The 70,899-nt window shown below is 37.6% G+C and overlaps 5 protein-coding genes and 1 pseudogene across 9 annotated transcripts; all 6 read left to right on the plus strand.

Moving 5' to 3' along the window:
- Window positions 1-286: 286 nt before the first annotated feature.
- Window positions 287-3,537, plus strand: LOC110766079 (Tetratricopeptide repeat (TPR)-like superfamily protein). Of its 3 annotated transcripts, XM_088244934.1 has the most exons (4): window positions 289-478; window positions 726-996; window positions 2,403-3,326; window positions 3,403-3,537. In XM_088244934.1, the coding sequence occupies exons 1-3, from the start codon at window positions 444-446 to the stop codon at window positions 3,300-3,302; spliced, it is 1,206 nt and encodes a 401-aa protein (XP_088101060.1). In that variant the 5' UTR covers window positions 289-443; the 3' UTR covers window positions 3,303-3,326; window positions 3,403-3,537. The 3 variants fall into 3 exon arrangements, with proteins under 3 accessions (XP_088101061.1, XP_088101060.1, XP_021825027.1); XM_088244935.1 differs by having other exon boundaries at window positions 287-478; window positions 735-996; window positions 2,403-3,537; XM_021969335.2 differs by having other exon boundaries at window positions 290-478; window positions 2,403-3,537.
- Window positions 3,538-8,453: 4,916 nt separating this feature from the next.
- LOC110766073 (uncharacterized) lies at window positions 8,454-10,833 on the plus strand. Its single transcript, XM_021969329.2, has 2 exons — window positions 8,454-9,533; window positions 10,444-10,833. Exons 1-2 carry the CDS (start codon window positions 8,454-8,456, stop codon window positions 10,831-10,833), a joined length of 1,470 nt encoding a protein of 489 aa, XP_021825021.2.
- Window positions 10,834-27,528: 16,695 nt separating this feature from the next.
- On the plus strand, window positions 27,529-30,268 carry LOC110766075 (2-oxoglutarate-dependent dioxygenase 19). Its single transcript, XM_088246357.1, has 4 exons — window positions 27,529-28,101; window positions 28,177-28,412; window positions 28,978-29,305; window positions 29,802-30,268. Exons 1-4 carry the CDS (start codon window positions 27,808-27,810, stop codon window positions 30,057-30,059), a joined length of 1,116 nt encoding a protein of 371 aa, XP_088102483.1. The 5' UTR covers window positions 27,529-27,807; the 3' UTR covers window positions 30,060-30,268.
- Window positions 30,269-31,267: 999 nt separating this feature from the next.
- LOC110766078 (zinc finger CCCH domain-containing protein 37-like) lies at window positions 31,268-34,534 on the plus strand. Its single transcript, XM_021969334.2, has 7 exons — window positions 31,268-31,666; window positions 32,209-32,268; window positions 32,366-32,443; window positions 32,545-32,607; window positions 32,704-32,898; window positions 33,040-33,077; window positions 33,168-34,534. The coding sequence occupies exons 1-7, from the start codon at window positions 31,625-31,627 to the stop codon at window positions 33,379-33,381; spliced, it is 690 nt and encodes a 229-aa protein (XP_021825026.2). The 5' UTR covers window positions 31,268-31,624; the 3' UTR covers window positions 33,382-34,534.
- Window positions 34,535-43,954: 9,420 nt separating this feature from the next.
- Window positions 43,955-45,226, plus strand: LOC148292353 (uncharacterized; annotated as a pseudogene).
- Window positions 45,227-56,139: 10,913 nt separating this feature from the next.
- On the plus strand, window positions 56,140-59,275 carry LOC110769396 (monothiol glutaredoxin-S15, mitochondrial). Of its 3 annotated transcripts, none has more exons than XM_021973352.2 (7): window positions 56,140-56,278; window positions 56,444-56,516; window positions 57,089-57,223; window positions 57,338-57,437; window positions 57,803-57,869; window positions 58,895-58,973; window positions 59,061-59,275. In XM_021973352.2, exons 2-7 carry the CDS (start codon window positions 56,445-56,447, stop codon window positions 59,118-59,120), a joined length of 513 nt encoding a protein of 170 aa, XP_021829044.2. In that variant the 5' UTR covers window positions 56,140-56,278; window position 56,444; the 3' UTR covers window positions 59,121-59,275. The 3 variants fall into 3 exon arrangements, with proteins under 3 accessions (XP_021829044.2, XP_021829045.2, XP_088101202.1); XM_021973353.2 differs by having other exon boundaries at window positions 56,207-56,356; XM_088245076.1 differs by lacking the exon at window positions 56,140-56,278 and having other exon boundaries at window positions 56,433-56,516.
- Window positions 59,276-70,899: the final 11,624 nt, after the last annotated feature.

Here is a 70,899-nt window from a genome sequence, read left to right on the forward strand (position 1 = left end):
TTTGGAAGAATGAAACGTCTTTTTGGCGTTTTTCAACCTAAAGAGTAAATACTGAAAACTTTCTCGCAAATCATTTTCCATGTTTTCTTAAATCTATTTTCCACTCTAGAAAATGAAAATGGGCCTTAAAAAATGTAAACGAACAGGTCCTAAACGTTTCGAAGTATGTACAAAAAGAACTTTTATTTTTTATAAAAGTAATATTTTATTTTAATCTAATCTAAATTATGCGTGAGAATTTCATTTGAGAGCACATGAGCTCTAACCATATTGAATAAGCACATGTTCAAAGACCTTTTTAAAACTTTTTAAAAACTCTCGAGTTAGACTGTCCGTAAGCAGGTGAAAAAATGCTGCTGCAGGTGCATTCCCTCTCCCCAAGTCAAAAATAGACTGATAACCCGAAAAAGGGTGAGCTCGAATCCGATATCGAAGCAGCGTCAATGGCTTCTCGGTCACTCTTCCTCACTCTCAGACGGTAAGCACAATCAAATTCTTCAATCTGTTTGCCCATTTCTCCTTTTGGCAGCCGAGAAAAAGCAGAAAATTAAAGAAAAAACCGATAGTCTGAATTTCAAAATCTCGGGTTTTAATCAAAACCTCTAACCCAAGATGAGTTCAATGCTATTGAATCTCATAGCTCAAACCCAATTGATTTCTTAATTTCTCAGTTCCAAATTACACAAAATTTTCAAACTCTGAACTTCTTATGTTGCAAACCCTAGGAAATGCAGTGCGAGCAGCGTCGTCAGCAACACTTTGCGACCCAATCTTTCTAGATTGTTCTCTTCAGGTGCTCTCAGCAGTGAATGTGTCCAAGACTCTCAGGAAAATGACGACCTCAAGAGCAGAATCTTCAGGGTGAGGCTGCCCAAGCGAAGCGTCACCAACGTTCTTCAGAATTGGGTCAGTGAAGGCAACCAAATTACCCTTTCAGAGCTTCGCCATATCTCGAAGGACCTTAGGAAGTCTCAGCGTTACAAGCACGCTCTCGAGGTTGGAAATTTTTCTCTATTTTTCTCCTTTTGATTTTATGTTTTTTGCACTGTTTGATATTTATCTGTTTGGTTGCCTAGAGACGATGGGAAGGCGAAAGCTTGAAACTTTAGAGTAGTTTTTTTTTTTCTGGGTATGAATAACATAAGTAGGATTTGTTCCGGCACTGTAAAGGTTGTGGCTCTGAAATATTGTTCTGTTTATTTGGAATCTATGGGGCACTTGCATATTTTTCATTTGCAAACCAATTCCAATGGGTTTTTGTTGAACAATTCCAATTATTGATTAAATAAACGGAATCACTTATGATAGATTGAATAACTTTTACCTTTGTTCTAGAAAATGGTTGGTTTAGAAAAGGTTTAAAATGATGTCAGGTTAATGGCTTAATCCAAGCATTATGTTAAGTCACGGGGTGAGCGTTGGAAAACAGATAAGAAATCAATCGTTTATAGGCTCATACATTTAGGTAATGTTGAAAGGAAATATCATAAGCCTAAGATATATAATTTTTTTTTTCCTGACATAAAACTTTAGTAGGTTGGGCTAGGTGAAGCTGTTGGTGATGTCAATTTTCATTTTGTTTCGTGATACAGGTTTTTATTTCCACAATCCCAAATTGTTAAATGTAGCATTACTTCACAGACTATTCTCTAGACAATCCATATGAGACAAATAGCCTTTCTTACTCTAGGATTAGGTATGCTTTCTCTTTTGATCTTTTTTGAAAATACTTGTTACACCATTTTTTGCCTAAGAAAGTAACATGCTTTCAGAAATTTCCAGAAGTTTGAAAATATCTGGATGCATAAGTTATCAGAAACTAATTGGCAATATAAAAACATGGGGAGGTGTGACAAGGGTTTTGTTTGTGGCCCTGGTTTGAGGCTTGGGGCAATGGGTTTTGCTTGTGGCCCTGGTTTGAGGCTTGGGGCAATGGGTTTTACTTTTAATACTTAAAGTCTGATTTTATTAGTAAAATGGTTGGCCAAAGCTCAATCGTTTGGATAAGTTTGATCTTAAAATAGTCTAAAGCTCTGCAGCACGCAGACTCCCTTCTCCCCCTCCTCCAGATTAGAGATTTGCTCTGATCTGTGTGCCTTTTCTTTTCATTCTCATTGTCTCTAGTTTTCTGATGATTGTTTTGTTTGGAAATTTTAGCACTAATTAAGCACTTAACTAGTGGTTTTAAACAGGGACAAGTTATTGCTAAGAACTGATTGATTGACTAAATGGAGGGACAAGTTACTGCCAATCACCAAACTACTATTTGTTTCTTGTTCCAAAAGATGAACCTTAGGAAGAAAATTAAATTTGATATTCATATGTCTCTATCAGTTCTCTGTTGGGAATGTAATTGCTAAATTTTTAATGGATTCTGTTTTGTAAATTATACAAGCTTGCAGATATCCGAGTGGATGGTCAGCCATGGTGAATATGAGGTATCAGATTCTGACTATGCAGTCCGCATTGTCTTGATGACAAAAGTTTTTGGTATCGATTCTGCGGAACGCTACTTTGAAGGTCTACCTCTTACTGCAAAAACTACTGAGACCTATACTGCTCTCCTCCACTCTTATGCTGGGGCTAAATTGACTGAAAAGGCTGAGGACCTCTATGAGAAAATAAAGGAGTCTAAACTGTCCCTTAGTGCCCTTACATACAATGAGATGATGACTATGTACATGTCAGTGGGGCAAGTGGAGAAGGTCTCTTTAGTTGTTGAAGAACTGAAACGGCAGAAGGTTGCGCCAGATATCTTCACATACAATCTCTGGATAAGTTCATGTGCTGCAACTCTGAAAATTGATCAAGTTCAACAGATTTTAGATGAAATGAGATGTGATCTTGGTTTTGGTGAAGACTGGGAGAGATACATTAACCTGACAAACATCTATGTTAGCGTTGGGCATCTTGTGAATGCAGAGTCCAATTCTCTAGTAGAAGCTGAGAAAGGAATCACACAAAGAGAATGGATTACATACGACTTCCTCATTATTTTGCATGCTGGTTTAGGAAATAAAGACAGAATCGATCAGATATGGAAATCCTTGATAATGACGAGACAAAAGATGACAAGTAGAAACTATATTTGCATTCTTTCTTCATATCTAATGCTTGGACACCTAAAAGAAGTGGGAGAAGTTATTGATCAGTGGAAGCAATCATCCACTACAGATTCTGTTGTTTCTGCCTGTAAGAGGCTTTTGAATGCATTCACAGACGTTGGATTCACTGAAAAAGCACACAACTTCGAGACGCTTCTGAATCAGAAGAACTGTGACCCTACAAATTCATTAGAGTAGAACCAAAAATGAGTTTTGTATGAGGTAATGGAACATGTGTAGGCCAATTTTGTGATGTCTGGACCATTTGGAAGAGGAAATAATTAAAAAGTTCTTGCAGGTTTTCCTTGTACCAAATGACAATAAAACGCCAGTATGAAACCTTCATTGAGTTGGTACTTGTGCTGCTTGCTTTCCATATTCAAGTCTTGAAGAATATTGTCTTCATGAAATTTAAAGTTTGTATTTATCTTCCCCATCTTCTGTTACCTTGGTTCCGATTTCCTGGTACCTCATCTCAAGTCAGGTAAGGTTGCTTTTTAAACTCTTCTGATTTCCTCATTTTGATTTTGCACAAAATGTCAGTGTGGTACTATAGTTGATCGCAATTATCTGGCCCACAAAATATACGGATGGCTAGAGAACGCATGCCTACAAAAGTAAGTAGCACTTGAACACTTGAAGGTTGAAGCCACTCTAGACTCATGTTTCAGCAACATTGTAACACCATTGTTGAGTATTAGAGTTGAGTGAATAAATGCAATATGTAGTGAGGCCAGTTGGTGAGGATAGTGAACCTACTTTCTTGCACCTAAGTTCAAGTCAAGTCCCCCTCCCTGCATATTGGATTAATTTAGAGTAGTTCCATGAATAAATAATATGAAGCCAGGGGAGGGGGTAAGGTAGGGGTTTTGACCGAATAAAACAATGCAAATCAGCAAACCTGCTGAACCGAACCAATCAGGTCGGTCTTATTTTCTAAGATTTCAATTTTGGTTCTTAAACCGAATCGAGCCACCCCTACTCAGTTCGGTTTACGGTTCACAACCTCCAATATTGTTGATTCCACTGAACCAAACCAACACCACCATAAATGCTTTAAATTCCAAAAACTAGGACCAAGAGGATTCAAACCCTTGACCACTCGTATAGAATTCCGAACACAACTCTACTGTGGAAAGTTAGTTTCTTGTGGCCTTGTGGGCTTTAGTTGGGTCTGGGCAGCTTTATGTCACCTTTTTGGCCCCTTTTAGGCACGAGGTAAAGGTGGTGCAACCTATTAAATGCCTTGTGTACTTGTGCTGCTTGCTCTTTTGGGATGAGCCCTATTTGTACTTGACACCAACAATTTTGATCTCCAATTTTAGCCTAACATTTTAAAGATCATTTCAGTACTTTCTTATTTGGCTGCATGCTTAAAGATTATTTGGACCTTCCCACAAGTAAAAGCACAGATTTGTTTTAGAAGTTCTTCTATTAGAAGAACGTTAATTTTTTTTTTTTTTATATATGAAAAATCAAAGTGTTTTATGGAAAAACATTTGGAATCGATTTTAAAGTACCTGAAAAAAGTGCTTTTATGACCCAAAAGTATTTTAATTTTTCTGTCAAACATTGTCAGAAACACTTTTAATTATCATAAAACGATTTTAGCCTTCTTAGAAGCAATCATTTTGTGTTGGGCGGTTAGTATCTAATAGAAACAATCTGGTTGAAAAACAAGTGCCAAAATTAGTTGCATGAGGGTTCACTAAATCTTTCCTGGCAGATCTTTTGTCTAGTTTCAAAACATAAATGTGGTGAAATTGAGACATTGGGATTTGAGTTCTGATTTTAGGTTGATATCAAAGACTTTTCCGTGGACTTGAAAAAGGGCTGGGTAAGTTTTGAAAATAACATAGAAAAGCATTCGTATGTAACTTCATGTTTGAGCTAGTATTTTGCTTTTTATCTTCTTTTATGCAGTGCATCCCCTGTGCTCCTTCACACAAAAATCAATTTCTATAGCCTATAGGTATATAATAATATAATGATACGTGAAAAAATTATCTTACGTTTTATTGTGATATTGGCCAGAAATAACAAAAAGTATTATCCTCATCATTGCATGTGAGTTTCTCTCCTTAGAGCATCTCCAAGGGAGATGTCAAATACCAAACATCAAATTTAAATTTGATGGCTGATGTGGCAATTTGAAATCTTACACAGCTTTACACTCCACCCGATATGTCAAATTAAATTATTATTTTATTACATTTTAGTGTTGATTTATTTTTAATTAAAAATAATAGAAAAGAAAAAATAATAAAATATTCATTTGACATCTTGCTTTTGGGATGTCAAAAATAACATCTCAATCTTCAGCCTTCATTCCACATCAGCTTTGACACATCGGTTGGAGTGTGTGAGATGTTATTTCTAGCTGTTAAATGTTTATGTAGCACTTTTGACATATCGGTTGGAGATGCTCTTAGCTATACTTTCGAGCTCCATGCTTGCTTTCCGCAACAAAATGGGGGAAGATTTCGTCTAACTTCATAACCAGGAGGGAGCCATCTTTTGGTCAATTCCAACATTTATTAGAGCATCTCCAACAGATATGTCAAAAGTGTCACATAGACATTTAACAGCTAGAAATAACATCTCACACACTCCAACCGATGTGTCAAAGCTGATGTGGAATGAAGGCTGAAGATTGAGATGTTATTTTTGACATCCCAAAAGCAAGATGTCAAATAAATATTTTATTATTTTTTCTTTTCTATTCTTTTTAATTAAAAATAAATCAACACTAAAATGTAATAAAATAATAATTTAATTTGACATATCGGGTGGAGTGTAAAGCTGTGTAAGATGTCAAATTGCCACATCAACCATCAAATTTAAATTTGATGTTTGGTATTTGACATCTCCCTTGGAGATGCTCTTATGGAACTTTTCCAAGAATCTAAGGCTGGAGGATGATTGGCCCAACTTTAATTCTCAAGTTGCCAGCTTGAATACGCATCGTCCAGTTTATAATTTTATTAAAGGTTGCTATATACTTACGCGCATGGCAATTCTAATTTTTTTAATTTAATTTTAGTTACTTAATTAAAAACTAAGTATTTGTGGCTCTTTTTCTCTTCATCTTCATGGTCTTACTTTCATTGTTCAATGCATCGTATCAGGACAAGTTTGATAGATTCAGTAATAAAAGGAGGAAAGGGAAAAGGACGAAGAAAAGAAATATTTCACTACAACAGAAAAAGGGCCATTATGAGCCATTGATTTTTAGGATGAAAGACTGGATTCTGTTTGTGACAAATACCATAATTAACAAGACTTCTGATAATATATTGGTGACAATTAAATTGTACAGTTTGTGACTTGCTTCTGCCAAGCGTTGTCTTGTGTCCGTGACAAATTCCAACCGCGGCTAACACAAATTCGATGTTATGATTTTATCATTCAAATGTGCTACATATATATAAATGATATATATGAAATAAATCTAAAATTATCATGAATATGCATTCCATAGACTTCAATCATGTGCAGGGACAGATCCAGAAATTTTCCTTGTAAGGGTTAACGTCTAAGAGGTTTGGTTGGGTAGTATTTTCCGTAGACTTGAAAAAGGGCTGGGTAAGTTTTGAAAATAACATCGAAAAGCATTCGTATGTAACTTCATGTTTGAGCTAGTATTTTTCTTTTTATCTTCTTATTATGCGGTGCATCCCCTGTGCTCCTTCACCAATTTTTCATATTTTGATTTGGTGGGAATTTGATTTTATAGTATTTTTATTTGAATTCAAATGGAGGGTTCTTCCTTATTTACATTGTAAACTTAAGTAAATGTAGTAATATAAAAATAAATAAATAAATGGGAAATAAGGTAATACGTACTCCTGGAGGTTTGGGAATTTAGGGTTGGTTGACTGGCTTTTTTGGGGGGCTTTAGGTTGTAAATAAGGTAATCATGGAAAAGGAAATAAGGTAATATGTACACTTGGAGGTTTGGGAATTTAGGGTTGGTAGGCTGGCTTTTTTGGGGGGCTTTAGGTTGGAAATAAGGTAATATGTACACCTAGAGGTTTGGGAATTTAGGGTTGGCTGGCTGGCTTTTTTGGGGGGCTTTAGGTTGGAAATAAGATAATCTGTACATGTGGAGGTTTGGGAATCTAGGGTTCGTTGGCTGGCTTTTTTGGGGGGGCTTTAGGTTGGTTCATTTGGGGAAGGGGAGGGAAGGGAATAGGTTGGTTGCGTATGTTTTTCAAAAAAAACACTTGAGCCAAAATGACGTCGTTTTGGCCAGGTTTATATAAAAAAACAAACCACTTAAGTAGACGACGTTGTTTTGACGTCATGAAGAAAAAAAGAAAAAGAAAAAGAAAAGGAAGACGCGCCTGGGAAGACCTAGGAGTTCTTTAGGGACTTTCGTCGAACACTTTGTAGGGGTCAATTTTATCCCCTTTAATGGCAGATTCCAGAAGTTGCAACTCCTCTGTGGATCCATCCCTGATCATGCGTAGCACATTTTAGCACATTTTAGCATGATGGAATACTTCACTCCTGTCAAGAAGAACACATGAGGTCAATGTGGCACATTTATATTTAATTAGCGAATACAGTTGAACATGAAATTCCACTAAAAAAAGTCTTTAGGTAACATGTTGGTGTCCGAAATTTTCAAATGCGTAAGTTGGTCGCTAAATACCATTTTTGCTCGTTGTAACAAAAGTTTTCAAAAGAAAAAGTTTACATATATGTTTGGCGTTGAACATATGTTCCTTGTAAATGATGTCTTTTGGGATTAAACGTGCATATTTGGTGCCAATAAAATGTTTCTCACGAAAAACATCTTTGTCTGCCATTTGCCTTCGTCTTCGTAGCTAGAAAATGCCTCCCAAAAGTCTCGAGACAAATATTTTTGTTTTTTTTTGTTTTTTGGGGTGACGACATGAAGTCTAAAATAATAGAAACTATTTCTTTAAAATGAATATTGTAGTTTTAACAAAAGGGCATTATTTTGACCAACAAAGTAGTGTTTGAAATGCATGCACATTACAACATACTTTCTTATATATATATATATATATATACTTAATTGGAAATTAGTTCAAAAATGTTAAAAGAAACATAATGGAGACACAAAAAACAACAAAGAATGGTTGAATGAACTGTTATGGGTGTAGTATAGCACTATTCTCGTGTCCTTATTATTCCCTACGTTCCATATTCTATCTCCGAAAGTATCAAAAGCTAATAATTTTCAATTCTACCTCACAGCATATGTGCATTACCTTCTCAAGAAACGCCAACACAAAGTACAGAGAGAGAGAGAGAGAGAGAACTACGACTAAATCACATCAATCCCAAATTCATTCATTCCCAGTTGATCAAATGACAATGAAAAAAGAAGCCCCAGAACTTGCAGAAAGATCCTCCTCCAACCCTAAAAAACCTCACCATATCAAACCTCACCGCCCTACCCTCTCTCCCTTCTCTTTCTACTCCCCAAAACTCTCCTTCTACATCCTCTCAGCTTGTGTCACCCTCTTCGTCATCCTCCACATCCAAACCCTCCAAACCGACCAAAATCCCACGTCGTCATCATGGTCCCTCAAGCACCAATGGCAACGAGTCACCAACACCACCGCCACAATGGCCGAGAAGCTCCGCCAAGCGGTCACATTTCTCCCTCTCAAAGACCTACGCTATGCGGGCCCGGCTGCCCTCCAGGGCCACACGTGGTTCATGAGCTCCATGTACGACAAGCAGGACGAGGAGGGCGGGGTCCAGTACCAGCAGTTCCCCTCGCCCTCCTCCCATGGGCGGCTCCTCTGCCTCAAAGGCCGCGACAACCACGACGGCTCCTGGAACTCCTACGCCCTCGCCTTCCCAGAAGCTCTCCCCCACAACACGACGCTCATGAAAGGCTTGACGTTCGTGTCGTACAACCACTACAACTACGACAACATCTGGCACGGCCTGTCCGCTGTGGTGCCCTTCGTCTCGTGGCACATAAAGAGTTCGTGTGCTGTCCCCGACCGGTGGGTTTTGTACCACTGGGGGGAGATTAGGGCAAGGATGGGAGTCTGGTTGGGGAGCTTGATGGAGGCTACTTTCAATGGGGCCCCGCGTGTCGAGGTGTTTGATGACGTGGAGGAAGGGAGGGCCGTTTGTTTTGAGAAGGCTGTGGTGATGAGGCATAACGAGGGTGGGATGTCGAGGGAGAAGAGGTTGGAGGTTTATGATCAGATGAGGTGCAAAGCGAGATTGTATTGTAATGTGAGCTTGGATGAACAAAATTACAAGAATACCCATAGTGTAACAAAGAGAATTGGAGTCACATTGTTCATGAGGACAGGGCCAAGATCGTTCAAAAACGACACCGCTGTGATTGGGATCTTTGAGAGGGAGTGTGCTAAGGTGGATGGTTGTCGGCTCATGGTGGCTTACTCTAATAACCTCACTTTTTGTGACCAGGTGCGCATTTGTATTCAAATCTTTAATCACTTGACGATGTTTTTTTATAGTTCATCTTTAACCACACTTATGAATTTAATCAGTTTGTAATCAATAGGTCTTCGAATCGTTCACTTTAAAATAAAATAAAAACTGAAACGACCCTTTTTTATCGCCGATCATGATCTTTCTTAAGTTAATGAAGGAACATCAATTTTTATTTTCAATTAGATTATGATACCAAACAGGTTATGATTGAATCATTTGTACTTTCATGTTGTACATAATAGTCAAACAATATGAAACCCAAATAGAATATGATATATTCTACTCGCCAATAATAATTGACTCTTTTTTTGTTTGGATAAGATATTATATGAGTAGTTCATATTTAGTGTTCATGCGTGGGGCAAAGGAATCTTTTATTCTTTTAATTGGGTAGCCGAGTAAGGACCACGCGATTACATTAGAAGAGATGAAAGGCATAATGGAGTGATCAGTAGGTATTTTATATACAAGTCGAGATCAACAAAGAGGATTTGCTTTTGAAAGAATTTATATTGGTTTAAGGCCATCGAAGTGGGGAGGCACAGAAGAAGTTTGTGATGAGTGGAAATCTTGGTAGAGAGTATGACTAATTGGTTGTAGATAAAGATACTCTCAATATACCCCTCACGTATCGCACGTGAAAGTATATGGGACTGTTGAGTCTTTCAGGTGGATAACATACTCTGATACCATATTAAAATATATATATATTTAATGCAAAATCAATTAGCAAGAGAGACTCAAACTTCCGACCTAGATTACTCTCAACATTTTCGATAAAAACGATGCCTTGTAGATTTGAATTATGCTCTTTTTGCTAGTTTTGTTCCTTTTAAAAGAATTATTCAATTTTTTCTTCCTAATATCTGATTGGTCAATTCAGGTAAAGGTTATGAGCTTGACGGACATTTTGGTATCTCCACATGGTGCGCAGTTAACCAACATGTTCTTGATGAACAGAAACAGCAGTGTCATGGAGTTCTTCCCAAAAGGTTGGCTAAAACTAGCCGGGGTAGGCCAATATGTCTACCACTGGATCGCCAGCTGGTCAGGCATGAGGCACAAAGGAGCATGGCGCGATCCAGATGGTGACACGTGTCAATATGGTGAAGATGATCGTCGATGCATGTCCATCTACAAGCATGGGAAAATTGGACACAATGAGACCTACTTTGCAGAGTGGACTAGAAATGTCATTGATGAGGTGAAGACAAGAAAGATAGAAGAAGCGAAAATGGCTACTCCAAGTTCTAATGGTTGTTCCTGTATTTAATTAAATTTCTTATGTCATTCACATATTTTGTAACTATATATATATATATATAGACAATTGTTTATGTAGAAAATTAATGTTTCACTGTGTTGTGTGTATGATTTGTGATTCTCAATTTCTAAGCAAAATTGTGGTTCAAATTTATTTATTTATTTAATATATTGGTTCACAAATTAATACTTTTCTCTATTAACAAGTTTATGAGTTACGTAGATGAGCAATATATATATATATAGGGATAACAAACTTTATGAGTTGCGTGGGGACGCAAAATAAGCATGAACACTAGATAGAATCCACCATTAATATGAGAAAAAACCTCGAAGTTTTTATTTTGATAAAAATAGGTATAACAATCCTTAGCTAAAGTTGAAAAAATACTACCTCAAACAATATTATCACTAGGAAACCTAAATAAAGTCTGAAAAAGAAAATTACAGTCCCAAATATCCTCAAACAGGGAAAAGCAGAGAGCTTCTCCTACCTCTATCTCTTTCTAGAGCTGTGCTTTGACGGCGACGGTGTGGCTTCGAGAAGACCAGTAGGTGCCGACAACGAAATCTGGGGAGCAAGTACGAGTTGGGTCAGGCTTCGGGGAGACTAATAGGGGAGAGAGAGAGAGAGAGAGTGTAAAACATCACTTTTTTTGTTTTTAATAATGGGGTGTTTTTGAGTTTTTTATTTATTTATTTGAGTTTAAAAATAGGCCTATCAAATGGGTTTTTATGGCTTTGGACTTACAATCTGTTTTTGAGTTTATTAAATTGGATCCAAATAGGATACCAAACAAGCCCTAATATTTCACTGTTTATATGTTGTGTGTATGTTTGTGATTCTCAATTTCTAAGAAAATTTGTGGTTCGAATTTATTTATTTATTTAATATATTGGTTCACAAATTAATACTTTTCTCTATTAACAAGTTTATGAGTTGTGTAGAGGCGCAAAATAAGCATGAACTCTATATAAAATCCACCATAAATATAATAAAATCTCAAAGTTTATATTGATGAAAATAGGTATAACAATCCTCAACTAAAGTTGAAATAAATACTACCTAAAACAATATTATCACTAGAAAACCTAATTAAAATATGAAAAAGGAAATTACAATTCCAAATATCCTCAAAACTTTAAATGTAGTTTTGACCTAGCAAATGATGTTTTTTTTTTTAATCAAATAGAAACTTCATTAGATAAACTTCAACGGTACAATCAAAGACATTAACAAGACATCTAAAATACCAATCCGAAGAGGGCAACAAACTAACATGCTAAAAGCAAAACCAACACAGATAAAAGTCACACTAAAACTACTAGCCCACATCACCACAATTAACCATACACCCAAACAAAGCCTACAAACCCAACATAACCAAAACCCTAAAACTACCCATGAGCCTAGACGAACCCTATCACCACCACCTGAAGAAGCGCCGTTGCAGCCACACCCACCACCGCATTTGTAACAGATCTGGGGAAAATATGATTTCCAACGATCTACCTGCGCATAAGAGCGAACCAATAAATGAAAACAACAATCTTGCCAAAGAACAATTGGGTGATTTGCAGCAACCTCCATCAAAGACGATGTAGAATCAAACTTAGAGAACAGGAGTTGGATTAGGGAGCCGGTTTTGGGAGTAGGATTTGATTTAGAACTTGGTGATGGGGAACTTCCATCTAAACATGGCTTAGAAAAAACCACCACAAGGGAATTTTTACTCAAAGCGCCCCAGTTGACTTATTTACTAACCTAAAAGGAAAATACGAGAAGAGAAGAGAGGGAGGAGAGGCAGTGACGTTTCTTCCTCCTCCTCCCTCTATGGAGTTTTCCTTTAGGACTCACAGAGGAAGAGAGCGGCTAGAGTTTTTGAGTTTAAAAAAACCTGAAAATTTTGAGTGATCCCTAGCAAATGATGTTAAATGGCCGAAAAACTCATACTTGAGAATCTACGGACTTCAATTGAATGTTTCCTAATATATTAATCATTTCTGGACATTCAATTCAACTCAATTCAGCGCAGTTCATGAGTTTTTGTTAATTGGGTGCTTTAATATTACATGTAATAATTGACGTCATTAATTTAGTGACAAAGGAGTGGGGATATAGCTCCCATGTGATGTTGGTGGTGCCTAAGAGCATCTTCAACAACCTCTTCAACAACTTTGAAATTCTAAAATAGGTGAGCCACATCAGAAAAACTCTCTCCAAGAACCTCTTCAACCTCAATCATTAACGCTGCAACCTCTTTCCCTCTCTTTAGGACTGGGAAGTTGACTTTGATTCTTCAAACATTTAATTTTACTTTGGGAAAACAAAACATACCTTGAAAATATTAAAAACATACATTTTTTCTTTTCATATAATAAATACATAGACATTTTTCACATGTTTTCAAATTTTTCATTCTTTTTCATGATATTGCATTAATTGAATTGAAGAGTCTGTTGGAGCAAAAACTATTCAAGTAGCAAATAAGGCTTTTCAAATTGCCACGTAGGTCAACAAACTTTAATTTGAAGATTTTTATTTGCTGCTATTATTGGAGATTTTTATTTGCTACTACTGTTGGAAATGCTCTAAGCTTAATCTAAGGTGGCTTAGTACATACTACATATATGGACATCGATTACATTTTGAGATATTCTATACATGGACATCAGTTTTGTTAAAAGCGAAGCAATAACCGAAAGTACTTATGAAGCACTTACGTAATGCTTTGCTTTTAATATTTTCAGCTTTAGAGCATCTCCAACCAATATAGATATTTAATGGCTAGAAATAACATCTCACCTCACTCCAACCGAATTGTCAAAACTGACGTGGAATAAAGGCTAGAGGTTCAGCTATTACTTTTGACATCCCAAAAGCAAGATATCAAATTAATATTTTATTATTTTTTAAAGACAGCTGGCTGTTACTTTCATTTATTATTTTCCTTTTTTATTTTATTTTTTTTCTTCTTTATCTTGATTGATTTGACTGTTACAATCAGCAGCGGACCCATGAATTTTTCGGTGGAGGTGCAACGTTTAAAAGCTAAGAGCTCAAAAAAAAAAAGACGGATTATTTAAAGGAGGATTTGAACTACTCGGATTATTTGAAGGAGTATTTAAACTCTTTCTTTTAAAGTACCGTTCCATAACTGTACAATTAAAACAAAATAGGGGTTTTATATCTATAACTATGACTAATTGACTATAATTTATCAATTAAATAAACAAATCAATATCAAATTATCAATTAAATAAACAATAAAAATTCATTATACCTCGAATAGCATGTCACGTAGCCTATTCCTCCTCGAGTTTGCTATTGATCTTACTAATACAGAGATAGCAAAATAAGAAAACAAAAATTATTAAAAAAAGAAAAAAAAAAGAATAAACAAAATCAGCGTTTGCTCAAGAAAAAATATAAATGCATCTGACTTACTTTGGCTCAAGAAGGAAAAGAAAAACGTATGATTTTTGTGATGCATACACACTTTGATGAAATTGAGGGATGTTAAATTGGTCCTTTATAAAGAGAATCATCAATCTCACTTAACTAAGGAATTCCCAAAACCCAATTAAATAAAGAAAACTTAATTGGATTTTAATTGGAATACAAAAACCCAATTAAGTGAGGAATTACAAAAACCCAATCAAAGCCCAATTCAGTAAGGAATTGTAAATACCCAACTAAAACACTATAGAAGCCCACGAAATGGCCCAGCTGTTTCAGTTTTTTTTTTTTTTTAAAACCCTGGTCCAAAACGATGTCGTTTTGGCCAGGCTTCATTAAAAAAAAAAGAGAAGCGTGCGCGCTGCGCGCAGCGCAGCACCAGGTCTCTTGCACATTTCGTCGAACAGGTTCCGTGCGTCCCTGGTCTGAGCAGAAGTGCAACTCCAACAGCTGTTATGGACTTTTCCGGCAACCGGAGGTGCAGGTGCACCTCCTTGCGCCTGCACAGGTCCGCCACTGGTTACAATAATTATTTATTTGACATATCAGGTGGAGTGTAAAACTGTGTAAATGTCAAATTGCCACATCAACCATCAAATTTAATTTTGATGTTTGGTATTTGACATATCCCTTGGAGATGCTCTTAGACATGATAAACGTGACATAAATTAATAAGTGATGAGTTACTATTACATTTAGTACGTGTGATCAATCAATTGTTATTATGTTTCTCTCCGTTCTTACTCATGTAAATTGTATAAATAGGAACACAACATCCAATACATACAACAAATTCACAAATAGATAAACAAAACAAAAATAGAATGAAAGCAAAGTAATTAGCATAAATGGATACGAGGCTATTTGGCTTCATGTTCTTGTCCCTGCTCTTGCTTTTCTCAGGTTTGCGTAAGTCTCTCTCTTTCACGACAAAGTAATTTAGGTTTTTCTTTACATTTTTCTTGTGTGTTTTTTTGGTTGATGAAGGAATAGGGGCTAGATTATTTTCTCAATAAAAGTTGTTGCACAACATCGAACGTTAGATCTTATTAAGGGTTAAGATCAATGGCAGACCCAAGAATTTTTATAGGAGTGGGCTAAATTTTTTTTTTTTTTTTTTTTTGGAGATCTGTTATAATGGTGGTTCTGTTTGTACATTGACGAATCATAAACCGTGGGAAGCAGAAATACAGAAGTACACTTCATAGCAGTAGTAGATCCAAAAAATTTAAATAGAGGCATAAACACTAAAGCTTCGTCAGCTCATACCATCAATGTATAGACAAAGAGATAAATGCAGGAAAAAAGAAAGAACGAAGGAAAGAGAGAGAGAAGAAAGAAGGAAAGAAAGTAGAGTGAGAAAATATTATATTATGGCTTAATTGAGTAACGTGAAAGGAAAGTACCATCCCTAACGTGGGATTCGCCCTTGGTTAAGATTCAGGACATATAAGAATGGTAATTTTGTTTCCAACCAAAAAAAAATAGTTAAAAGAATTTGACACATGTCAAAACTTTGGTTTTAAGGAGGGACTCCTCCTCGATCTTAAGGAGCCAAGCTTTTCCCTCTCTTTTATTTGTTTGTTAGTTACTGACTAGCCCCTTGGCGCACGTCGCAATTGAATTTTTTGTTCTTATTTCTTATTTTTAAAATTTTTAAAAACTAAGATTTATAATATTTATTTTTTAAAAAAAATCTAAAATGCTTTAATGTTTTGGAGTTGAATAGAGAGTCTCCTAGGGCAACTACCGAATATGTTTCTTTTTTCTTTTTTCTTTTTAAATTTAATTTAAACAAATTGTGAATGTTCTAATTTATCCTGATTTATGAAGTGTCTTCTCTTACAACATATTCATTAACTAAGGTCAGTTTGGGGGATTTTGAATATTTTTTTATGCGAGGGAATTTTGAATATTGCACCTTCAAGACCTTTTATCTTTGTATATATATATATATATATACGTAGATAGATTATCATTTGCGAGGCAACACATTTTTTTTTTTTTTTGGGTCGAAATTTAATATATGGAATTAAAGTTTTGTTTTGTTTTTTTTAAAATAACGCAGACGACACAACAACGGTTATGGCAGAAAGTACAACTACGATTATAGCAGAAGATACAGCAACAAGACCTGTGGTTGAGCAAAAACTATGTGAGACGTCAGTCCACTGGGCAAAACCTCTTTGCAGAAGTGAGGGGATTTGTTTTGATGATTGCAAAAATTGGGGTTGGGAAGGTGGCAAGTGCAAGTGGTTTGTTGTCTTGTATTGTGAGTGCAATAAGCAATGTTAATTCATGGGAAAACAGAAAAATATTTGTGATGTAGCAGTTCCTACCATCTTGTCTATGGTATTGAAATATTTTAATAAATAAATATACATGAATAAACTCATTCTCTACTATATGGAAGGTTATTGTCCCCACACATGTTTTCCAATCCTTTTTTCATCTAACAAAAGCTGTTGCCCCATACTCAAAACAACCTTTTATGTCAACGAGGTTGTTTGTGTAAATAATCTCATGGGAGAATATTCGCGAGAGATTCCCTATCTTTTGAATTTCCTGAGTCAGGTGGTCGGAACCGTGTGTGAGGGTGGCTGGAGCCATAAGGGAGAGAGGAGAGAGAGTGTGGCGTGAGAGAGAAAGGGATTGGTGAGATGCCATCTGTTTATAGCCTCTTTGCTTGGCTAGGGTTTAAAGAATAATCCATATTTAATTAAGATTATTCTTACTCAAAAATAAGTGATAGGATAAATCAAATTGATTTGCTAGAAATCAGATCCTTGATTTGGGGAGATATTCCTATCTTAAATCAAAGATAATTCCCTAATTAAATAGGATTTAATTAAGGTAATTAGTTGACCTAAGGAATATTCCTTTTTCCATGTGTCACCCAATTGGTTGTCGAAAATATGTGTTTCCACAAATGCCCCCCAGCTTCTGCATGGTGCGTATGTGGCATGGAGGATATGTGAAATACTTATCAGGCTTTCCTACTGCGTTTGGACTCCTTTTGAAGGTTGGGCTCCTTTTGTGTGTTGGGATCATAATTGGAGGAGGCTTTTGATTGCTTATTGGAGTTGGGCTCCTAATTGGAGTAGGTTTTTTATTCCTTCTTGACCAAGGATAACCAACCCTTATAAATACAAGGCCTCCTCTTCATTACTCTTCATCTTTCAAACTTATTGTAATACCTCGAAAAAAATTAAAAGTGGACTTTCATATTTCAGTAAAAAAAAAAAAAATAACAATATTATGGTGAAGAATATTGGATTAAGTGTGTTTAATTTCAAGTTAGACAAAAATGCCCTTACGTAATATTTTGGTTTTTTTTTTCAAAGGACATTTAAGACATTGAAGTGAGATGATACTAATCGACTCAACGAACACAAAGGAAATCGTTTCTGAATTTTGGGCCAAAATGACCAAAATACCCCTATGTGTGAAAAATTACTAAAATACCCTTGTAGGCCAAAAAAATAAAAGAAAAGAAAGAAGAGAATCTGAAACGTGGAGGGCATCAGCCCACCCTCTTCCCATTCTTCCCCCCTTGCCTCAAGCTTTCAAATCCACCACCATTATGAAAGGATGAGTCACCTAGTCTAAAGTGGTGAGTCACCTAGCCTAAAGTTATGACTCACCTAACCTAAGGTATCTTCCTTAATGAAGGTGAATTTTTTTAGAGCTAAGGGAGGTGAGTTGTTGGCAGGAGGGAGAAGATAATGAGAGAGAGAGAGAGAGAGAGAGAGAGAGAGAGAGAGAGAGAGAGAGAGAGAGAATAGTAAGAAGAAGAAGAATAATAAGAAAAAGAGAGGAGAAGACTTGGAAATAAGGGAGATGGAGGTTATTACTATTACATCCATGAGAGAATTAAGAAAGAAATGTGAGAGGTAAAAAAGAAAATGGTTAAGTGTTGAAGCAATTGGAAGGGTGAAAGGTGGGATTCTTGTTCTAAGTTCATTTTCAATTCTTGAGTTTTTGTATAATTAATTGTTTGAGTAGATTTATAGTTGTATTTGAGTTGGAGAATGATTTATGAACCTTTTAAGGCATAAGAAAACCAAAAGAAGAATTTTGAAATCAAGATTTTCAGATTTATGATGTGTTGATAAATTTTTGGGTTTGGGTGTTCAAAATTTAGATCCAAGTCTTGTTTTTGGGAAGCTTAAGCCAAGGATATGATGTTGGAGTACGATTTCGAGCCTTAAGGATGGTATTTGAGGTGTGTTGAAAGAGACTTTTGAGAAAATTCTGCCCATATTGACACTCATAGATAGAACAGTGATATGAGGAGGAATGATTGCTTTAGTTTCATAGGCCAAGGAAAATGGGGTTTCTCCAGTTGATCTCCTTTTGGTAGTGCGGTAAGCGCATAGGACTCCGGGTAGCTTATTGAACCACTTTCCCTTGGCACCTTCCAATCTTTTCTTTAGGCATTCCAACACGATCTTATTGGATGTTTCTACCTAGCCATTGCTTTGCGGGTATCTTAGAGTTGATAAGTGTTGTTTGATGCCATACTTTGCAAAGAATGTAGTGATATGCTTTCTGATGAATTGCGTTACGTTGTGAATGACCAGCGACTATAGGCAATCGAACGGGCATATGATGTTTCTCCAGATGAATTGTTCCACGTCGGCTTCTTTAGTAGAGGATAGAGCTTCGACCTCAATCCATTTTGCAAAGTAGTTGGTGGCCATGATCAACATCTTCTTCTTGGCAGGTGCTAGTAGCATGGGATCCACTAAGTTAATGGCCCATTGCATGGATGGTCATGGGTTGTTCTACGTATAGTACACTTCAGCAGATGGACTTGGGACCGGCTTGTAGCATTGGCATCGATCACATCTTTTGACATACTCCGTAAAGTCATGGCATATGGCTGGATTGTCATGACGAGAGGTTGCGGCCTCGTCTTGGGTTTGAAGCCCGATCCTAGCTGTGAAGTCGTAAAGGTGTTCCATGGCTCCATTCGCAAGGCCGTGAGCAAGGTCTAAAATATCGATGATATCGGAAATATTGGTAGTCCAAAAACACGAAAATTTCGATGGAAATATTGGGATATTATCGATATCAATAAAAATTGAATAAAAACCACGGAAATTGTAAGAAAAACTTGGAAATTTTTATTAAAACTTTGGAGAATGTTTATTTAGTCAATTATCTATTAGTTTATCACAAAAAATTAGAAGGAAATGCATTGCATGATGGATTTAACTTATTTAAGTTGATTATACAGCGAGCTGGCAAACACTATGAGTGTAAAAAATATGTAGTAATTAATGAAAAAAGATTAAACGTAACATCCCGACCCAAAATAAAAGGAATAGTGAATTATTTAATTTCAAGAATTATGAATTTACAATTTTGCCCTCGGAGTAGGGGTAATTTGGTCATTTTATTTCTGGAAGGAATTGGGGGCAGCTAGTTGCATTTTTACATAGATCGTACCGAGATGAGTCCGTAGACACGTAATGGGCTCGAATCGGAGTTGTAACGAGAAAGTTATGATCAAAATACCTTCAGTGGCATAATCGTAATTATTCCGAAATTTGTTTTTAAATAAAAATCAGAAACCCATTTCTCTCTCCCTCCCTGCGCGCAGAAACAGCCCCCCATTTACTGTTCATCTGAACAGTTTTTGGGCCGCTATCTTTTCCTCCGGCCACCCCAAGCGACGGCATTGGTACCAAAATGACCGGCTAGTCGTCCTCTCCTATCCCAACAAATCTCAGCCGCTAGAACCACCGGAGCTGGCCAGAAAATGAGAAAATCCGACTGGTTTTTGACCCGTTTTTAACAGAGTTTTCACCGGCGATTTCTCCCTCCTCCGGCCACCAAACCGGTCGATTAAGGTATGCTTTTCCACCTATTTTTTATGCTCTAGCTGATGGTTGGGTAGGAATTGAGCAATTTTTGCGTTTTTGTAGTTAAATAAGCGATTAAAAATCTGCCAGTTTTCAGCTTCCGATCCGGCCACTTCCAGCCATTTTTCGGGGTAGGTCCAAGAACAAAAGTGATTCCAAATTAGGTGTTTAACCTAGGGTAGGGAGCTTGGCCGGCGGTTTGGAGTTTTTCCGATCACCGGAAATTTCTTTGGACACCCATGCGCTGCCGGCGCGTGGGGTGGCGCGTGGGCCACGTATTAGCCTGTCATTGTTTCCTAAAATGATCTCCTGATTCTCACGAGTGCGTAGGTACTTTTGGATTCCAATTCGGATAACGTTTGAACCCCAAACAGATTTTACATATTGTGTGATTTCAGGGTTCGATATGTTAGAACCGTTGGATCGCTTTCAATTTAATATATGTTGGTATAGAAATTCGTAGGATCGTATAGGATTTCATGGATCGTGAATCGGAGCCCCGGATGTTCCGATTCAATGACTTAAAGTTTAATGTTTTACGATAACCGTCCGATCATGCGATCGCGAGCGATCCGACCGTTCGTTTCGGACCAAACTTGCAGGTTATGCTTATTAAACCTTGTGGAACCCATAGAGACATTCGGATTGTAAAACGGAGGTCATGGGCCCCGCGAGCCCGGTTGACCAAGTTTGGGCAGTTTGACCCTCGGTTGACCGTGAGTCTTCCGAGGTAGTCCCACTCTTTGGGGAGTACTAGAATGACCCTTTTGGACGAGTCTTGACCATCATTTGATTTATGTTGATTATGTGGGTTTTTGAGATTATTTTTATAGTTTTGTGATGGAAATCTCTTGCTGTTGAATTTAATGGTTTATTTAAATTCTTTTTATATTTAATAGTTGAATTCTTTATTTTTGTAAAGTATTTGTGATATATATGTAGGTTTGACATATTCGGGTATCTTGAGTCATTTATAATATTTGAGGAAATGCTATCTTTGTGGATTTTGTGTGGGGTACTTGGGATGTTGTTGTGAGATGAGGAAAGGTGTGAGATTAGGATGTTAGTATGAGTGCTATTAGCACTACCTTAGGTACCTCCCTAGAAATAGAATATGCTTGAGAGTTTATTTGTCTATACTATGAATAGGTAAATTGGGAAAAATTAAATTAAGGGAGGGAATATTATCTACATAGTATTTATGTAAGGGTTATGAACTTCACCATCATATGTACCTGATCGGTGCATATTTACATATCATTTTGTACCCTTCTAATTTATGATTTGGTTATGTTTTTGAGTTAAACTTGTGCTTTTAATAAGTTTTGTGTTTGTTTCAGTGTAATATACTTAAGGACTCACTAATTGCATTTTGGAGACAAGTTAGCTCAAAATGGTGTCTGCAGATCAGTCAACTTCACGGATTGGACTGTACTTGCTCAAGAAGAACCAGATGATGAGCCATACATCATTGGAAAGATACGGAAGTCTAGTTTCTGTATAATTTTACGGTTCATGATTCCGAGTCTTCTAGAGAACGTTATACATGTTTTGGCAACTTAAGGTCAAATTCGGCAGCATCTGCGTTACTGGGTCAAAAATCACATTTGAAGGGCTTTCCGATTTTTCCTTGAGTTGGGCTGCATATGCTTGGAAAGATAATTAAAAGAGCTTCAAGATCCATATTTTTCCAGATTTTTCAGATTGAAGCCACAAGCCCAAAACGAGCCCACAAGCTGGCTGCAATGCATTGTCATGCATGACATATGCATGATGAAGTGTTGTTGATTGTGGGAAAGTTTGGTGAAGCATATTCAATACCTATTTTTTAGTGGAATTTTGCAGCAGCCAAATGAATTAATTGAAGTTGAAGTGGATGATGCAACACTAAGCTTAATGACAAGAAGAATTGTTTTCAAATGCAATTGTGTGTTAGGTTAAGTTGGTGAATTAAGTGTTGTGTGTTAGGTGAAGTTAGTGTGTTTAGAAAATTCAATTGTATAATTCAGATTTTCACTTCCCCTAGGCCTATAAATAGGGAAGTTCTCTAAACTTGTAATCACACCCCAAGGGGGGGAGCTCTCAAACACTTCTCTAGAGCTCCCTTCCCTTCTCTCCCTCAAATTCTCTTAGTTTCTCTTTCTAGTTTTCAATTGTTATAATGAGATCTTTGTGCTGAAATTTTCCTTTAAGTCTTTCCAAGTTCTACTTTAATTTTCATTGTTATGTAAATTCTTTTCTTTAGTTTCAAGTTTGATTAGTTTCCAAGTTTCAATTATGATTTTTGTTCTTATTCATTATGCTTATAAGTTAATATGCTAGTTTGAATGATTGATCACCATTTAGGCTTGCATGTTAGCTATCTTGGTTTGAATTAAGAGTAGACACCATACTTTAATTCGAATTGAACTATGAATAGGAAGAGTATGTATGGACATTCGACAACAGGGATTAGATACATGCTTGGTTGTTTAAATTGTTCTTCTATGCTTAATGGGTTCCTAATGCTTAATTTTAGGTTAGACAACAAATGATCAAATTAGGGAATTAGGAACACAAGGTTATGACCACACACCATGGCTTAATCATACATTAGCTAGAATCAATCCGTTAATCTAATTGAACTTGGGAACTTATCTGCTTGAGTTAGTTATTTTCTTTCTTCCTTGTTTTATTTATTTCCCTTCTTTTTCATTTCTGTTTTGTGTAGGGAAAATGAATTGAATCATTCAATCACCAATCCTCCTGGGATCGACCTCGCACTTACATACGCTATACTACCGAACGGCTCGTGCACTTGCGAGTATCACAAGTTGAGGATGCAACTGAATCCATTTTGGTGCAGCTGTATCTACACAACAGTACCTCCCCTTGAATGATGACACTTGGAAACAGTGGATATGGACACTGGGATTCATGGAAATGGAATTATGGATATGGTTTGGATATGGTCTGGATATGACGGAACCCAGGGCATACCTTAACGGGGTGTCGTTGTAGACCCTTGATTGGGTAGTCTGCGCACGTAGGGCTGTTTTCAGGCGTACGGGTCTTGATTCTTCGTCCGTACGTGCTGGCTGAGAGTTAGTCCCCTAGTTGGACGGCTCGTTCCTAGCCACATAGCCGTTTGAGGGCTGTTACGTGTGGACTAGTCAACAATCCTCGGTTGGATTGTTTCCCCCAGTACATGATGTGCATCATCACATGTACCCCCCCTTGTATATTGGTACTTGGACACAGTGGATATGGATACTTGGAAATGTCGGAACCTGGGGCATCTTTGACGGGATGTTGCTGTAGACCCTTGATTGGGTAGTCTGCGTGCGTGGGGATGTTTTCAGGCGTACGGGTCTTGATTCTTCGTCCGTACGTGCTGGCTGAGAGTTAGTCCCCCAGTTGGACGGCTCGTCCCTAGCCACATAGCCGTTTGAGGGCTGTTACGTGTGGACTAGTCAACAATCCCCGGTTGGATTGTTTTCCCCTGGTACATGATGATGGTGAGAGGTGGGTGTTATTATATATACATATATACTCATTGATAGGAATACATGTTACATTTGGTATATGTGGTTTTGATTCTGGATTTGAGATTCGTGAGTTTGTACTTTGTGAGTACCCTGTACATGTATGAATGTTTAAGCCATGGATTGGGAAGTGTGGTTCGGCAACATATACCTTGGGTAGGGTATGGTTGCGGGATCGAACTGATATAAAGAAAGAGATTGGGAATGTGTTTATTTTGTTTCATCGGAATCGGAGTTGTGACCATCGAGATGAGAACTACGTGTGACTTGATCCCTTGTCCAAGGGTACGTAGGTAGCCTGGGGTCTCACCTAAGTGCAGCCACGAATTATATTGTGTTTAAAAGATTTGATCGATTTTGAGTATGTGATTGGACTTTGATGTGATTGTTGGATTTGAATCCGGTTTAATGTTTTCGGTGGTATTTGTAAAGTTGTTTGAGGTCATTCATTGCATCGTTTATGCTTTATCCGACTTAAGAACATTGCTGGTTTTGTTTCGAACCATTTGAAGGCTGGAGGCCTATTATGTTTTTGCATGTTGATAACTTGTGCATGCTGCCAGTTGGGATATAAACTGTGAATTTTTTTTTTAACAGGTTGAAAATTTTGGGAAAAGTCAAATTTACAGGGGAGATTCTGCCGAATTTTCGGCAGAAAGTCTCGGTTCTTAGTAAGTGGGTCCGGCATCGGTGTGATGTCAAAAAATTTCCACAGGATTCGTCTCAGGTTCCGAGGAATTCGGGGCGGGTCCTGTCAAAACGCACCATAATCATTTATATATAATGATTTACTACAATATTTTACACTTTATACATTGCATGGTAAGATACATGAGTGACTTAGTACCACAGAGAGTTCCTATGAGGTTCAAAGTTTTCACTATCTTCATCATCTCTATGTGTAGAGTAAGTGTATTGTGAAGAGTAGTCATCAAATAATAAATCACCAAAATAGTTTAGCATATTATCACAAAAACATAAGTGATATGGTGGTTAAGGTGTTGGAGGAGTAAAATGGTAGGGGTTCAAATCCTCTTTGTGTTTTTTTTCTCCCTTTTTTTCCCCTTTTTTTTCTTCTTTTTCTTTTTTTTTTTCCTTTACATCGATATTTTCGATATTTTAGGGATATTACATCGATATTTTGACAAAATAGTGCTGAAGTGTGAGCGAAATATCAACATCGATATTTTCCGATATTATCATCGATATTGTCGATATTTATACGATATGTACATGGATATGTTCCGAAATATCCGTGATTCGAAAAAATCGAAATATCCTCGATATTTCGCCGATATTATCGATATTTCAAACTATGGTTGTGAGGTAGGTGGGTGCTCATAGCTGTGAGGCCATGAGGCAAAGATGAGGTCTTAGCTGTGGGGCCGTGAGGGGAAGGACCGGTGCTCACAACCAGGGGGCCGTGAGGTGGAGCAGTAGTCTCAACCATGGGGTTGCAAGACGTATGGATTGAGTCATTGCAATGGCCTTGCTTCTCGTACTTATGCTTCCAGCCATGGTTGCTAGGAAGACCTTGAATGAAAAGTGGATGGAAGGAATCGGATTCCTTAGATTTGAGAGCAACGCATTGAATATAACTCGATACTCTCAATGAAAGCACCAATTTGTTTGTGCAAATAATCTCACGGGAGATATTCACGAGAGATTCCTCCACCCTTTGAACTTCATTCTTCTTCTTCTTCCTCACTCCCTGTAAAATAGATTGGAGTCAACATAACACACCTTGGGGGTGTTGGCCAAAGACCCTCCAATGCCTAAGTCAGTTAGATGATCTTTAGGAAGATACAAAAATAACCAAAAGGTATGAGTTTTCTCTCATGGGGAGAGCTGGGTGGCCCGAGCCATGTGTGAGGGTGGCCGAAGCCATGGGGGGAGAGAGGAGAGAGAGAGAGAGAGAGAGAGAGAGAGAGAGTTGGGGGGGGGGGGGGGGGAGGGGGAGGGGGGAGGGGGATTTTTTCTAGGGTTTTAGAATTACCTCAAGTGTGGTGAGATGCCATCTATTTATAACCTCCTTGCTTAGCTAGGGTTTGAAGAATAATCCCTATTTAATTAACATTATTCTTACCCAAAAACATGTGATAGGATAAATCGAAGAGATTTGCTGGAAATCAGATCCTTGATTTAGAGAGATATTCCTATCTTAAATCAAATAAAATTCCCTAAGGGTAATTAGTTGACCTAAGTAATATTCCTTTTTCCACGTGTCACCCTTTTATTGGTTGCCAAAAATATGTGTTCCTACAGAGGTCTAACCCAGTGAAAAATAGTATTGACTTGTAGATCAGTGGTCCTAAGTTCGAACTCCCATGACACTTTGGTAGTGTGCGAGAAACCCCCATTTCCCTTTATAGTTTAAATTATCGCTTGTATTCAATTACCATTGTTTTCACAACAATTATACCTATTTTCAAAATGGGCATCCAAATGACTATTTTCGATCATTTTTGTCAAAACATGCACCAAATGGCTTCGCAAACTATATAGCCTTTCTTTGGCAATGGGTATAATTGTTGCCAAAATATTGGGTTTTTTTTTTTTTTAATACAAACAATAATCTAAACTATAAAGGGGAGGGGTGAGCTTTTCTTAGACACACACCATGATGGTTCGAACTTGAGACTACTGATATGCAAGTCAATGCCATTTTTCACTAAGTTAGACCCTGTTGGCATAACAATTATATTATAACTACATAAGATGTTCAGCCAAAACAATTATACTATGTCGAATTTAAAAAAAGAATTCAAAATTTAAAACAAAGGTTATCTAAAAACTAGTATACTCAACAAGAGCTCAAGAGCCGCATGGTTCAAGTCAAAGATATAAAGTCACGTACACAAGCCCAATCCATTTTATATTATACAATTATAAAACTATCAATGTGAGACTAGTTTTGTATTTGTTTACCCCAAACCTCCTACCTCAAAAATAGGTCAGAGATTGTGTTATTTTAAGAGTGTGTCACTATTGGCAGGGCAAACCCTAATAGACTTGAATGAAATTGATTAATTTATGTGCTAAGAAACCTAAGCTCGTTCAGTAATGTTTTCTTAGAATATTTTCAGAGAATGAAAATAAGAAATCGAATTTGCATTTTCAGGAAATGAAAATGCGTTTGGTAGATTAATTAGAAAACATCTTCAGAAAACAAAAACAATGAAAACGTATATGGTAGTACAATTTGAAATAATAATATGTGAGTTATTTTTATGAAAACGTTTCCCATGAGAATGAAAACAACTTTTCCCTGTTTTCTACAAGTACAAATGAACTTGTTTTCATTTTATGAAAACATTCTTAGTGTTTTCTATTTTGGGGCCATCGAACGTGTTTTTGCCTCATTTTTGTTCTTTGAAAATGAAAACAACCCCTTAAAACGTTACCGAACGAGCCCTAACTTCTAACCAAACAATTGTGCATTGAATAGGAAATTTATTCAATATGCATTCTTTTCTATGCCTCAAGATAAATAAGAACTTTATTATTTCTTTATTACAAAGTTAGGAATATGAAATAATTTATGGAATTTCCAAGTTGTTGACAATGGATTTTGGGCCTCAAGCCCAACGACATAATTGATTGACATGAGCACATAGTCGATCGACACGAGTCATTCTATACTGAGGGCCTTAAATAATACCCTCACTATAGAATTCTATCGGTCGATAGAGTCTGTAAAATGGGGGACCCGCTTTCTCTCTTTTTCTTTGGCTAAAAAATTTCTCTGCATGTACAAAAAAAAATATCCATAATAAAATACATATTAAAAGACTGAGTAAATCACTCGAAGACTCTGTATTTTTTTATTTCTTTTATGTGAATGAACCACTCAAGTGTTGATCCAAAAATATGCATTAACAATTATCTATTATCTACATTATTGGACTCTCACCTCACCTCCATCCCAAATTGCCGATATCATCTCTCTCTCTCTTCTTTCTAGCTCTCTCTCTCTGTCTCTCTCTAGCTCTGTCTCTCTGTGTCTCTGTCTCTCTCTAGCTCTCTCTATCTTCTCTCTAGCTCTCTCTCTGTCTCTCTCTTCTCTCTAGCTCTCTCTTCCTCTCTCTCCCTCTCTCTCTCTGTGTCTCTGTCTCTCTCTAGCTCTCTCCATGGCTGTAACAGATCCAACGGTCAATATCCACTACTCTTCACAAGTTCCCCATGATCAGCCGCCCAAACTGATGACCAGCATAAAAAAGCTTGCAGAATCACCAGGCATCACCTTCATCCCTCCCACTTATACCTACACAAACAATCCCCATGATGACCTGGCAGCTTTGATAGATACAGAGTCAAAGATCCCCACCGTTGACTTTTCTCTCCTCACATCTGGCACTCCCCAACAGCGCTCCCAAGCCATCCATGACCTTGGCAAAGCCTGCCAGGACTGGGGCTTCTTCTTGGTACTATTTTAATTACAGATGGGAATTAAATTGTTTAATTAAATTTTAATTTTTTTCCACGTGTCAATGACATAGGTGATCAATCATGGTGTGCCAGAGAGTCTGATGAAGGCGATCTTGGATGGGTGCCAAGGGTTTTTTGATCTGACGGAGGAGGAGAAGCAGGAGTTTGAGGGGAAGCATGTACTGGACCCAATCAGGTGTGGGACCAGCTTCAATGCCTCGGTGGAGAAGGTGCTGTTTTGGAGGGATTTTCTCAAGGTTTTTGTATATCCTGAGTTCCACTTCCCCACTAAACCTGCTGGCTTCAGGTACAATGTTTTGTTTTGTTTTTTTATTTTTTATACAAGCGATATTTAAAGAGATGGAAATCGAACTTAGAATATTAGAATTTATTTTTTATACAAGCGATATTTAAAGAGATGGAAGTCGAAAAACCACTTCCAAAACCTCTGAAGGAGTGCGATTATGTACCACCATTTAAAACAAGAATTCTAGCAGCCCTCCTCATAGGCAAATAAGCTCGAATTATCCCCTGTAAATGTAACACGAACATGATTATACACTTATAAGACATGTTTACATACTTGAAATGGATACGAGAAGAAATGTGAAATATTATGATTTATGACTTCCCCTACATATACGAACATATATAAAACCAAAAAAGTATGTTAACTTCACATTATAATCCGTAATTAGATTGGTTAAAAGACGTAGTTTGTCTCGTATCTATTCCAAGTAAGTAAACATATCATAAAAATAATACTAGAGTTAGTCTCGTAGCACTGCTCGTACACTAATCATTAAATATTTAAAAGAAAGTACCTGTGATGATGAATTTAGTGAAACGGGTTTACCTTTTGTTTGCTTTAGTGAGCTTGCATTAGAGTATTGCAAAAGAACGCGACAAGTGACAAGAGAACTCCTGAAAGGAATATCAGAGAGCTTGGGATTGGAAGCCAGCGACTTAGAGAAGTTCTTGAATGTTGAGTCAGGCTTGCAGATCTTCATTGCAAACCTTTACCCTCCATGTCCACAGCCAGAGCTTGCCTTGGGAATGCCACCTCATTCTGATCATGGCCTCTTGACCCTCCTTATACAAAATGGCATTAATGGCCTTCAAGTGCAACACAAGGGTAAATGGGTCAATGTCAATGCCAGGCCAAACTCCTTCCTTGTTAACACTGGTGATCACCTGGAGGTATAGTTTTTCTCACAAATTCTTCATTTCTTTGACTAGACATTTGTTGCATTTGTTGTTCCAAATTTAGGGACTTAGATGACAATATAAGGTTAAATGGGTTTTGCGACAATCACAATTTGCATATGGCGAGATTTGAATGAAAAGAAGGAAATGAATGAGTCGTAATTATTTCAAGTGTACCGGATCTAGTTACTTCAAATACATTCAATCTAATGTAATCTAGTTTTTATAGAAAATTAAGAAAAACACAACATAATTATATTTTAAAATTTTTAAATGTGGGTAATTGGCACTCCGCTAATCGCCACGTGCACTCCGAATTGAAAATTTTAGAATTTTTATGGTACTAACAAGTCATTTTGGTCATTTTAGTAAGTAAAACGGTACTAGCAAGTCATTTAGAACACTTCACAATGTCATCTCATGATCTAAACTGTTTCATTTTTTAAGTAACCTTCACAATTACAGCTCACTTATTTCCTACGTATGTTAGATTTTTAGCAATGGGAAGTACAGGAGCAATATTCATCGAGCAGTGCTGACCAACAAAGCTACAAGAATATCCCTCGCCACTCCAACTGGTCCGTCTCTTGAAACAGTAGTTACGCCTGCACCCGAGCTCCTAAACAATGAAAACTGTAAGCCAGCATATATTGGGATGAAGTATAAAGATTACTTGGAGCTTCAACAAAGCAACATGCTTGATGGCAAATCCATCTTGGATCGTGTACGGGTTTCAAACTCTGAATAGATCGGTGGCTGCTCTGTCTGGTGCTTCTACAATTACTGTGCTTAATTAATTAGTAAAATGCTCTAATAAACCAAAGTTGTAATATCACCAGAACAAGTTTAAGCAATATCCAAACTTGTATGATTATAAACATTTTAGAAAATGCTCCTTATCCCTCAAGCTTGTATAATGGGGTATAATGGTAACTAGATCGACATTAATTGTTGTAAGAGTGGAGCTCATAAGGTGGAATGCAAGAATTGATGGAAGGAGTGTTGAATTGGTGCAGAACCTATAGAATGGGTTCAACTACTTAACAACTTAATGTGTTAAATCGGCTGTTAACTTAAGATCAGTGTTGGTCTATCGTAATGTGCAAAGGGGTTTGGTGTTGTGAGAGCAATTTCTTCCCACGAGAATATTTGAATGAAAGATCTCGTTTCTTCTTCGCCGCCTCTTTCTCCCTGCAAAACAAATAGAATAAGAGGACCACACCCGGGGGATGTTGGCCGAAGGCCCTTCGATACCTAAGTTAGTTCTATTAATTCTAGATAAAACCAATAGTTAAATAGGGTACGGAGATATATATATATGTAAGGTGTAAATCGGGTGGCCGGAATAATGAGTGGTGGCCGGAATATATGTAAGGTGTAAATAGGGTACGGAAATTTCATGCATAAATGTGATATGGGATTTTCAAGGATTATTATTATTATTATTATTATTATTATTATTATTACTATTAAAGTATATAATTTGGGTTTTGAACTATGGTGATTTTGGATTAGGTGACTTTGGAATATATTATGGATTTTGGTTTTGGGGGTATTAGTTCATGTGGTTATTGGATTTGATTATCAATACCTTTGAGATTTTTGGCATTCGTGTATATATATATTTTGATGGGTTATGATTTTGGAATTTTAAATATGGTGTATTGGATTTTATTATCCTTGTTTTATGGGATTTATGGAGGTTGTAAACTTAATCTTTAGTTACTCTGCATACTCGTTTTGAGTTTGGGTAGAAGGTGTGAAGCCCATTTGAATAATCTTAACTGATGTGCATGCTGGAAGTTGGGTTTGTTCTTTCGCTTGTTTGCAGGTACTGTAAATTGGGAAATGTTTTAGTTACAGGGAAGACTCTGCCAAAATTTCGGCAAAAGTCAAAGTCTTTATCAATTTAAATTATGTCTAAAGAACGTTTTAGAAAAGTGGGGGTTCGTCACGAAATCCGAGAGGGGAGTCCGGGGCAAGAGTTTGCCCATCGGACTTGGGCTACCTATTTCGGTCTGCGGTTAAACAGTCCACGGCCCAAATGATGACCTCCGGACATGTGTCTGGAATCTGAATTATACGGTTTCTAGGGCAGCTGCTGCATCTGCATATAAATTTGGGATTTACATCTACCCCCTCAATCAGCTGCTGCGGCGGCAGCCGCAGCCGCCCTCTAACCGACTCCTACCTATCCGACCTCACCCTACGGTACCTTTCCGGGTCGGACCCTTCCGCCTCTGCCACCGACCACCATAGCCGAAGTAGCTCTATGTATCTGGCGACGTCGCATTTGATGTCCCAGCGTTCCCGATGTCGAGCCCGGCGTTCCCGGCGTCAAACGCCCCTCTGAAGGTTCTTCATTTTCCGCTCTCTGTAACTGTACTTTCGCTTTCCGTTTGGTTACTGGGAAAATTTCTGGGCTGCAATATTTTTCACATTTTAACTCGAATTTTATTGTTTTTATTTTATAAGAAAGTGAGAATCTTGAATATGGTTATGATTAAAGTTCATTGCTTTAATACAGACGTTTACTGGAAGTTCGTAATCGTAAATTCACAGAGATCAAAGAGTGGGCATGCACTTGCTGCTCTGATGCATGCATACATTGCTAAATTAAGCTTATTTCTAAGTTAATCTTGTATGCAATTGTATTTCTGATTCTATATGTGTTGCTTATCAGCAAGTATGAATATGCTTTTTGGCTTGAATTACTTTCATCAAGTCAGTTCACCCCAGATTTCACCTTAGATCAGGAATCTATTGATTTTAGAAATTGAATTTGTTGATCACAGATTGCAGCTGTTTCTTTGCTTTTGTCTATTTGCGTATTAATTGATAAAGAGACAAAAGTTATATTGCTATAACATAACAGAAGTTTATGATTGGTTCATTAGGTTCCACTTGTCGCTCCAAGTGAATCCCTTCCTGAGAGACCTGGAGAGCCAGATTGTCCAGTAAGTAGTAATCCAATTTTTTTTTTCTTTTTGCAGAAATGATACTTTTAAACAATTTAACTGGACATGGATTCTTTTCCCTTTTTTTATTTTGCAGTACTTTATAAAGACTCAAAGATGCAAATTTGGTATGAGGTGCAAGTTCAATCATCCGAAGGACAAACTAGCTGCTGCTGTAAGTGCAAATGATGTGTGGATTTTCGAAGAGTTAACTGTCGTCTGGATCTGGACCTTTTCCCTATTTTATTATGATATGATGCTCTACTCTGGTTTCAGGTTGCTTCAGAAAATGCTGATGTTTTTGCCTTACCTGAGAGGCCTGCTGAACCCCCATGTGCGGTAAGATATATTTCCGTATCTTTTTTGGCGTGCATTATCTATCTATCTATCTGTGATGTAGATTTGCTTATATTCCATTTCATAATTTATAAACAGTTCTACTTGAAAGCTGGGCAATGTAAGTTTGGTGCAACCTGCAAAGTTCATCATCCGAAAGAAATCCAGATACCATCAGCCGAGCAAGAGAATAAAATTGGAGAAACTGGGACAACTATTCAGCCTGAGGGAACTGGATTTGCTGTGAAGCCTCCTGCACTATCATTTAACTCCAAGGAGCCTCCTGTAATACCGGTAAGGATGAAGCAACACATGAGCTTTTTATTATTCTATTTGCATTACATCCAGAATTTTAGTTACCTCTTTCTTCTTTTGATTTAACAGCTTTTTGATGTTGTAAATTTATGTTGATCATGTATCTTTTGCTTCTAATAGGGTGAACCCAATTGTCAATTCTACCTGAAAACTGGAAGGTCAGCATATATATAGTTTTGTTGATTTATATTGTGATAAAAGTAAAAGATGATTGAGAATTCTTAAATGGCTTTTGTTTTCTAAATCAGTTGCAAGTATGGGGCCATTTGGGCGCAACTAAAGAGAACAGAAAAAGGCACTATGAGACGATCTTATTGCTGCCTCAACCACGCACTCAGTGCCGTCTATAATATCTCCTTTGGTGAGAAGAAGGCCATGCAGCTTACGACACTAGTTCTCCAATTGTCGTTGCCTAAGGCTCAGAGCATCAATTGCAACTTTTACTTCATCAAAGCAGGATGACATCTTTATGCTATGGATAATCCTTGCCCCAAAAACGGCACACACCAAATTCCGCAACAAGTTAAGTAGGAAGTTTGTAATTAGTATTCTTACGGCATGAATTCTTTATAAGGTACTGCAACATAAAAAAGGGCCTTCATGTGATCCACGAAGACCTGATAATCAACTTGAGTTGAATTTTATTGAGAAAATTCTCAGTGCAATCAGGACCCCAAATCAGACCAATGCCTCTCATTATATTTCGAGAAAGTCTAGAAGTCATTGAGGGATCCGACCACATCACGTCACTAGGAATCAAGTTGGGACCTTCCCATGGAGCATCAAGAACTTATCTTTGAGCCTTGAATAATTGAATAAGGCTCGAAGATTAGTTCTTGATGCTCCATGGGAAGGTCCCAACTTAATTCCTAGTGATGTGATGTGGTTGGATCCCTCAATGACTTTGGTCTTTCTCCAAATATAGAGAGAGGCATTGGTCTGATTTGGTGTCCTGATTGCACTGAGAAATTTCTCAATAAATTTCAACTCAAGTTGATTATTAGATTGCATGAAGGCAGCATGAGAAAAGAGGACATTACTGATTACAAACTTCTTTGTTGGCGGGATGAGATCTGTGAGGCCATACCCTTAGGGTTTCGCATGGAATTCCTACTTGTTGAGGAATTTAGTGTGTGCGGTTTTCGGGAGTCCTGGCCCTCCACCGTATTCTTCAAAAGGTTCACTATTTCCTCCTCAGAGGGATGGAATATGAACTTGGGCAGCAGATCAAGCACCGATTCCTCTGTTGTTGTGCTCATACTGCAGCTCATCCCCCCATCAGCTGTTTTGGATAATTGGAATATAAGATAATCAAATGCTTTTCCTTCAGAGAAGAAGCAGCAGTGAAGTTATGTTTACAAACTCACCAATCACAAGGCACTTTGCCTTTTTTTGACTTGTTTTTTATCCCAAAGATTCTCAAGTCTCCATGAACAGCATACATGGCATTGGGTTGAGTCATATGTGTGGATCCCATCCACTTCCTTTCATGCCTTGCCATTTTGTGTCTTTTGTTATTTTGAGTAATCTGCCCCTCGTGTAAGTGTTCTTTCCTTTAACTTGTCATGGACTTGTGAGGAAAATAATATACTTTAAAGAAATTCTTGACTTGTCATACATTTCAGCAAAAGAATAGCCCCCCGTCTTGATAGTAATTTAACAGATTTTTTGACAGATTTAACGATAAAGTTTAAGAGGGCAAGGTGAGAAAAACTATTGAATTGAAAATAAGAATCCCTCTTGAAAAGTTCATACAAAATTCACAGAAGGCTGGCAAGGATGGGAAGAGTACAAGTCCCCTACTTGAAAGAATTCAAGAAGCTGACTGTGTCATTGAGGGCCTGGATAAAGTCATCAATATCCTGGACAGTGTTGTACGAGTGAAGACTTGCCCGTGCACTTGCACTCACTCCTAAATGCCGATGAAGGGGTTGCGCACAATGGTGACCTGAATGGATAGCCACTCCATGCTGGGATCACATAACTCAGTATAAGCTATTTTATTAAATCTGATTTCTATTTCCTTCCATACCTGTTGGTCAAGAAAAGTTGCCAGATATGTAGGGTGTATATTTTCGACGTTGAAAGAACACAGAGCAGCGCCAGAAGACATGTTCTGAGGGGGCTGGACCATAAATGTGAATATCAGGGACCAAACGAAAGTCTGTCGTATAGATATATTGCAAGAAATATCTGTAAAAAGGAAAATAAAATTGCAAACAAGTTAAGGACTACATAAACATGTGATCTTGGCTGAAAAGAGAAACGCACAATCTTGGCATAGATTTCGCTAGATAGAGTACTTGCAATGGAATACGCGATTCGCCTTTTTGCCTTTTGGAGTGTTAAATGTTACTAGCCCTGTCAATGCAATACGATTATCTTTTCAACTATGATAGTTTCTCTTTCAATTACTACAATTAATAACCAAAAGAAAAGCCCTGCAACAAAACAGTATAAACCAGATATATAGAACAAGAAATTCAAAAGGCAGAAGAATTCAACTTACCTCATAATCATGTATTGTTTGCATACCAATTGCTGGTGTTCCAGCGCCTCAAATCTAGTTTAGGCAATGAGGGACAATTACAAAAGGACATATCAGAAGGTGGCACAAATCAGTGTATTTAATGTAGATAAAGGAATCAAGCTTGACAAGATAAGAGCACGAATAAAATGTGCCTATGAACAACCACGCTCATGAAGAGTGTTGCTTCAAGTAAAAGCTAAAAAGTTCACTGGATAAGGAAAAAATTGACATTCCTTTAAGGTAAGAGCACTTCCACCCCTATGGGCAAAGGCAAGGCAATAGCTGTCACTATTCACGTGAATAGTGGCAGCCCTTGCAATTTTGTTTTCACCCCTATGGGCTAGGGAAAGGGCAATTACTATTCACATGAGATATGAGGAGATGAATTTGTATAGAGTTTTTGGTGTGGGAAGTAAAGAATATGGCTAGGTATTTTTTTCAAATTTTTTTGGTTGATGACATCAGCATTGTGTCATTTTGCCTAGGCATCAGCTCGAACTGAACTTGCCTAGGCTCGTGGGACCCACCCCTTGACTGGGCTAAACTTGGCACGGTGGAGTTGGATTCTGGCCCTTGAGCCCCCTCCTGCCCGGGTTGAACGCTAGTGGTGGAAGTGCTCCAATGGGAAACGAGATCAGGACATATGATTTATCAAAAAACAAGGCCCAATGCAGAGCGCATCAAGAATATTTGTGTGCACTTGCATATAACCTACTTTACTACTGAAGGTTAGTTTTATTAACATGCACGCATGACCTACTTTACTACTTGACTTCTACTTCCATAAGCATCTTCTTTCTAGCCTTGATATTCTTGAGAGTAGGACTTGTTCTATTAATTTCCTCCAATGTGAGTGCACAATATCAAGTGTGATCAGTACACCACAATATCCATACTCCGCAATTTCATGTGCACATGGTAATTAGTGGGTTCGATGAATAGCACAACCACATGATAAAGCATCCACCTCATTTGTGTCGAACCTCTTTTAAAATAAATTACAATATTAAATATGTAGGCCATATATGTATATGTAATAAGTAAACTGAATTTTCCTTTTTAACTCTCACACAATTACACTCAAAGCCTTTATCGAAACAAAACTTACTAACTTTCTCAACTTCGGATGCCTGAACCTATGTTGAATAAAACATCGACTCTTTTCAAAAGATGCCTTAATCTCTTTGCGCTCCAGCTCTAATAAGGAGTGAATAGATACCCACGATCTCTCAAAGTTAAGTTGACTCGAGTGAAGTTGACACTTCAACTTTGCATGCGCACTTTCCACTATGTTGATAACAATAATATAGTCTCTGGAAGCAAAATAAATTATAAAATTAACAATAAAAAATGGACTAAAATACTTATGTATATGAGGTCTTCGATCCAAGATGCATACAAGTGTCTGTCCTTGCGGCCACAAACTTATCCTTAAATGGATTTAACCAATTGTCATGTATGTATTCGAGAGACTTTTAAGATTCACTAAACTCAGACTCAATCTGTCGCAAACAACACCAATATTCCTCCTTTGTGTCTAAGCCAACCAAAGTATTCAAATCCTCATTAAATTGCTTCCATTGTTTGAGGGTCCCAAATAACTTCTTGCAATTTGCTAACACTCATTTGTTAATATGCCATATACATAATAAATGTCATGAACTTGAAAATATAGACGTAATAGAATTCATGAATGCTAACTCTCGATTGGTGACAATAACACCATAAAGACAATTATTATCCAACAACCTCCTCAATCTAATCAAAGCCCATGTGTAATTGTCTTCCTTCTCGACATTCATAGACACATAGGCAACATAGAATGTCATATTAGTAAATGTCACCCCAACAATTTGCAATAGTGGAAAAATATACCTATTAGTCTTATATGTGCAATCCATGATAAGAAGATATGGAAATGCTCGCAAAAAGCTCAATATTAACGGGGTGTGTCCAAAACAAGTAAGTTACAATATCACCAAATGTCATATGCCACTTAATATAATTGTATTTGGACAATTTAGTAAGCAATTGTTGCATATGTGTTCTTCCAGCAAATTCTTTGGTTCTATTTCGGATCCTAGCATTGTATGTTGTCTTCATAGTTGAAACATTCATTGCATCTCTATCCTTTAGGGTGACTAAAATATCTCTGGGTTTCACCAAACTCTTAGACATGTCCACCAACAAGGTATTATCCTCTTTAGAAAGTTGCCCCACAAATGAATGACCATGAAGATACTCCGAAACAGCATAGTTATGTACTCTGTAAACCACCTCCAACTACCAATCATCCTCATCACCAATATTGACACTCTTTAACAAAAATGGGCATCCACATTTCTTCGTACCAGTGTTTTTTTAACACTTTTTCGTATCATCATTTGCATTCGACCTTACACCATTTGTCTCACTAGACTTGTAAGGCTCATATTTACCGTTCCTCTTATAAGAAAATATTACTTGAGGTCTCCTCTTGCCTTGACCTCCTGAATCAAACCTTCTAATATCGTAACCAATTACTATATTAGTCATTTTTCCTTCTGCACGAGCCCATCTAATTAATGCATCTCTACCTTTGAATATCTACACATTAAACTCATGTTATTTGAAGTTAAAATTTGAAACACGTGTTAATGACACTAAAACGAATTTCAGACAAAAAAAAAAGATACTCAAAATTATTACCTCGTAAGTTGTGAATTGAACATTATAGTCCATTACACATTATGTTCCAACATTGTTGCCTTCAGTAGCCGCATCACCTAGTTTTGTTCCTTCAATAAGATTAAGGTCAAAATAGGTTGCATTAAATTTGTGGTCAACAACAAGTTATTGAAAAAACATATATATTTCTAGTTGTATCCACCGAATAATAGGTAAAATTCGTTCATACGATACTGAACCCCCTTCCACGTTACGGTGGACCTTCACCGAATCTTAAGTTTACGGCGGGTAAAATACAACCAAAATAAGTTCACAATTTTAGTGGAATGCCACCGAATTTTCCTATAGCGTTCGGTACTGGTTTGCCGTAAGTAACGAGCAACCACCATACAACCCTAAACTTGAAAAACGCTCAAAAATTAACTCATACCTCATTTGAAGCCTCCTTAACTTCAATCTCGTGAATAAATCCTAGCTATGTTTTCACTAATATAAGCGTATAAATCTTGTTAGGGTTGCAGGAATATGATAGTTTGAGAAATAAGTCTAACTAGGGTTGCAGGAACGTATGTGGTGTATAGTGAGCAAATTTAGGGTTTAGGACAATAATGCCCTTATTCATTTTTGGATTGTCTAAGGAATCCTTTTTCTGTTTTAAGATGATGCCAAAGGATTGTTGCTTGATGCTTGCCGTAGAGAGCTAAAAACTTGCTTTGATAGTTTTTTGGACTGATGTTGCATCTGCTACTATCTTGCTGGGATGATCTATTCACGTGAAAATGAAGTTGATGATGCTTGGCTTCACATGGTCTTCTTGTGTTTGTTGCTATGGTTTTATCATGCTTCCATCATGTTGTCTATATTGTGTAGCTCTTCTTCTCCTAAGCTATTCCAGTATAAGTTGTCGCTGTCTTCTGCTTCAATTTGTGCTGCTATTTGGCTATGGATTTCATAAAAAACTTTTGCTCTTGTTGTGCTTATCCTGAATTCATATGTGTCATCTGGTCTCCTAGATGTATACTCTGAATAAATCTTGACAAAGTTGGATTGGTGAAGGAGGGTCAGACGATCATCATTGAACAATTGTTGCTCAACTATTATTGCTCCTTTATATTTTTGAATGTCCATGCTTGGAAGTAATCAAAAACCATTCCATCTAAAGTATGCTCAAAGTAATCTAGCATATCTTTATTATTACTAAAATCTAACATTAGTGCTACATGTACACATCCTTTTTCCCATCTTTCTATAGTTTTTTCCCAATCTTGTGGGTCTACATTATCTAAGTTTAATATGTTTCCTGCTAAACTAATTTATTCAATTCCTTCATAAGGGATTCTATTTTTTCTTAGTCCAAATGTTTCTTGTTGAAAAGCACTCCTAAAGGTTTCTTCATTATTTTCTCTATATGGTTCATTAGTTTGCCTAAGATTTTGCTGGTCTGTTCTACTTGCAGGAGCTACAGATGGTCCAGTTGAACTATATTGATCTTTTGCTGGCATGCATTCTACTTCAATTAACATATTTTGATATTCTTTTTCTCCTAAAATATGTTCTAATCTTATATGTAAAATTAAGTCTTTCATTTCTTTATTTGATAATCTATGTAATCCTAAATCATAAGTCTTATATTTTTCAATATATTCTTCTTCATTTAAATTATCTATGTCATCTATGAGTTTATCAACTATATTATCACAATTATGCTCAGCCATATTTATTTCTAAATTATCAAATGCCATGTGTATTTCTTCTTCTAATTCACTTTCTAAGTCTTCTATATCATTTATTTGTTTATAATTAGTAAATCTTACTATTGCTTCACCTATACGATTTTCAAAAATTTGTGCTTTATCAGGTTGTCTATTTTTTGCTACTTGTAAATTGGGTAAAATCCATTCTGTTCCTTCTAAAAAACTATTATCTACTAGTTTTGCTTCTATCATATTACATGTTTACTACCAAAAGTTTGTACTAAAATTTGAAATTATACATTAAATTTATAGTTATAGTTATCTGAAATTTTTCCTACATACATAAGACTAATACTTAAATTTTTGTATTCTCCTTTCATATTATAATTTTTTGTTCTTATACTAATTTTAATATGTTTACTAAATTAGTAGGGTTCATGGCATAATTAGGAATACATCCTATGACTGCTAGGTTTGTGCTAAGATCTACTTCTGCTGTGGCTATAGTTGCTTGCTGATGGTTATCCCATCTGTCATCATATATGTATACTAATGCTTTAGTTCCTACTTGTGCTCTTGTGGGTCCAGCTATTTCTATCATAATTGATCCAATATGAATTTGCTGATAGTGTGACTTTCTAAGATGTTTTATTGCTGTGTTACTAAGTAAATTAAGAGTTACTTCATTATCTATACAACTTACTTCATGTTGACTAATGCTACTTACAATACAATGTTTACTTTCAAATCTTCCTAATTGATATAAATTATATTTATTTTTTTGAGGTTTTTCAAAACCTTTTCTAAGAAATTCTTGTGCTTCTTGTTCACTAGGGTATATATCTTTTGTTCTAACTATTTCTTTTCCATTTCTCCTAAAAAGTTCCATTTACTATTGTCAAATGGATTTATTCTACTTTTTCTTTTATGAGGATTATTTCATAAGGTTAAATTTTCTAATTTATCAATTAATTCTTTGGGTAGTGCGGAAGTAGTTTTGTGCACTACTTGATTAATTTATGTTATTTGTTTTAGCTAGATTTAAAATTAATTGAATAATTAAATTATTTTGTCTTAAATGGATATTACTACTTACTACCGATGTTGTAAATTCTGTAAGGCCTACTGGTTCATTATCTAGTTCACCAACTTCTTTTAATGCTTTGATATATTTATTATTAATTTTAGAATATGTCATTAAACTAAAAGTCTACCTATTTTATTATGTAACTTTTCTACTTGTTCAGTTAATGTTTTTTGTACTAATTGTATTTTTTGCACTTCTATCTTTAATTGCTCAATAATTTCTAGTGATTGGAGTTCTATTTGTTTTGGCTTGCTATCTATAAGATCTAGGCAAAACGACACTTGTAGTCCCTGTGGTTTCCCTTTCGTCACTTTTGCAACTGTGGTTTAAGATTCCAAGCAATTCAAGGACACTTCTCAATTTCCGTCAATTTCCTTTTAGTTTTGTTAGGGCATCAGCTATTGCTGTTAGTTATTGAATAAATGGAGGGGCATTAAGGTAAAATCCCTTGTAATTCATAGGTTTTGTGCGACAGTGGAATAACCCAGCGTTCTCATTCTTCGTACTCCAGAGAAAGAGAAAACAAAGGCTCGAATCCTCAAACAAAAATTAGGGATTTCTTTTGGGCTGTTTAGGGTTTAATTGAAAATTTCTCATATGTGCGTAAAAGTTAATCGATTGAAGGAGCTAGTTACACAACCAAAATGACGAAGAGCATAGGAAAAGGCAATGGAAGCTTGAACAAACCAGGTTAGAAAGAGCTTGATTATTTATCTTAGTTTCAATTTGATATAGGGGCTTTCAATGGTTAAAGTGTTTGTTGCTTTCAATGCTTTGTTTTTTCAATTGTCTGCATGTGTTATTTTTTATCCCTGATTTGTAGTCTTTTGTATTGGGTTGAGTTTGTCTCTTAGTGGAATAGTTGGTGGAAAAGTAAAGACTTTAGGAAGTAAAGGTTTTTTTTGTTGGAATAGGAAGTAAAGGCAGTGGTCCAGTGCATGTTTTCACTACCAAAGGCTTTAGGAAGAATAGTGTCTCTATTTATTTGCATAAGAAAATGATGACAGCTGATAACGCTAGGCAAGCAAAAGCCAGCACAAGTGTTTCTGTGAAAAACCAAACAGATTTAGGTGTGGGATTCATCACATAGCCATTTTCTCCAAAACCCCTTTTGATCACTGCCACTGTATTTGGTGGCAGAAGGTAAAAAAAACCCAAATTTTCTTCTTGGTTCAGCCTTGACTCATATGTTAATTTTTTTTTTCCAAACAAATCGATATAAATTTTTTAACATTCGAGAAGATATGATTTTATCTAATATAAATCGTTGGTTTTGTTAAAAAATAAAGCTTGTCATATGATCCCATCATGAATAATATGAACCATGATATTTATTCTTATTTGGTTATGCTAAAATTTTCCACATGTTGGGTAACCCCAATTGCTTTATAATGCAGTATTTGATGACGTTCCGTATGCATTTTTTGATGAGGTTTTTAATTATGAGTCACAGTTGACCCAAGGATATGTAGAACAAGTGCCTAATATAGGAACTATAGGAACTGTAGAGGTTCCTGTAGAGCTGGCTGGGAATGTCATTAATGAGGAGGGTAATGAAGAAGAAAATGGTGAAGAAGAGAGTACTGAAGAAGACACTGATATTGATGGTAGAAGAAGAAGATTAGAATTTGAAGATAGTGCTGATGAATCAGATAAGGAGATTTATGAGAGTGAAAATGTTGCTGCTCTAGATGACAACAATGAATTTGATGTAAATCTTCAGTCCAACTTTGGGAGAGTCGGAAATACTTATCTTCCCTAAAGATTTTGTGGCTGTGGCTTGTGAAGAAGACAGTGATACAAACTCTAAGAAAGGATTTGACTCTCCTAATTACTCTTTTAGATGAGGAAGGTGAAAGAAGAAGAAAATTTTCGGAGTTTTGTAAGTCTGATTTGGATAACCCTAAATTTGAGAAGGGAATGTTATTTGGAAGCAAGGAAGTCTTGAAAAAAGTTGTGAGAAATTATGCAGTGCAAGGCAATTATCATATTAAATTTGTGAAAAATGATAAGAGGAGGATAACTGCAAAATGTAAAAATTGCACAAGGAAAATGCATGCTTCTTTTTTGCAGCTTGAGCAAACCCTGCAAATCAAAACGTTTATTGATAAGCACATTTGTCATCGAAACCCTACTAACCCATATGTGAACTGTGTGTTCATTGCTCATAATTACTTAAATCGTATCATGGATGAGCCTAATATAAAGTGTAAGCATTTGAGGAAGGCAATGAAGAGGGACTTAGGGTATAATGTGTCTGATACTCAATGTGCAAGAGTTAAGAACAAGGCCAAGGAGATAATAGAAGGGACTTATAAGGAGCAATACTCAAGATTACGAGAGTATTGTGATGAGGTTAGAGCAACTAATGTTGGAAGCACAATGAAGATAAGGGTGGAGCCTCCTCCACATTTTCAGAGGCTTTATGTATGCCTTGATGCATACAAAAAGGGCTTTCTTGCTGGTTGTAAACCCATCATTGGAGTAGATGGGTGCCACTTGAAGGGTTCTTTCTCAGGTAAAGCCTAGTTGTTTCAGTTTCTTTTTTTAAGTTGTTTCAAACAAAAACAAAATTAGTTGTTTCAGTTTCTTTTCCTTCACTTTGTTAGTTGTTAACTTCAAATTTTTTTTTATAGGTCAATTGTTAGCTGCAGTGGGGGTTGATGCAAATGATAACATGTATCCCATTGCATATGCTGCAGTGGAGTTGGAAACAAAAGAGACTTGGAGCTGGTTTTTGGAGTTGTTGATTGATGATCTTGGTCCTGTAAGTGACCATGGTTGGATATTTATATCTTATCAACAAAAGGTGACTTCATTGTTTGTTAATTTTTATTTTGCTTCATTTTGTTTCAGTTTCTTTACAGCTTAATAACTGATTGTTTGTGATTATAGGAATTGGACAGAGCATTTGACATTGTGGTGCCTCAAGCCCAGTATAGATGGTGTGTTAGGCACATGTATGGGAACTTCAAGGACAAGTTCAAGGGCAAGGGCCTAAAGGATCTATTATGGAGTGCAGCTAGAGCATCAAATAGGTATGAATTTGAGGTCGAAATGAATAAGCTGAAAGATATGAATGGAGCTGCATATAATTGGTTGATGTCAAAAGATCTAGATAAGTGGGCCAGACATAGGTTTAGTACTGCCCCTAAATGTGACATGTTGTTAAATAACTTGTGTGAAACCTTTAATAGCTATATTTTGACTGCCCGAGATAAACCCATATTAACCATGCTAGAAATGATAAGGTGTAACATTATGAAAAGGTTTCAAACGAAGAGGGAAACAATGTCAAAACATGAGGGGGTCATTTGCCCAAAAATTCAAAAGAAGTTGGAGAAGATCAAATATATCTCAAGTAGGACTTGTATGCCAACTCAAGCTGGACCTTATGAATTTCAAGTAGGAGAGTATTTACATGATCAACATGTGGTAAATATAGCTGAGAAAATATGTAGTTGTAGGAGATGGGATCTTAATGGTATCCCTTGCATTCATGTTGTTTCTGCTATATATCTGTATAGAAGACATCCAGAAGATTATGTCGCCACAATGTTATCACAAAGACACTTATTTAAAGGCTTATGAGCCAATAATTCATCCTGTCAAAGGCTTTCACATGTGGCCAAGGTCAAACCAAACACCATTGTCACCTCCACTTGTTAGAAAACAACCAGGGAGACCAAGGAGAAGCAGAAAAAAAAAAGACCATGAGATGGAGAAGACAGTTGATGCCATATGTGCAAATTTGAGAAGAAAATGGACTGTTACTTGCACTAGATGTTTTCAAAAAGGCCACAATAAGAGGAATTATAAGAATCATCCACAAGACCCTCCACTTGGAACTTATATTGATAAAAAAATGGACAACTGGGTAACCTTCAAAGAAAAAGAGAGGCTCTGGTTCTCAAACCAATGCATCTGTTTTTGAAATGAATGCAAGGGGTCCTCAAACTAATGCATATGGTTCTTAAATGAATGTGCAAAGAAGAAAGCTTCCTGTGAGTTTCAGTTCATAATTTTGCAATTTCTTTTTTACCAACTTCATGTACATTACAATGATTGGTAAACTTATTTTTTTCAATGCAGATCTGGAAAAGCTCATCACATGCAATTGCCTCTGTGAATCTATCTGCTTCTACCTATGTGAATCCATATGCTTTTGCCTCTGTGAATCTATCTGCTTTTGCCTCTGTGAATCTATATGCATCTGCCTCTTTGAATCCATCTGCTTTTGTGCATCCAACTCCAAGGCAAGGTCCAAGACTGTTGGGAGTTAGCAGTAGTGCTCCATGGAAACCACCTGGGAAAGCACCAAGGAAGTGAATGAAGTAGAAATTTGACTATTTTGTGAAGTTGTTTTGGAATGTAATAGCATTTGTTATGTAATAGCATTTTGAATAGCATTTGCTGGGAGCAGCAACTTGTTAACATTATGAAGTTTTTTAGTTGCTGGAACATTTGTTATGTAATAGCATTTTGAAGTTGTTTTCGAATTGAAAGTAACTTGTTTTGGAATTGAAAGTGACTTGTTTTGGAATTCAATGGGAGCAGCAACTTGTTAACATTTTGAAGTTTTTTAGTTGCTGGAACATTTGAAGTTTTTTAGCTATTGTACTTCCATCACTACTTCTAATGCTTCATATTTGACAGGATGAATTATTGGAAAGAGGAGATTCTGAACTGCAAGATGGACTGCTAAAACGTATCAATTAATGAAGCCAAGCCCAATCCGTGGGCCCATCAAAATGCACACCATGCTCAGGATTGCAACTGCCAGCTGTTGAGCCTTGTCACCTCCTTTAAGCCATGTGCCTTACCCCAGCTGTAATTGACTTTGGACCCAACATATTGAGTAAAGTAGGGAGGCATTCCAGCTATGAAAGTCTAAAGGAGCAAAAACAAGACATTGTGGGAAACATGTTTGGATAAATCAAGAAGCACTTTCCATGCTGCTAGTGGGATTAGTTGGTACATGCTGGAGCTATTAAAGAGAAAGAATGTGCATGCATGTGAAGCAAAAAGAAAGGAAAGAAAAGAAATGAAGTCAATTCCAGTCTATTTTCGGCAATCAACTTGCAAGGCCCAAAACGTACACTTGTACTGCTCAAATGGGAATACATTCTTCATAAAAGTTGTTCCAATGGGTGTCTATTATGACATATCCAAATTCGAGCCCCATTGGATACATATTGAAACCTTAGGCCTTCCTACACCAAGCCTGGTTCAGAAGAATCGTTTTTTTTTTCAGCAACCAAAAGAAAACCACATGGGTTGGCAGCAAAAGGCAGCCACAATTGAACACCTTTGAAAACCCATGTGAAGAAAGCTTGAGGTGCAGCAACAAAAGAAGTATGGGATGGAATTGATTCCAACCACACTAACATAGACAAGATGAAGTGGGAGTTATGGATTGTATTAAAAGAGGAATGATGGTGTTGGAATTCATCATGATGTTCCTCCCTCTTAGCCCTATAAATAGAGAAGTCTTCAAGCTTCAAAACACTCCCATCAACCCCATACACTCTAGGTACAAAGCCTGGGATTCACAACCCCACACAATTCACCCCAGCCATCCTACACACTTCCATCATTCCATCAACACATCCAGAAATCATCCTCAAACATTCCCACAACCGCAAACACTCCAGCAATCAACCCAATACTCTAAACTGCCACAAATCACCAAAACAGCTCCAGAAAGCCTCCCTTCCATTTCCCTACGAATTTCCTCTTTCTCAGCCATCACCACTCCCCCAAACTCATCCCAAATCACCTACTAGCTATCATACATCATTTTAGACGTGGGGAAGCTCTTGGAGAAGCATTAGACGTGGAGAAGCACTTGAAGAAGTCTTGGACACCACAAGAACTTCAGAAAAGGGGTTTTTCTACTCTTATTGCATTCCTTATGTTTTCTCATTTCTATCTAAGTTTCTTTTCCATTATGAGCAGCTAATTTCATAACTAGGGCTTCGATGTAACCTAACATGAATATTTTGGGTTTATAAGTTTGAAGTTTGGAGTTTCAAGTTGGATTCATGATTCATGTTCTTATTCGTTATGCTTATCAGTTAATATGCTTATTTGAATGATTGATCACCATTAGAACTTGTATGGTTTGAATTAAGAGTAGACACCATGCTTTAATTCGAATTGAACTATGAATAGGAAGAGTATGTATGGACATTCGACAACAGGGATTAGATACAAGCTTGGTTGTTTAAATTGTTCTTCTATGTTTAATGGGTTCCTAATGCTTAATTTTAGGTTAGACAACAGATGATCAAATTAGGAAATTAGGAACACAAGGTTAGAACCAGACACCATGGCCTAATCATACTTTAGCTAGAATCAATCTTTGAATATGAATTAGACTTGTTACTTGACTCCTTATAACCCAGAATTGAATTGTTATGGTGATTCGAATACCCTAGTCTCCAAATCTGTTTTCCAGCTCTTAAAACCACTCTTTGTTACACTTACTTACTTTGCTTTTGTTTGCAATTTCATTTTACTTCTTTTGTTCAACAATCACAACTACTCTTGCTTTAAATTCTGTTTTAGACATAACCTCCTACTTTCTTGAATTTGGTAATCTAAGTACATAACTAGTTTTAACTTCTCAATCTTCGTGGGTACGACCTCGTACTTGTCTTGCTATACTCACTACTACAAAAAAGGCAAAAGACGACCAGAAAAAGACGACGGTAGAACAAAAACCCGTCGTTGTTTTTAAAAAGACGACGGTAACAAAAAACCGTCGTGGATAAGTGACTTAAACAACTAAAAAATGGAGATATTGTTGAGAATTTTTTTATAACGACGCACACAAATAAAAAAGTGTCGTCTTATTAAAAAGCTTTTCTTTAGAGTTAAAATCTGACCAAAAAACAACGACAGCAGGTATGACAAGCGTCGTCTTTTAAAAATCAAGTGTCCTTTTTTTGGTAAAGACATGGTTGTTTTGAAAGAACTGTCCTCTATTATATGTAAAGATGACGGTTTTTTTTATAAAAAGGGTCGTCTATTATATGTAAAGACGAAGGTTTTTTTATAAAAAGGGTCGTCTATTATATGTAAAGACGACGGTTTTTTATAAAAAGGGTCGTCTATTATATGTAAAGACGACGGTTTTTTTTATAAAAAGGGTCGTCTATTATATGTAAAGACGACGGGTTTTTATAAAAAGGGTAGTCTATTATATGTAAAGACGACGGTTTTTTATAAAAAGGGTCGGCTATATGTAAAGACGACGGTTTTTTATAAAAAGGGTCGTCTATTATATGTAAAGACGACGGTGTTTTTAAAAAAATGGTCGTCTATTATATGTAAAGACGACAGTTTTTTTATAAAAGAGGGTTGTCTATTATATGTAAAGACGACGGTTTTTTTTTATAAAAATGGTCGTCTATTATGAAGTAAAGACGACGGTTTTTTAATAAAAAGGGTTGTCTATTATATGTAAAGACGACGGTTTGAAAAATAGCGTCGTTTGAAAAACCTTTTACGTCGCTTTTTAAAAAACTATGACGTTGTTATGTGTGTACAACGTCATTTTAAAGAAATCATGGTTTAGAAATGCTCTCTTCGATAATCATAGACGGAAAACAAAAAAACCGTCGTTAACAATATAAATAAACATGACGCTTATTACATCTATACCCTAAATCCTAAACCCTAAACCATAAAATATAAACCCTAAATTATATATATATGTTTAAATAATTTTAGAAAAGGGATTATGGTTTTACGGCCTAATATATATTAACCATAAACCCTAAACCCCAAAAATAAACCTTTATCCCCCTAAACCCTAAACCCTAAACCCTAAACCATTAAAGTATAAGTGATGTTGTGACTTATGAAAACATTTTTCTTTTTGGTGGTAATTTTAAATTTGTATAACTCAAACTTAATTTTTTAAAGCTTAAGGGGGAAGAAAATATCTCAATGACTTCATAGGAGTTGACGTTGCATTTTTTGGATTTATTTTAAATTTATTATGAATATTTCGAATTAAATAGAATAAAATATTATTAATAAAACCCACAAACCACGTCGGCATTAAGAAATTAAAGACGTTGTAAATCATAATAAACGACTTAATTTTAAAACAAACGAATGACAGATTATGTAAAGACGACCGTTTTTTTATGAAAAGGGTCGTCTATTATATGTAAAGATGACGGTTTTTTTATAAAAAGCGTCGTCTTTTAAAACACGCTAAAAAAAGGCCGCTTAAGTGAATTCGCGCTCGACAAATTTTCAAATTTTCCCCCGTCTTTGAAAACCTTATCTCTCATTAACAAGCGTCGTCTTTTAAAACACGCTAAAAAAAGGCCACTTAAGTGAATTCGCGCTCGACAAATTTTCAGATTTTCCCCCATCTCTGAAAACTTTATCTCTCCCTCCTTGAAACCTCCTGAGCTCCTCTCTTCTTGAAACCCTCCTGAGCTATCTGAAACACTCCATCTCTCACCTTTCTACTCCTCATACGTACCTACCAGCCATCGACGCCATCGACGCCGTCAACGCCATCGACGCAGCGACGCCATCAACGCCATCGTTCTTCGCATCAGTCATCACTAGCCGCCATCGACGCCATATTCACAGTCAACGACGACGATGTCCTTGAAAACATATCTAGAGACCTTGCGAGATGGGAAAATCCTAGAACATCAGATCTGGTCTTCGATGTCGCCTGAGGTTCGATGACAGATCTCCATCACGCCTTCTTGGTGAGCTCTCGCCATCCACGTCACAGAAGCAACTCTAAGTTAGTCAAAATGTTCTTCTGTATTGTGTTACAAATGAACTTTTCCTGCATAAGCTTATGCTTGTATAGATGATGCATATTTTTTTATTAGTTAAGATGACCTTGAAAACAGATCTAGAGACCTTGCGAGATGGGAAAATCCTAGAACATCAGATTTGGTCTTCGATGTCGCTTGAGGTTCGATGACAGATCTCCATCGCGCCTTCTTAGTGAGCTCGCCATCCACGTCACAAAAGAAACTCTAAGTTAGTCAAAATGTTCTTCTGTATTGTGTTACAAATGAACTTTTCCTGCATAAGCTTATGCATATTTTTTGTTAGTTAAAATGACAGCAAGATAATGTAATCTTATTGTGGTTTTTGATTGCTCAGGTAAGATGACATGGCAAATAGGTGCTGCAGCTTATATCAAGTGTAGCTCAAAGGCCAAGATGACAACTTAGAAGAATATAAGATCCATTTGACCAAGATGACTTAGAACACTACTCCAAGATGACAGCTGAATGTGGAGAACAAGTACAAATTGTGGAAGATACAACAACCATAGGTTAATGCTTTGGATATGGTATTTTGTAATTATAGGTTATAATGTTATAAATATGGTATTTTGTATGGATATAGTAGGAATCAAGATTGGTAAACAATGTAATTACAATTGAATCTTCAAGTTTTATGAAAGAAATATTTTTTTAGGATATCTAAAATGAAATTAGTACATCATTTTTACAGATAATAAACGGCGATTTTTTGGAACAAAACCGTCTTTTTTAGATTTAATAGACGTCTTTGGATATAATAAACAACGGTTTTTTCAGAAAAAGTGTCATTTTTACATTTAAATAGACGACGGTTTTTTCAGAAAAAGTGTCATCTTTACATTTAAATAGACGACGGTTTTTCAGAAAAAGTGTCGTCTTTACATTAAATAGACGACGGTTTTTTCAGAAAAAGTGTCGTCTTTACATTTAAATAGACGACGGTTTTTTCAGAGAAAGTGTCGTCTTTACATTAAATAGACGACGGTTTTTTCAGAAAAAGTGTCGTCTTTATATTTAATAGACGACGGTTCTATAAAAAAAAGTGTCGTCTTTACATTCAATAACGACGGTTTTTTCATAAAAAGTGTCATCTTTACATGTAAAAGACGACGGTTCTTTTAAAAACCGTCGTTTTTACATATAATAGACGACGGTGAATTACCGTCGTAGTTTGACTTTCAAAAAGACGACTGTCGATTTAACGACGGTTTGAAAAAGAAAAAGACGACGGCGTTTCCCCGTCGTCTATTTCAATTTTTGTAGTAGTGACTACTAATTGCCCCATACAATTGCGAGTTAACATAATATTACCAACAACTGCAAAGACGCCAACTTAAAGGGCTATGGAGCATAACTTAGAGGTCCTCTGAACCTAAATGTTCTCTTACAGACATCCAATTATTGTTATGGCAAATATAAAACATGACCAAGTGCTCAAACAAAGTATTGATCGTCAGTTTAGCAAGATAATAACATAATTATAAAAAGTGTTTCCTTGTTTTGGACAAGAAGTCTACTAGGAAAACCAAAAATAAAAGAGAAAAAGACTTACTTAATTGCTTTTGTTGCTAGAACTGTTATGACTGGGTATAACAGTGATCAGAGGTATTAACAGTGGTCGGAGTAAAAGAATAGTAAAAAATAATAGAAAGTATATGAACAAAGGGAGTTTATTGATTGAAAACTGAAGGAGGAAGTACTGAAATTTTTTCTTCTCTGGAGTTGTTGTACTTCTCTCTTCGGAGTTACAAACTATATACCATTGTCACTGACTTTTATTCTTTTCCTAAGGATGGCTAAGGATGAGAGAAGTGGAGCTCTCTTCTCTCTATCTCTCTATCTCTCTGAGCACTCTACATACTTCTGAATTTACATATGCACTTCACATGCACACACACTATACAATCCAACGAATTCACATGCCTATTTCAGATGTATTCACATACATACACAAACAAAGCTTTTAAAATATGGGCTGCTGCACTGTTGCTGCTGCTGCTGTTGCTGACATTATTACTATGTTGCTGCCACTGTTACCGTGCTGCTGCTGGTGGAAAAAAGACAAGAACTTCACATGTTGTTTTGGTCTTTTGTGGAGGAGAGATGCCTAGAACTTGCATGTCTTTGATGTTTAAGATAAGAGACTTTTCTGCCATTTTGAAAATATTTTGAATGTGTTTGAGAGGAGTTTGTTTCTTTTGAGTTTTTTAAATAAATTTCTAATAAAACTATGCTCTTATATTATTTGGTACTCTCATATTTACTCTATTTTACAATATGTTACGTTATCAACATGAAAGTCATATATTTTCTTTACTGTAAATTTTCTCAACTACAATCAATGTGGTTATTTTTTCCGCTCTCACCTTATTATTGTGATGATGTGCAAATGTTTCTTGATGTATTATGTTTTCTCACAATTTATCAACTATTGCTTTTCATATGCACTTGATTTATTAATATGTATAAGATGAATAATTAGAAAGCCCATACGATAAGTTAATTCTGAAATAAAATTGTTCTTGAAAGCAAACATAGTATTGGCCTTTAAAAAAATATATAGAGAAAACGGTAGATTGCATTGCATTCATAATTTAGGTGCTATTTGCCACAAGGGCAAATACATATGTAGTCACACCGATAACAGCAAGTGCACAAGGTATTTCTCCACTCATAGTCACACATGACCAAAGAAATTCCTTGGAAAATTAGCTAAAGGCCTCAAAACACAAAACTACAAATACAACAACTTTTAAATTCTGACCAGTAAAACCTATAAGAGCAAGTCTAGCGCTAGGCAGTTGCCATGGCAATAGGCCCCCCTCAGCAAGGTTTGGACCTCCAATGCACAAAAGACAACCCGGGCAAGGCATGGGACCCACCAACCTGGGCAAGCCCATGGGCAAATCCTGCCTGGGCTCAAGCCCGAAGGCGCTGACATCAGCGTTGATGCACACTGACGTCTGCGTTGATGTGCGAAAAAAATTCAAAAAAAATCTTTAAAAAATTCAAATTTTTTTTTTAAAAAAAATACCAAAAAATTATGGATGTTTTCCTATAAATACATAACAATTTTATTCACTTTCCACACCAAATCCTCATACAAACTTTTCTCCTTCCAATATTTGTAAATTGTAATCTTTTTTTTTTTCTTGCATTTGTAAATTTTCTTATATTTTCTTCCATATTTATTTTTTTCTTGCATAATCATTTTATTTCTTACATTTCTAAATTGTTTATATTTTGTTGCATAATCTTTTTTTTTTCTTGCCCTTACCTTTTGGGGTGGAACCAAAAAAGGCCAAGCTGCCACTATTCACATGAATAGTGGCAGCCCTTGCCTTGCTGTTGTTAATATTATGTTAACTCGCAATTGTACGGGGCAATTAGTAGTATAGCAAGACAAGTACGAGGTCCTACCCACGAAGACTGAGAAGTTAAAACTAGTTATGTACTTAGATTACCAAATTCAAGAAAGTAGGAGGTTATGTTTAAAACAGAATTTAAAACAAGAGTGGTTGTGATTGTTGAACAAAAGAAGCAAAATGAAATTGCAAGCAAAATGAAATTGCAAACACAAACAAGTAAACAAATGTAACAATGAGTGGTTTTAAGAGATGGAAAACAGATTTGGAGACTAGGGCATTCGAATCACCATAACAATTCAATTCTGGATTATAAGGAGTCAAGTAACAAGTCTAATTCATATTCAAAGATTGATTCTAGCTAAAGTATGATTAGGCCATGGTGTCTAGTTCTAACCTTGTATTCCTAATTCCCTAATTTGATCATTTGTTGTCTAACCTAAATTAAGCATTAGGAACCCATTAAACATAGAAGAACAATTTAAACAACCAAGCATGTATCTAATCTCTGTTGTCGAATGTCCATACATACTCTTCCTATTCATAGTTCAATTTGAATCAAAGCATGGTGTCTACTCTTGATTCAAACCAAGATAGCTAACATACAAGTTCTAATGGTGATCAATCATTCAAACAAGCATATTAACTGATAAGCATAATGAATAAGAACATGAATCATGAATCCAACTTGAAACTCCAAACTTCAAACTTATAAACCCAGAATATTCATGTTAGGTTACATCGAAACCCTAGTTATGAAATTAGCTGCTCATAATGGAAAAGAAACTTAGATAGAAATGAGAAAACATAAGGAATGCAATAAGAGTAGAAAAACCCTTTTGCTGAAGTTCTTGTGGTATCCAAGACTTCTTCAAGTGCTTCTCCACGTCTAATGCTTCTCCAAGAGCTTCCCCACGTCTAGAATGATGTATGACAGCTAGTAGGTGATTTGGGATGAGTTTGGGTGAGTGGTGATGGCTAAGAAAGAGGAAATTCGTAGGGAAATTCGTAGGGAGGTTTTCTGGAGCTGTTTTGGTGATTTGAGGTAGTTTAGAGTATTGGGTTGATTGCTAGAGTGTATGGGGTTTATGGGAGTGTATGAGGATGATTTCTGGATGTGTTGATGGAATGATGGAAGTGTGGAGGATGGCTGAAGTGAATTTTGTAGCTTGAAGACTTCTCTATTTATAGGGCTAAGGGGGAGGAACATCATGATGAAATCCAACACCACCATTCCTCCTTTAATACAATCCATAACTCCCACTTTATCTTGTCTATGTTAGTGTGGTTGGAATCAATCCCATCCCATACTTCTTTTGCTGCACCTCAAGCTTTCTTCACATGGGTGTTCAAAGGTGTTCAATTGTGGCTGCTTTTTGCTGCCAACCCATGTGGGTTTTCTTTTGGTTGCTGGAAATAAAAGAGTCTTCTGAACCAGGCTTGGTGTAGGAAGACCTGAGGTTTCAATATGTATCCAATGGGGCTCAAATTTGGATATGTCATAATAGACACCCATTGGAACAACTTGTATGAAGAATGCATTCCCATCTGAGTAGTACAAGTGTACATTTTGGGCCTTGCAAGTTGACTGCCGAAAATAGACTGGAATATATGGTGTGCATTTTGATGGGCCCACGGATTGGGCTTGACTTCATCAATTGATACGTTTTAGCAGTCCATCTTGCAGTTCAGAATCTCTTCTTTCCAACCACATATAAATTGGGCCAATACAAGTTGGGAGGAGGAAGTTAAGGCCGAAACAAATTGCTAACTCAGTCTGCTCGTTTTTGCACCATTTTGCATCTTTTCCTATCCAAAGCCACCATTGCTACCTAAGGCCCAATGAACTGAATGATAAACAGAAAAGGGATTAAAAGCACAAGTTTAACTCAATAACATAACCAAATCATAAGCTAGAGGGGTATAAACTGATATACAATTATGAACTGATCACTTGCCTTTACCTTGCCTTAGCCTTTTGGGGTGGACTTGCTCTAAGTAAAGACTACAACACACACAATAAACTCAAAAAGAATTGATTCTTTTTTTTTTGAGTGCTGCTAAATAAACCCTAAAATTAACTGAGTACACCCTACTACCAAACTATTAATTGAATTACTAATTTATCCTAATATAAAATGACCAAAAAGGATTTGAATTGTGAAAAAATATATACATATAATTTTAATAAGTACATCCTACTCACTATATTCAATCCTAATCAAACATAGAGAAGTTTTCTTATTGCTTGGTGCCCATGGTGAACAACGCAGCGAGCATTGACGGAGGCGAAAGGTTCTTCCATTACTTTTTCAGATAATTTTTCATTTTTGTTGTTGTAATTTTATTAGAATTTTATTCAATTTGCTTGATTAGGGTTTATCTGTAAAATTCGACAGTTACTTTTCCGAGGACTTTCTACAAAGTTTCACTTATCAATTGATGATTGCTCGTTGCCATATTTTTTATTTTCTTCAAGAAATTCTGGCCTTAGCAGCAACGGGAAGTTTAACTTTAATATTATATATATTTCATATAAATATATAATACATATATTCATTAACAAATAGAGTAGCAAGTTCGACTGATCTATTTTGTCCAAAATGGATAATTGGAATAACCTTACAAATATTGTCCGAATAAGAGGTTATAAACTTATAAGAGAGCTTATTGCGGAATCAACAAAACATATATAAATGGTAATGTGGATAATGGCGTGGCTGGAATTCAGGATGCAACCAATGATCTTAAAGTAATAGTAATCTTGCTTAGGATTGGTATTAGGGTGTTGTGTATTAGGGTGTAACAGGGTATTTTTGGTAGTTAAATATGGTGTGCTTAGTTAATTTTACATTTTGATTAAAATATTAGGGTGCATTTAGATCATAGGGTGTACTCAATTAATTTTAGGATTCGTTTAGCTGCACTCTTTTTCTTTCAGTAATAAATTGATACATTTATTACAACTCAAAAAATTGCAAATTGCGGATTTTGTCATCCCCCATTAATTAACCCATTTTCAAAGTTCTCATTCGGTTGTAAAGGGAATTAAGTGCAAATTGAGCAAAATTAAGAGAAACGCACCGTTTTAACCGATTTTCATCTCTCGTTGTGACATCTTAAACTTTTTGTGAGCGTGCGTGTCAGTTCTCTCTTCCAAGCCCTAATCTGTTGCTCCTTCCACCTCTCCTCTTCAGGTAAATTCGTCACAGTCTCCAACTTTCCTTTCGTTTCCTTTGGTTTCTGAGCAAACAAACATCGCTTGAGTTATCCATGTATGTTAACTTTGTTGAAGAAAATTGAATTGTACTGTAGAAAGCCTTGTACTTTATGCAACTGATAGGCATTTTCATGGTTAACAGCATGTCGAGGCCGCTCTCAAAGTTGCTCTTCAAGGGAATTTCAGGCTTCCCGGCTGCCCGTTCTAGTAAAATTGTAAGATCCGACATATGGGTTTGTTTTGCTTCAGTTCTAATTTCAGCTGAAATGGGAAATCGGATTGTGGGCTTGTTTCAGTGCAGAATTGATTTGATTGTGTATGCCTACTCTGTATCTTTGCATGTAACTGGATCAAGTGATAGCATGTGTGCGTGTTTGTGTGTATATTTGTATTGAATTCATCAATTCCATGTCTACAGTTTTAGCTTTGTTTGACTGTTCGTACTTCATACTCACCAAGGATAGCAGTTAAATTCTTTTAATTGGTACTAGGTATTTGGATCCTTTTAGCAAAATGGATTGAGATACTCGACCTCTGTGCGTAATTATCCCAACACACATGACGATTGTAGACTTGTGTCAGTGCAGAATTGATTTGATTGTGTACGCATGTTCTGTATTTTTGCATAAATAACTGGGTCAAGTGATAGCATGTGTGTGTGCTTGTGCGTTTATTAGTATTGAATTCATGAATTCCATGTCTTCAGTGTTAGCTTACTTTGTTCGAATGTTTATACTTCGTACTCCCCAAGGATAGCAGTTAAATGTTTTCTTTTAATTGGTAGTAGGTATCTGGATCCTTTTATCAAAATGGAATGAGATACTCGACCTCTGTGCCTAATGACTCCGACACACATGACGATTTCAAACCCGCTAATAAGTTCGACGGTTCTGGCCTTAGCTTGAAGGAACTTGTTGAACAGGTAAATATATATGCCAAACGAATCTTCTTGATATGAGCTCCTTGTTTCCCTTTGTCATCCAGACCAAAGTTCACTTTTCTTTAAGTTAATAGTTCTGGTCTGTTTCTGGTGTAGGATGTGAAGGACAACCCTGTAATGCTTTATATGAAAGGAGTGCCTGAAGTTCCCCAATGTGGATTCAGCTCACTTGCAGTAAGAGTGTTAAAACAATACGGTAAGTCTTGAAATGCTCAGTTTGTATTCTAACTATCTTTCATCCCTTGGTTTAGTTCACCAAAGTCAAATTTATGAAATAAGAACAAAGGATAACTAAACTAAACCATAGTGATGTTCACGGTCTTCAAATTGTTCATATTTGTCATCACAGTGGAGAGGCCCTTAGCTAAAGATAGACATCTAAATGGCTTGACAGTTTTGAACATATACACACAAGCTGATATGATGATTGTTGCATAAAAAGTCGGTTTCGTCTAAAAGAAACTGAAAGAAATTCAGAATTTTATCAACTTTGAAGAAATTGGTCATACGTATCTTGCATTGTTGCTAATGATATTATTATGATAATCTTTATCCATACAGCTGTTCCTTTAAGTGCTAGGAATATTTTGGAAGATCCTGAGCTCAAAACTGCTGTAAAAGCCTTTAGGTAAGAGTCCATTCTATGAAATTTTTGTTTTCAGCTTTCAGTTTTGTTTTTTTAGTTGCAGATGAAGAGGAAAGATAAGAATTAAATGATGAGGTAGACAAGAAAGGAGGAGAAGTGAGGGAGACATGAAAGAAAATTTATAAAACTCAAAGTTAAAAAGACAAAAACTGTTTCCTAGTTTCTCTTCTCACTTTGCTCTCCTTTTCCCTGCACTATCTTTATTTAAAATAAAAAACAAAACCATTATGAAACGGGTTCTAAGTTCATTCATTTCAGCATTTTCCTGCTTTGTTTTAAATTCCTTAGGCTAGCCGAACCTTTTAGAAAAGTACAAAAGGTAAATAAACTTTTCCGTAAAAATTCAGGCTTTTTTTGTTCATTAAAAATGAAAAGAAATCATGGTTGGATAATTGTCATTGTCATGAATCTTTATCTCACTATAGATAGTTCGTATTCATTGGACTTACAGGACCTGTTTCCTCATCCTCGTGCCAGTCAAGAACTGTATACAATATAAAACATGTGAAGTGTCCTGTGTTGTCCTTTGATTTTATTTGAGTAACATCTGCGAATTTGAAGCCAAAATCTATAGCTATTTGACACCTGACAAATCTAAAAGGCTGGAATACACTACTTCTTGTCCATTCTAGGGTTCATCAAGAAAATTCCCTTATTTTTAGATTGAGACAATCTGTTATTTCAATTACCATTCATATATGTTAAATTATATGCAGTCCTTCTTTTGCCTTGGTTTAATATTTGGTGTGCCTTCTATGTCAAACATCAATGCTCTTGCTTATGTTTATGATGCATGTTGATTATCTGATGACATTATCCGTAGTCTTGGAATTTTATACTCAGCTTTTAATGCATCGTTCCATGGTTGCCCATCGACAAGGCTGTTGCTTACAATAAACTTAATCAGAAATCCTTTTGGCCTCTTAAACTCTTAGATTATTGATTCAGAGTGCACATAATTATGCCTGGTAAACTTGTTTTCTCAATCTTGTTTTTGTCCTATGCAGCCACTGGCCAACATTTCCACAGATTTTCATCAAGGGGGAGTTCATTGGAGGGTCAGACATAATTCTCAATATGCACCAGGTTAGTGCTTATAAAATTAGTACTTGATTATAGTTTTTTAAATTTAAAGCTTTGCGTTGCTCTGATACTATGATCTATCCTATGTAGTCTGGTGAGCTCAAGGAAAAGCTCAAGGATATTGCAGTCAATCAAGAGAAGTCTGCATAAGATAAATTATGAGAGGGTAGGTTAAATATTATCTATGTAATCTTTTGTTGATAAAAGATGACTAGATATGTGGTTATCCTTGTTTCCTTCAAAGTTGATAAACCTAATTTGATATTTATAAAGCCAATAAATGTCAGCTTACTATTCTCTTTTCATCTTCAACCTTCATGAAATATGTCAAGTGTTCATGTGGGCCTCCATTTACTTCTTGTTCTCACCCAGTGTGCTCAAAGTGGACCTCTGAGGAAGCATACAGTTTGGGCCAATGGCTTTTCAATGGAACCAAATTATACAAGTCTTGAAAAGCCTTAAAATTCCAACAATGTCACCGAAGTTTGCGTCTTTGAAAGCCATATTGCAAGTATAGTAATAGTATTTCACAACTGGTACTTTTTGGGTTTTTGCCCCTTTAATTTGTAGGTTGTAGTGTTTATATATAAAAATCAAGGCTAGAAGTCGAGAGCAGGTACCACAGTGGTGGCCTCCTCCTTCTCCCTGCTTAACACCCAGGTTCGAAACCCCAAAGGGTTTCTTTCCTCCCAATGTAACCCCAAAAAAGAAAAATCAAGGCTAGAAAGGAAACCTCTCTCAAGGAATCACTTAAATAAAATTTCAGTTTATTTAGAGGACTTTCAGATTCTGATTTGAATTTCATACAGAATTGCATGTTAAAATAATTCATGAAACGAAAAAATTGAAAAGTATTTATGCAGCTCTTATGCAATGGACTACTTGACTAGTGTGTTGTGTGATATTGTGCCCCAATGACATTTGAAGGATATTGTAAACCTTAAAGAGTCCCCTCTATTGTAATTTGAATTAACTAGACAACTAGCAAGCACCTTGTAGAGAACTAACAAGAACAATTGTAAGTTATAAGCTACTAATTACAGTAGTAATGACATAAGTTACAAAGCACTAAAAGATAGATATTATGGATGCTATGGTGTTCAACCAGGTTTATAATACATTGAATCTAATTCTGTAACATTTTAAAGTTAATAATCATATTTTCATATTTAGCACATGCAAGTGATATTAAGTATGCAGATGGCGGAATGGGGTCTAATTCAGTAGAAAAAAGCCTTAACTTGTAGACCAATGTCTCAAAGTTCGAACCTTCATAGCACACTAGTAGTGTGTAGGTCTATAGGCTAGTCCGAATTCGGCCCTATTTTGGAGCTAAGGGATGACCTAGCCCGAACCATTATAGAAAGAGGAGGGCTTGGGCATCGCTTGTATCTTTTTTATATATATATATATATATATATATATATATATATATATATATATATATATATATATATAAAATGTGGATGGCATGGGATGGAGAGAACACATTAGATCATTAGATTGGGCCAAGGCGACCAAACAAGAAATATTCAAACCAAACACTCATTGACTAGATCCTCCAAATGGGCATACTAACCTGTCAAGTTTCAATATTTAAAAGTGTCAATTTCCTTTTCAGTCCAATCAGGTAGCTATAGGCTCAATAGTTACACGATTAGGTAGGTACCTAAAGGCTCAATAGCTATAATGCAATTATGCAACAAATCTCACCGCCCAATACACAACAAGTTGGCAATATTTTTTTTCTTTTGGGTTATCATTGACATATCATAATGCCCACACAAGTCAAATTTCAATGTAAAAAAGATGGAATATGGAAAATTACAGAACCATAATGATTATAGTTATGACCTAGATGAGCTATATTGTCTGCTACCATATTTGTATAACTAGAAACTTGAGAGGCGATCAAATATTCCTCTTCCAGGGAATGCCGCTTTTATGTTTTTCTTTGGGTTGAAGGAACTATATTGTACATAACAATAGGGGGGGTACTTTTTTAGCGGAGGTGCTATATTGACTAAGTATGAAAAATGATTTTTCGGAATAATCATTTTCTCAAGATAATTGTTGGCGGCTTTTGTTCCTTATACATCAAATAAGAAAACTTGATTTTATGGGATTTTAGTATGAAGTATGTATTGACTTAATGAGTCATCATTTTTAGCCTAAATCGTATTTTGCACTAAAACCGAATTTTTATATTTTTTTTTAGTGGGAATTTGATTTTCTAGTATTTTTATTTGAATCCAAATAGGGGGTACTTCCTTATTTACACCAGTTAAGCAAAAAGGCAATTTCAAGCACGTACAATGATTTTTCCGGCGAGGGGAGGTGCACCTACACCTCCTTGTGCCTTAATAGGTCCGCCTCTACAACTAGGACACTTAAAAGAATGAGCTAAGAGGACGTGGACCCCAAGACTCGAAAATAATAGGAGGCACCTTACATTATTAAGCATGCTTGGTGAAGAATAATAGAAATAAAAACGAAGGGGGCAATTGTCAAATTGCAGCGTCTGCTTAAGGATTCAAATTCAGTACATCATGTCTGCCCAAACGTGAACAAACAAAGGGCCCAAAGGGGACCAAGCATGTGGGGAAGGGAGAGAAAGCCAACGCGTCACAACTATCACCGCACAATCGAATTGAAAACATCGATGTCACGCATTTTCCCCATGCTTTAAATAAATCAGTCACAAAAATAGGCATAATGGGTTAATTGCAGGAAAACAAGAAAGTTACTCAGAATCAGTTCATAGGGTTGGGCTTGAATTGGATTGGTTAGATCAATTTCATGGTAAGATGGGACACAAAGGGGACCGGCACTCTTCTTAATTTCAACAATTTCTTGTGTTATACAACTCAAATTTCAAGATCTTAAATTTCCAAAATAAAACAAGTGGACGACATGTTGTTTGAACCAACGGCCGAGATCGAGTTGCTCCGCGTGAGATAAATGAGTAAGAGGTGAGATGCACTATGCACTATGAACATCTTCCCCCTTAGCACCAATACTTCTTCGTTTTGCAACCATGTCAACTCTTCGTCAATGCCCTTCATTTAATCGCGTGGCACTACAAATTCTTCATTTATCATCAAAATTGAGTTTCCACACTTTTTTTTTTCGGTTATGTCCACTAGCACATAAATTATGTATATTAATTTACCTACTACCAGATCTAGACAAATAATATAACTTTTATTTATGAGTACAAATTTATCTAAGTATTTTTATATATTAATAATTATGTACTTCCTTTTTTCTTTTAACAATATTGTACTTCCTTCCTTTATGGTAGAGTATGATTAATGTACCTACAAAAATTTTATTTTCTGAATAATGTAACTAGTATGAATGATATATGTCCATGTTAGGTAGTGACTTGGTGTCGCTCTCTCGCACTCGAGGAGAGGCGAAATGATTAGGGGTTTGCACGGATCCTCCCCTTTTGTCCACTCTCTATAGTCGGTACACTCCTAGGTTTGGTTGCGGTCTACGGTGTGGTATGTCATCAGTGCCATCTTCTCGATGTGGGTGTGGTCTCCTGCGTGGTATGTCTTCTTCTTTGATGGAAAGGCTTTTGAAGCGAGTTGTTGGTGGTGCAGGGTGTGGGTACAAAGGTGGTTGACATCAAGGGTTTCTTCGGGTCACATGGATCTCTTGTGATCTAGGATCTTTGGTTTCAATCCTCATTTTCTCAGTGTTGGGCAAGGTTTTCGATGGCTAGGGCTATTGGGTGCCATCTTTTTACCAATCTCTATGGGATCGTTTGGTTTTTCTGTGATGGGGATCGCGGATCCAAGTGGTGATAGAGTCCTTAATGACATTGCGCAATCTTTCTGGAGACCCTTATGCTCACGAATTTTTCTGGTGATAGTAGAATTTGTATAAAAGATTGTGTTGATAAGGCAAAGGAGACAAGCCTGGAGGTGTCTCTTAGGCCTCCCTGATGTGTCTGCTGGAACATTTGTCGGCTTGGCATCTGATAAACGTCCCTACTCTAATGATCTTCTTATGGAAGTTCGTCATACTAAGAGGCCAATCTTGGTCTCCCCTGCCTTGTCAGTTAGGAGTCTGGATTAAGAAATAAGGAGATGGCATTTGGTGCTTATGCTGGCTTTGTTTTGACGCTTACGGCAAGCCTTCTGCACTATACAAAGAACTATGCACTCATAGGAGGTTTTTGTTAGCAGTCTTACGTTGTGATGGATTGTTATTTGCTGGGCTTGTAGTGGTGCTTTGTTTTGTCCGGTTGGTGGAGGTGCGTTTGGTCGTAGTTCTTCTTTATTTTATGTTTTGTTCATGTGGTAATTTCGTTTTAGTGTTCTTTTGGTTATGAAATTTTGCATGCTCAACAATTCTCGCGCTGTAGGAAGGATTATGTTTACATAGGAGGCCTTCTTTGACAAAACCTGAGAAGTGGTGGTGTGCTCTTTTGATGGGTTTTTTTTCTTTCCAATTTTCACTTTGTTTCTTTGTGTTTTGTTCTTGTGGACTATTTATTTTGGTGTGTCATTGTTTTTAACCCATTACATGCTGAACAAATCTCGCACTGTACAAAAGACTATGTTTACATAGGAGGCTTTCTTTGATAGAATCTGAGAGGCCTTGGTGTACTCTTTCGATGGGTTGCTATTAGCTTATGTTTGGTGGTGGGTTAGATTTGTTTTAGAAGTGTTTGTTTTGTGATTCTGGCTTTGTTTGGACTCTTTTGTTAGTCTATTGCATATGTGGCACCCTTTCCTCACTCGGGCTTAGTTTTCTGAGAAAGTTTTAATGAGGCCACTGTTAGCATGCCGGTTTCTTTTGTACTGTTCCTGGAATGAATTTCTCTTCTAAGAAAAAGATAGTGACTTGGCTATTAAGTACATATATATATATATATATATAAGTATATGAAAGGGTTTTTGTTTTTGGTTGAGATCTATATGAAAGGGTTTTGTTATGCATTCTTGTTCACAAAGTGATATTTTTTAAATAAAAAATTCTCCAACTCATGAGGGCCTCCGTTGCTCTTGGCGGGTCTTGTCCAAGTTGAGGTCCAGTGGTAAGCTGACACGTGAGATTAGGACTGGCATTTTAGACTGAAAATCAAAAAACTGCAAATAACGACCGAGGTTTTACTACATCTAAACCAACCTATCATGAAAACCGACCGCAACATGCGGATTATAAAACCGACCGCAATATGCAGTTGTAGTTGCAGTTCCGCATATCCAAATAATGCGGTACACCGTAAACCGCATGTCCTCTTTTTTTGTTGATAGAAAGTTCTGTAATGTTATGTTGTTCTCTATACCAACCGCAATATACCGACAATTGCAGTATACCACAATATGTAGGTCGGTTCATGATTCATCTTTTTACCATACTGTAATATGTCGATCGGTTCACGGTTTCATTGAAAAGTTGCAGTAATCGAACTGCAACCACTCCTAAGTGGTCGGTACCCTGTTGTGGGAGCAAATTTCCCCACGAGAATATTCAATTGGAAAGATTCCCCTTTCTTCTTCGCCGCCTCTTTCTCCCTGCAAAATAGAACAAATAAGAGAACCACACCCGGGGGGTGTTGGCCAAAGGCCCTCCAATGCCTAAATTAGTTCAAGAGTTTGTAAGAAAAACACTAGCTGATTAGGGTACGGAGACATATGTGTTTATGGTGTAAACCGGGCGGCCGGAGCCTTATGTAAAAGAGGGAGAGAGAGGAGGCGGCTAGGGTTTGTGAGAGGAAAATTTATGCAGAATTTTAGTAGTAATTCTGACGTACCTCAACCCTTGTGTGTAGCCATCTATTTATAGGGGCCTCGGAGGCTAAGGTTTCAGAGGAATAATTCCGTAGATTGAAAGGAATTATTCCTCCCCGATTTGGCGAGATTTGACTAATTAGGGATTTGATTTATTTGATTTAAATCAAATCCCTAATTGTGGTAGGAATCAAATCAATCCCAACTTAATTAGGTAACTCCCAATTAAATTGAGTAACTCCCAGTTAGGTTGAGTAACTCCCAATTAGGTCAAATAATCCCCAAATGGAAGGAATTATCTGACCTAGGGTTTTGATTTAATTCGGTTCCCACAAATGCCCCCTAGCTTCTGCATGGCGCGTGGTGGCATGTAGGAGATGTGAATTATCTATTGAGTTGTCCAGCTGTAACTGGGCTTCCTTCTTGGATTTGGGCTCCCAATTGGAGTGGGCTTTTGACTGTTCTTGGAGTTGGGTTCCCAGTAGGAATGGGCTTGTGATTCCTTCTTGACCTAGGATGCCCAACCTGCATAAATACATGGCTTTTCTTCACTCTTCTTCGCATCACAAACTTAACTTCTCTACTTTCTAGCTTGAGAGAGATCTTGGAGAAATTGTACTGCTTGTCGAAGAGAGGAGTCGCCGTGCATCCCAAGGTAAATCGAGCACATATATTTCTTTTTCTTCATCTTCTCTTTTTTTTTTTTTTTTTTTTTTTTTTTTGCTTCGAGAATCAACTAGGGGAAGCCCTGCTAGTTTTCGTCATGACAGGCGACGATTAGTAGTGGGCAACAGCCGTGGTAGAGAAGGTGCGCGCATGTGGACTAGCTACTGCCTATTGTCGCAGGTCTGGGCTGAAGCATGCTTGGCTTCAAGCGTTACGGGCCTCGTCAACCGGGCAAGTATCTAGAGGAAGTTGGTGGTCTGCCCCCTGCCCAGGATGTTGAGAGATGGAAGCGGAATGGTCCAGACTCTGATGATCTGCCAACTGGGCAGGAGAAGTGTTTTGCCAGACTTCCCTAAAAAAGGAAGGTTGATGTCAAGTCTTTAAGAAATGGAGTTGCAACTTCGCGGGCGAATGATGTGTCTCCATTGAGGAAGAAGCCAAAGCTCCCTTCTACTGAGAAGATTTAAGTAAGAGTTGTTCCCTCGTCATCTGCTAGGGTTAAACATCTCGCTAGTGCAGGTAACAGGAAGGTTGGTGGTATGCGTAGTGCTCGGGATGTTCTACTCAAGTCTCCTGCAGACAAGCTTGGAGATCGTGATCTGCTCCGTGAAGTGGTTCGCTCACGAACTAGTTCACCTGCTGAGAGGCAAAAAGATACTGATATTCCTCTCCAAGGTTTGAGTCGTTTACACTAGTGAAAGGATACAGATCGAGCTGAGAGGTCTGCTCATCCGCCTAACCATCACGATCTAGCTGTTGAGTCACGAGCAGTCAAGAGTGGAGTTGATTCAGCATCGTTGACTCCGTTGGAGGTGAGGATGGCGATGGCTAAGAAGACGAGAGAGTTATCTGCCTGGGCGAAGGGTTCTTCTGCAACATCAGTGGCTGATCCTAAGGTGGACAAGTCCAGCCCTGTAGAGGATGCAGGTGCGTCTGATCTGCTGAAGACGAAGTTCCTGTCAAGCCCATCTGCTTGCTTCAAGCTGGTTGGCCATATCCATTAGGCTGGCGATCTTGATACATTATCAAGTCTGTTGTTGCCCCCTCTTCTGCTATTGACTTGGTTAGTCGAAAAGATGCTTACTTCCGTCTTGAGTGCAAGAATGCTGAGATCTCCCTCAGTTATGACAAACTTCTGCACTGCACAAATGAGACTGCTCCCTTCTGTGCAATTGAAGATGGAGACATCGAGAGGCTCTGCCCTGACTTGTTCCTCGTGCAAAGTGAGCAGGTTAATGTTGTGAACATGGAAGGAGCTGAAGAGCGGGCGGCTGAAGAGGCGGTAAATGTAGAGGATGAGGCCGAGAAGGATGCAGCAAATGAGGTAGTGACAGACGTCGCGGGTCAAGCAGGTGGAGCTGCTAAGAATGTGGTTGATCAGGTGGACGCCGAAGAGGCTGTAGATCAGGGATCTCCTGTTGGCGTCTCGGAGTAGATGAAAACTCTCTTATTTCTTTTCAGCTTTTGTAGTCTACTTTCTTGTTTAGAATAATTGGTCTTGTCTGACCATCTTCTATTTGTTGAACTTGGCCGGTTGGTCCGCTTGCTATGGAATTTTAGTTATTTTTTCAACTTCAATTTGCATATTGACTTGTGAACTGCTTGAGTAACCAGCCAACATCTTGCTTGTGTGTCTTCCTTAGGAAATTTATCAGTGCCAGGGTCCCCCTTGAGGGACTCTAGGCATGTTCTGCATATCCCGTCCGATGTTTTCCCTTAGAAAACTTGACAAGTGCCAGGGTCCGCCTTGAGGGACTCCGGGCATGTTCTGCATATCCCGTAGGATATTTTTCCTCAGGTTGTGGCATGTTTGACCTACGTCCGGAGATGTGCCGATGAGTATGGCCCGTTTGGCCTACGTCCGGAGACGTGTCGATGATAGTGGCATGTTTGGCCTATGTCCGAAGACGTGTCTATGTGAGTGTGGCCTGTTTGGCCTACGTCCGGAGATCCGGAGACGTGTCGATGTGAGTGGCCCGTTTGGCCTATGTCCGGAGACGTGTTGATGAGTGTGGCCCGTTTGGCCTACGTCCGGAGACGTGTCGATGAGAGTGGCCCGTTTGGCCTACGTCCGAAGACGTGTCGATGTGAGTGGCCCGTTTGGCCTACGTCCGGAGACGTGTCGATAAGTGTGGCCCGTTTGGCCTACATCCGGAGACGTGTCGATGAGAGTGGCCCGTTTGGCTTACGTCCGGAGACGTGTCGATGTGAGTGGCCCGTTTGGCCTACGTCCGGAGACGTGTCGATAAGAGTGGCCTGTTTGGCTCCGAGCGTGTCGATGAGTGTGGCCCGTTTGGCCTACGTCCGGAGATGTGTCGATTGCATTTGTGAACACTCCATTATAAAGAAAAGCTTGAACTTGTATTGATGTCTATCTGACTACATTGCTTTATTGAACAAAAGAGATGAGTTGCAGGGGTAATATCAAAAGTAACTTGTCTTCAATGGAGGTGAGGGAGGCTTGGCCGCCTGCTTGGAGCTGAGTTGATAGGCAAGGAGCTTTGTGGATAGTACCTCCGGAGATGTTAGGCATTCCATTGTCATGGAACTTCCTTCTCTTAAAAGATGATGTCAGGATCGTTTTCGACGCCTTGGGAGACAACAGTCGCTTGCTTGATCTTCGTCTGCTACTCCTCAGTGGTCGGCTCGGGCTTTTAGAGTCGGCTAGGATCATGCTAATCCGTATGACTTTTTTTGTGGAGGCTCGTTGGTAGCTGCTTCATGATCCTCAATTTGCTGGATAGCCCCCCTTGAGATGAATTCCGTGCAATGGCCGTCTTCGACTAGTTTTTCGAGGTGCTTTTTCCAGGCGAAGCAGTCATTGGTGTAATGATCGTGCCCTTCATGGAATTCGCTGTATCTAGTGGTATCCTTCTTGGCTGGGTTTCCTTTCAAAGGAGATGGTTTCTTCAACCAAGATGTGTTCCTTACTTGGGCCAGGATCTGGTGTATCGGGATAGTGAACTTGGTATAGCTTTCGGCTACTGGAGCACCTTCTTGAGAATGTAATTTGCGCGTGCCTCTGTCCTTGTCATTTATCATGTCGTTCCTTTGGCTTGCCTGCTCAGCTAGCTAATCGGCTTGCCTGCTCGGCCGGCTAATCGGCTTGCATGGTAGCCTTCTTTGCAGCGATCCGGTCATCGTCCCAAAGTGCGTAGCGCTCTGCTGTCGCGAAGACTTCTACTAGTGTTTGGCAGGGAGAGATGGTCAGCTCACAATACAGCTCACACTCAATTGGCAAGCCTCTCTTGAAGGCTGATGACTCGATTCGATCGTCACATCCATTAATGTTTGCCCTTTCTGCTTGGAACCTCTTGATGTAATCTCGGAGGGATTCATCTTACTTCTTGTGCAGGTTGAACAGGTGGTCAGGGTTCTTCTTGATCGTCCGGTAAGAAGTGTATTCTTTGATGAAGACGTAAGCTAGCTCCTTGAAGCTGCTGACCGACCCGGATGGTAGGGTGTGAAACCAGTCTTGGGCTGCTCCTAGCAAGGTCATTGCAAACACCTTGCACATCAGCGCATCGTTGGCCTTGTAGAGGAACATGACACTTTTGAAGTGCTTTAGATGGCTCTCGGGATCGGAATCCCCTTTGCAATGCGTGATTAAAGGCGTTGAGAATCTCTTTGGGGGAGTTGCCTGCTCGATTTCGACAGTGAAAGGCGTAGAGTTTGCTTGGTCCACCTCCTTGCGTAGAGCATCTTCGAAATTTCCGCCAATCTTTAAGTTACGAAGTCGGTCGTTTACGAGCTTCTCGACGTCCTCTGCGCACATGGCTTGTTGATCACGTTGGCGACCCTCGTGATTCAGGCGGGGATGGTTGACTTCCTCCTCGACTTGAAGAGGTTGACCTCCTTGGTTGCCTTGCCTGTGAGGCAGATTGGTGGATTGAGCTTGCGAAGATTCCTCCACGAGTTGTCGCCGCGAGTTGGTTCTCGAGCGGGTTAGTAAGCGTCGGTCGTTGCGTTCGTCAAGCAATCGTTCACGAACTCGTGCCCCCTGTGAGCCTAGTCTTGAATGGATCGTTGACCGGCTCAGAGTACGGCTTGCAGATGTCTGCGTCTCGTCAGGACGATCTCGTTCTCTCCCCTGCCAGTTTGTCTCTGACTGACTAGTATGGGATCCCTCAAAATGCTCGCCAGCATGCTCGTGGATCCTTATCTCCTCGTCATGGGCTCCAAAGTCAGTGCCTTGATTCAAGTTGATCTGCCTGAGTTGTTGGCCAATTAGATTGTTTTGGTCGTCGACCCTCTGTGCGAGTTTATCAACCCGTGAATTAAGGCCCACTTGACTGCGTAAGTCGGGAAGAGAGGTGTGGATCGGGCCAAATGGCATATGGGCTAGGGCTCCATTAGATGCGCACACGGGTGCATACGTCAAGTGTGGTTGCAAAGGAGGGAACGTTTGGATTTGCTCCAAAATAGCGACGTCGCTTGGTCCTTGCGGTGGCAAGGTGGAGGAGGCCATGGGGCCATGGTTTGGCACGGCAATAAGAGGTGGAACAATTCTAGCAGCATGTATGGCTATTCCGGCGGCCATTGGCGGCCGTTCTATGGCTTCTGGAGGCTGCGGCAAGGTATGGGCAGCCACAGGAGGTTGCTGCGATGTGCTGGCAGCCACGGGAAGCTGCGAAAATGTGCTGGCAGCCGCGGGAGGCTGCTGCAAAACAGGTACAGCAGCTGTTTGGAGAGGTTGTGAGGCCTCCAGAGGTGGTTGGATGACATGGGCAGCCACCGGGGGCTGCTGGAACTCGCTAGGGAGCTGCTGGGAAGCATTTGCAGCAGCAGGAGGCTGTTGCAAAATGCTGGCAGCAAGGTTTCAGCCTTTCCGGAGTGCGTCGTCGCAGTGGTTTTGCTCCTAAGGCGTTTGCTTCCAACCATGGTTGTTTGGAAGGCTTCGGTGGATTGGAAAATAGGTTTGGAGCACGCTTTGAGTATATTTCGTGCTCTCAAGGAAAGCACCAATTTGTGGGAGCAAATTTCCCCACGAGAATATTCGATTGGAAAGATTCCCCTTTCTTCTTCGCTGCCTCTTTCTCCCTGCAAAATAGAACAAATAAGAGGACCACACCCGGGGGGTGTTGGCCAAAGGCCCTCCGATGCCTAAATTAGTTCAAGAGTTTGTAAGAAAAACACTAGCTAATTAGGGTACGGAGATATATGTATTTATGGTGTAAACCGGGCGGCCGGAGCCTTATGTAAAAGAGGGAGAGAGAGGAGGCGGCTAGGGTTTGTGAGAGGAAAATTTATGCTGAGTTTTAGTAGTAATTCTGACATACCTCAACCCTTGTGTGTAGCCATCTATTTATAGGGGCCTCGGAGGCTAGGGTTTTAGAGGAATAATTCCGTAAATGGAAAGGAATTATTCCTCCCCGATTTGGCGAGATTTGACTAATTAGGGATTTGATTTATTTGATTTAAATCAAATCCCTAATTGTGGTAGAAATCAAATCAATCCCAACTTAATTAGGTAACTCCCAATTAGGTCAAATAATCCCTAAATGGAAGGAATT

Source organism: Prunus avium, chromosome 8, assembly GCF_965620075.1.
Source record: "Prunus avium chromosome 8, drPruAviu1.hap1.1, whole genome shotgun sequence".
Lineage (NCBI taxonomy): Eukaryota > Viridiplantae > Streptophyta > Magnoliopsida > Rosales > Rosaceae > Prunus > Prunus avium.

What these genes read in the sequence shown, in the direction of transcription:
- LOC110766079 (XM_088244934.1), top strand. Translation starts at nt 444, where the DNA reads ATGGCTTCTCGGTCACTCTTCCTCACTCTCAGACG. An exon ending in CTCTTCCTCACTCTCAGACG is followed by an intron (nt 479 to 725) that starts GTAAGCACAATC and finishes TGCAAACCCTAG; the next exon opens with GAAATGCAGTGCGAGCAGCG. An exon ending in GTTACAAGCACGCTCTCGAG is followed by an intron (nt 997 to 2,402) that starts GTTGGAAATTTT and finishes ACAAGCTTGCAG; the next exon opens with ATATCCGAGTGGATGGTCAG.
- LOC110766073 (XM_021969329.2), top strand. Translation starts at nt 8,454, where the DNA reads ATGAAAAAAGAAGCCCCAGAACTTGCAGAAAGATCCTCCTCCAACCCT. An exon ending in ACCTCACTTTTTGTGACCAG is followed by an intron (nt 9,534 to 10,443) that starts GTGCGCATTTGT and finishes TGGTCAATTCAG; the next exon opens with GTAAAGGTTATGAGCTTGAC.
- LOC110766075 (XM_088246357.1), top strand. Translation starts at nt 27,808, where the DNA reads ATGGCTGTAACAGATCCAACGGTCAATATCCACTACTCTTCACAAGTT. An exon ending in AGGACTGGGGCTTCTTCTTG is followed by an intron (nt 28,102 to 28,176) that starts GTACTATTTTAA and finishes TCAATGACATAG; the next exon opens with GTGATCAATCATGGTGTGCC. An exon ending in ACACTGGTGATCACCTGGAG is followed by an intron (nt 29,306 to 29,801) that starts GTATAGTTTTTC and finishes TACGTATGTTAG; the next exon opens with ATTTTTAGCAATGGGAAGTA.
- LOC110766078 (XM_021969334.2), top strand. Translation starts at nt 31,625, where the DNA reads ATGTCGAGCCCGGCGTTCCCGGCGTCAAACGCCCCTCTGAAG. An exon ending in CGTCAAACGCCCCTCTGAAG is followed by an intron (nt 31,667 to 32,208) that starts GTTCTTCATTTT and finishes TTGGTTCATTAG; the next exon opens with GTTCCACTTGTCGCTCCAAG. An exon ending in CTGGAGAGCCAGATTGTCCA is followed by an intron (nt 32,269 to 32,365) that starts GTAAGTAGTAAT and finishes TTTATTTTGCAG; the next exon opens with TACTTTATAAAGACTCAAAG.
- LOC110769396 (XM_088245076.1), top strand. Translation starts at nt 56,433, where the DNA reads ATGGTTAACAGCATGTCGAGGCCGCTCTCAAAGTTGCTCTTCAAGGGA. An exon ending in CTGCCCGTTCTAGTAAAATT is followed by an intron (nt 56,517 to 57,088) that starts GTAAGATCCGAC and finishes AATTGGTAGTAG; the next exon opens with GTATCTGGATCCTTTTATCA. An exon ending in TAATTCTCAATATGCACCAG is followed by an intron (nt 58,974 to 59,060) that starts GTTAGTGCTTAT and finishes TATCCTATGTAG; the next exon opens with TCTGGTGAGCTCAAGGAAAA.